At 40.3% G+C, this 72089-nt stretch overlaps 2 protein-coding genes across 5 annotated transcripts in view; one reads left to right on the top strand and one right to left on the bottom strand.

Annotated features, from left to right (window-relative positions):
* The window catches only part of LONRF3 (LON peptidase N-terminal domain and ring finger 3), a 19771-nt gene extending 11126 nt beyond the window's left edge, over window positions 1-8645 (top strand). Inside the window, exons 9-12 of the mRNA XM_033072109.1 lie at window positions 614-772; window positions 1790-1952; window positions 2714-2863; window positions 3580-8645. Coding sequence (XP_032928000.1) covers window positions 614-772; window positions 1790-1952; window positions 2714-2863; window positions 3580-3738 — 631 coding nt within the window. The 3' untranslated portion in view covers window positions 3739-8645. The remainder of the gene's footprint in view (window positions 1-613; window positions 773-1789; window positions 1953-2713; window positions 2864-3579) is intronic.
* A 15435-nt stretch (window positions 8646-24080) lies between these two features.
* KIAA1210 (KIAA1210 ortholog) lies at window positions 24081-62836 on the bottom strand. 4 transcript variants are annotated; one of them, XM_033072368.2, is made up of 12 exons: window positions 62655-62836; window positions 47191-47267; window positions 42958-43126; window positions 38593-38722; window positions 35987-36145; window positions 35360-35425; window positions 33716-33928; window positions 33144-33246; window positions 30827-32416; window positions 29931-30079; window positions 29351-29450; window positions 24081-26299 (listed from the first exon to the last, which is right to left on the bottom strand). In XM_033072368.2, exons 1-12 carry the CDS (start codon window positions 62714-62716, stop codon window positions 26127-26129), a joined length of 2991 nt encoding a protein of 996 aa, XP_032928259.1. In that variant the 5' UTR covers window positions 62717-62836; the 3' UTR covers window positions 24081-26126. The 4 variants fall into 4 exon arrangements, with proteins under 4 accessions (XP_032928259.1, XP_032928262.1, XP_032928260.1 ...); XM_033072371.2 differs by lacking the exon at window positions 62655-62836 and adding an exon at window positions 52753-52807; XM_033072369.2 differs by lacking the exon at window positions 62655-62836 and adding an exon at window positions 47530-47600.
* Between the last annotated feature and the right edge of the window lie 9253 nt (window positions 62837-72089).

Here is a 72089-nt window from a genome sequence, read left to right as displayed (position 1 = left end):
GAACACGAGCTGAGATGCTGATGGAGCTTCTTTCTCTGTATCATGTGATTTCAGAGAACAGGGTCCAGGTGAAACTGCCTAAGTGAGCATAAAAACTAGGCACTGTGCTAAAAAATAAATTAAATAAAAAGAAGTAGAAGAAATCCAGAGGGTTACTTTATAAACAAAGTGCAAGGCAGTGTGTTGGCTTTCAGTGGACCTCTATGAAAGGCACAGAGTGAGACAGTAGATGGAAGTGATCTGACAGGATGGGGTTTGGAATACACTGGATAGGGAAGAAATGGGATTAAGGGAAATAAAAGCAATACTAGCATTCCCATAATGCTTTCACTACCAGATCCAGAAAGCTTAATGAAAAATTTGTCTATTAACTGGTATATAATTTTCTAGAGTATTTACTTAGTTAAAGGGAAAATAATTTTAGCTTTTAGCATTCCATTAAGAATGGAATTAAGCTTTTGCCCATAATCTAGCTTTCTTTATTCCATTAAGAATTTTATTCTAAAGATGTTATAATTTCTATTTAAAGATGTCACAATTTTAAAGAATGCGAGACTTATGTGTCAGTAGTTTGGTAAAGCATCATATCTGATTTTTCCTTTCTTTCTTACAGCCTAAATAAGAATGTTCCCATATTTGTGTGCACAATGGCTTATCCTACAGTCCCTTGTCCTTTGCACATCTTTGAGCCGTGTTACCGGCTGATGATCCGGCGCTGCATGGAGACTGGCACCAAACAGTTTGGGATGTGCATCAGCGACCCTGTCAAGGGGTGAGTGAAGAGCTTGCACCCTGTGAGGTACCCACTTAGTCTGGAGCCAGTGGAGAGGTGCAGAAAGGTCCATGGCTCTAATATCTGTGGTAGTTTTCCATTAGAGAAAGTTTCTTCCTAGTCATGCAGGTTAAAGACATTGAGGAGATATAAGTTTTTCTCTTGAGCACTTAGATTCTGACTAATATGTTGGTCTGTTCTCTCAAAACTCTCGTAACTCAATGTGTGGAACATGTGATTGAGCTGCAGACCTCCTCTAATACATGAAAATAAAGTGGTTTTTTTCTCCTGCTTTCAAATCTGCTAAATGTTTTGGCACAAGAAATTGAAATGCCAGTAAGGTGTGTTCTTGGGCTGAACTTCCTTAAATTATGGGATTCCTTAAATTAATCCTCACTGTTCTGAATATAGTGGAGGCTGCAGAGGTATAGCAGGACCTTCATAAGGACTGGCTGAGCATTTACATTGAGCCATTTACAGTCAGTCTTAGGTAATTTGACTTCAATGTTTGACTCTCTATTTAGCTTTTCTCCCTTCTTTTTATGTTATAAACCTACTGGGTATGTATAGTCTGTGAAAAGTACAGTTTGCAGAAAATACCCACCTGCAAAGTAAAATCTGCTGAAATTATGCAAAAACTTTTTTCTTCATAGATTTGCTAGTCCTTCCATAATACTAATATTCAGAATTGCACTTGTCCTTCTGTACAAATTGAACATATTAGGATTATGGACAAAGTTTGCTTCTGATCTGTATATCTTCCAGTTTCATAAGGTGTTCCCTGTATTCCAAAACATCCAGTTAGCATTAATCAGATTAGACAGTCTGAATCTTCCTGATAGTTTTGCAAACAATTGTGGAATAATTTGAACTACAGCAGGTCAGTGCTATGAACAATAGAAATGAGCTGACATTGGTAAATACCTTTGTGGTAGGGACTGACTGTATGGCAGCTCTGTGGAACTCAGGGTGGAGAGAATAAGACTTGTTTACTTGCTTTTGTTCTGATTTCAATAGGTTTGCAGATTATGGCTGCATTCTGGAGATAAGAAATGTTGAATTCTTTGCTGATGGTCGCTCTGTTGTAGACAGCATTGGCAAGAGGAGATTTAAGGTGATCCAGCACAGCCAGCGTGATGGATATAACACAGCAGATATTGAGTACATTGAGGATCAAAAGGTAAATATAGAAATATTTCATTTAAATTGTGTTACCTGTGAAATTCTAAGCATGTATGTTTTCAGTCAGTTCTTTTTTGTGTAGAAGTTTCTAACAAAACAAATTTGTGGTGTTTAGTAACTGCTCATGGTTAAGGTGGGACATATAATAAGTTAGCACAAGCACATACACTGCCCATGTACTGAAGAGTGTTTCCTGGAGGTATTTATCAGAGGAAAAGACTAAGTGAGTCCAGGATGAGCTCTTACTGCTCTTCTAGACAGAATAACTGCAGTTTATAAGAGAGTGGAGGGGAAACCTGACAACATTCGTATGGAAGCCAGTTAGAAAATTCCCATTCAGGTAAGAAGCAGCAGGATTTGGGTGCACCATAGCCTTCAAAATTGCTTGCATTAATTCTTAGGAGCTTTTGGTATGTGATGGGAAGACTCTGAGGCTCTAGTGATTTTTTTAATTTTATTTTTTTATTAACTTTGCATAGTCTTTTTTTTCTGTTTGTGTGAAGGTTTTTTCATTAAACTATCCAGAAAGTGCAAATTCTACAAATAGACGTTTTCGGTTTAGAATACAGGCAAAGTGAAGAATTTGGATAGGGGAGGAGCAGCAGAAGGGGAAACACTAAATGAGCTCAGTATTTATTCCAGAACTCTTTTGGCATGCTTTTTTTTTTTCTTTTCCCCTACCCAACCCTGAAAATCCTATGCCTTTCCCAATATGCAGACTGAACAAACAGTAAACTCCCCCCTCATTTCTCATTCCAGGTGCAAGGACAAGAGTATGCTGCATTACTTGTTCTCCATGACTCTGTCTATGATCAGGCTTATACATGGTTTAACTCCCTCAAGCAAGCACTCAAAAGTCGAATTCTCAGTCATTTTGGTCCAATGCCAGCCAAGGATCCTGACCCACAGGTACCCAGAATCACTGCCTTATGTAACATTTAGAGACAGAAATAGCAGGGATATCCAATAAGCTGGCAGACACTGTGCTTTAAGGTGAAAATATGAATATTCTGCATTTACCCCACGTAAGCTGAGCCCCTAAATTCTATTGCCACACACCAGTGGTAGCACAGTTATAAAGAAAAAGCTCATATTTAATGTTGATAACTTTCTGAGACTATTTATCTCGCTGCATTAGTCCCAGGAGACTGAACTGCCTTTTTGCCTGTTCTACTTCCCCAATTAAATGACTGAGAGTAAAGAGACAACTGGAAGCTTTTTACTTTTGTTAAAAGACTGCAAATGGTGGGGTCCTAAAATAACAGAATACAACAACAAGAGCTAAATATGAGTTGTATCATAAAGTATGGAGAAGGAAGACAGGAATCCTAAAGAGCTGGGTCAGTAATAGCATAGGGGAAAAATAGATGAAAAAAAATCCAGAAGGCCCAGCCTATAAATTGTTGGTAGTAATAGAAATGCTTTTAACATTATATTTTTAGGAAAGGTGCTGCTTGTTTATAATCTATTGCAGGCCAACCACAAGCCATTAGGCTGGCAATGAAATGATCTGCTTGCTACACTCCTATCAAAAACTGTGCTTTCAGAGTTAAATCCTCCAAAACAAAATCTTACCAGCCGTATGAATCCTGACTTCTAATTTATTTTTTTTCCCCTGACTGCAGGCTAACCCTAATGGGCCAGCCTGGTGCTGGTGGGTGCTGGCTGTCCTTCCACTGGAGAACAGAGCTCAGCTGCCGTTCCTTGCCATGAAATCCCTCAAAGACCGCTTGAATGGCATCAGACGTGTCCTTACGTTCATGTCACGCACGAGGTCGCGGTGATGGTGAGGAGCAGAGCTGGGCAGTCTCCCACAGTCCTTGACTGCAGACTGTCTCTTGTAACTTCATCTAACTGCAATAATGTCTTACAGATTTGAGTGTCAGGGTATTTCAAGCCTGAATTTCAAAGAGAATGAGTTATAAAGAGCAGGGGATGTTTATGGATACTTCAATAGTTTCCATTTGGAACTGAGATGAGTATTCAATCACTGCACTGCTAAATTAACAACAAATGTGATAGAACAAAAAGTGATCTTGTTTGCCATAAACCTTTTAAAAATCCTAAGGGTTTTTTTAATTTATTTTATTTTTTAGTGGATAAAGGATAAACTGTGCAGTTTAATGTGAAGCAGAAATAATAAGATTGCATTATTTCAGTGAACTGCAAAGTCTTTTATTCAAATGGTTCAGGTTTTATATAGCATTGTGTAAAATAATGTTCACAACTTCTGTTTGATAATTTATTTTTGCACTATGATTTTTTTGTTTCAAAATGTATATTATTTATGTGTTCATTCACTAAAGGAAAGTGAGCTGCTCTATTTATAGTGTTTTTACCCTGTATTTATGACTGGGGGCAAAAATCATGATTCTAGCAGTGCACAAGCAACTGCTTTGATAATTTTTCAGTTATTTGTGTTCAAATACTTTGAATGTTTTTCTACTCATCCCCAGTTCTAGTCTAGCTTAAGAACACCCCCAAAACATCCTGCCTTGAAGTCTTTGAATACACAGATTGTCTGAGTTAATTCAAGCACAGCTGTTGAAGGTTCATCCTATGCTTGTGGTGAGGTTCCTGATACAACCAAACAGTCAAGCACCTGCTTAAGCATGTGTTTAAGTGCTTGGGTAAATTCAGGTATTGATGGTTGATGTCAGTGGGAATTGACCATAGTGGTGACAGAAGGATCTATCCCCTAATATTTCACAGAACAGAATAACTTGAAGTTGAATTTATATCTGAACTCTTTCTTGCAAAAATGGACAATGGCTACAAAGAACTGTGAAGAAAGAGCTGCAGTTTATGGAAAGTGGCTTATCCTAGAAAAAACTGGAAGAACTGGTGTCATTTCATTGTAGGTTAATACATAGATTCTTTTTTATCCCCCCCATCAACTCTTGTTGCCATTGAGTTTTATTTCTTTTAATTGTTTGGTGGGATTTGGCTTTGGAGTGTGTGTATGGGAGGGGGAGGGGGGAGTTTTGAACTGTAGGACTCAGAGGGTAGTTTGTGTCACATAAGAAGGAATATGTTGTAATAAATGCTATTTATTTCACCCCAATCTTCAGGTTTCTGCTAGCTTCAAATCTCTACCCAGCCATTGCTTTTCTCTTAAGAGATTGGGTAGTGTTGCTAATAATAGTGATTTCCCAAGGAAAGCAAGTGAATTTTAGAGTGATTACTTCTAGCTATAAAGCAGGTAAAAATAGGGCAGAAATGAGAACAGGAAGTATCTTGGTTTTGATTTTTTTTTTTTATCAGGAGTTCATATACTTATTTTGCTGCTTTTATTGCTTGCAGTGTACCACTTTCTAGGACTGATCTTACCTCCACCTGATTTTGACTTTCACTGATTTCAATGTGAGCAAAACTGGGCCTTTTATTCTAAGCTATTGTTTTCCTTTTCAGTGGCAAAAGCTGGAATGAAATGAGAATGTTATGGAATGCTATAAATTTCTTTGGGTTTTTTTGTACAGGATAGCACTCTGCCATTTCATGCCTTTATGAAAAAAATGCAGTAGAATTTAATGTCACTTTTCTGCATGTTTTTTCCATTATCTCATCAAATATTTATTAGTTAAAAGTAATTTCCATAAAACTCCTTTGTTGCCCTTTTGTTAAATTCTGTAGAAATTTTTTATAAGGGTACCAAAGAAACAAATGGAAGACAAACATGTTTCACCCTTGTGTTACACATAGAATCTGTATCCTGTTTGCATTGAGCTACTTTGGAAATGCTGTAACTTCCTTCCATCCTGCTGGATTGCTGCACGTCCTCCATGAGTGGTACTTGGCATGCTGTAAACAATATATAAAACACCAACATGTTCTGAAGAGTACCAAGTGATGGTGGCTGACACCTGCTATGGCTTTTTGTCTTCATAAGTCAACAACAGAGTGATTTCTACTTGTTTGGAAGTGAAGCTGCATTAAATGCAATTCTTCCACAAACCATTATGTACTACTGCAGAGCATAAGTGTCTCTTATTGCTCCCACAGGAAAAAAAGCTTCCACTTTTTTTACTCTTATCTGTGAGAAAAGGAGCTTAAATACCTAATTTAAACTGTTTTCTCACTGATGTAATTAGTTTTTTTATCCTGCATGCTGTCTTCTACATAATCATTCTGCCTATTTTGTTGTTTTAGAAACTGTCATGGAAAGAATCCTTAATTTTAAAGATGGATATTGTCTTTTCTGTTAGCCTTGAGTAAAGCTGCCAGAATTTCCAAGCAGAGACTTGTGTACATGCCCTGCATCATGAACAGCCAGTGCATTTGTTGCAGCCTGGGAACACTTGGCTTACTGCATTTAATGCAAACAGGTGATCTGCATGTGCACAACAAATCAAAATTCCCTCTGTGCAGGTACAGTAGCACTTTCTCTGGGACTGCTCTATGGCCACACATCCTAGATTAATGGCTAAAGTCTGCAAATTCCATCAGAAATGAAAACCAATACTGAGAAAGATGCATGCTAGAGAACACAAACACGTCCAGGAAAAACCAGACAAGGAGTACTCTCAGCCTTCATTAAGTTGAGATGGTAAAATTTCAGTAATGTTTAAAACCAAAAAAAAAATCTAGGTATGCCACACTGTCACTGATTTTTTCCACTTGCATAAATAAGTACAAGGATGTAAATGCAACATTTATCACAGGCATGAATAAACAGCTGAACAGATTTAAAAATACCTTCAGTTTAATTATAGAAATATCACTGATCAGATAAAATACTAATTGGAGGAATATTTTATTTAAGCTGCTCACATTTTTCTAGGCACCAAACCCAGTTTTATAAGCAGCCTTGCTTATCTGCTAAAAATGAGAAACCCAACAGACCAAATCATGATTCAAACTTGCATTTCCTGTGTGGTCAGAAATATTGATTAATTGTTGTGGGGGCATAAGTAATGCACAGGCTGCTTAGACAGTAGTTCAGTAGTTTTAATAATGAAATGATAAAATGGTGTGATAGGCCTTTATGGTAAGTCTTAAGTGACATTCTGGCGTTAGTTGTGAAAGTTCCTCTTGCTTTGGTTTTTTTTTTTGTAATTCCTTGAAGTGCTGCTATCTTCCATTACAATGAAGCAATAAGAGATTCTGGCTGTCAGACTGAATGGCTGATGTGCTGCTCAGCCTGTCCTTCTGTCCTGTATGACTGCTTACTGATAGAACACCTCAACCATGGGTTGATTCATCCAAAGATTGTTTTAATCTAAAAAAAAAAAAAATAGTGGATTTGGATGTAGCAGGTCTGTCTTAATCTGTGCTGTAGAGAAAGAGCTTCATAGAGTTGAGTTCTGTTTTAGATGGTTTTTTCACAGAATCCCAGGTTGGAAGGGACCTCAAGGATCAGCTGGTCCTTGGCAAAAGCATGGTCTAGACAAGATGGTCCAGCAGGCTATCCAGCCAAATCTTACAAGTGTCCAATGTTGGGAAATCCAACACTTCCCTGGGAAAATTATTCCAATGGCTGATTGTTCTCATTGTGAAAAATTTTCTTTTTAATGATTTCTACTTGGTGCTGAAGTTTTACTGGTGTTTAAATCAATGAGAGGAGTTGTATTTAGATGCAATGTTTAGGAATGGAGAACATGTTCACAAACACTTATTTAAAAAAGAAAATGAAAATTAACTATAGGGTTTTTGTGCATAAAAATCCCATGGACCTATATGCACTTAGGGTAGTGCTCCCCATTTCCCCCAAGTCCTACATCAGATGAACACAATCCCTCTTTTCAACCCCTGCTTAGTTCTCATTTAATTCACAACTGAAACTGTAACTAGTGCAGCACCTAGTTTAGGAGCTGGGGTTTATTTCCAAAGCCCAGTAAATCACTGGAAGTCTCATGGCAATAGCAAAATGGTAGTTTGAGCAAAGTCACTCTCTTGAAACACTTTGCTAAATAAATATTGTCTGAAAGAAGAAACTAATCTGCTTAGACCAGATTAAAATGGTGGATAATAAAAACCTGAACTATTACATTGACTTACTCATCCAGGTATCATGTGAAGTGCTTACTAATGTTGGATTTTCATAAGGTCTAAAGTAACCCTCACATAGAAGTGCCTGTATTATGTTATTGCCATTCTTGAGCTTTTTAATAGTCATAGCCATATATTTTATAAATATAAAACATATGCACGTTTTAATCTTTACATTCAGTTTGCAGAACAAAGGTTTACAGAGCAGAAGTGTAGCAAAAACAATGTAACAGCTTCTATAATTCCCTGATAAGGAACAGGAGAAGTACAAAAATGAGGAGCAAAAGACTATCTGTGCAAGATGTCTTAATTTGGAACCATATACTTGTCCAGTTTAATTCCATCAAGCTATGTGGTTACAAGAGTGCCAGAAATATATCTCTCAAGCCATTTTAAAGAAAAAGTTTTGTGGACTTGTATATTCCATTTGTTTGTAAAACATCCTTTTGTGCACTGTAATGAACTTGAAATGAAACTTAAGTTATACTCTCATATCACTGGACAGAGTACTGTTCAGCTACCTCTACATAAGTTTGAAGTAATTTGTTTTTTTCCGGATTTGTTTGCATTGTCATATAAAATATATTTTAAAAAATCATAGTCCAAAGAACCTGTATGTGTTTGTAGATGTACTTATAACTATGTTGTACCAACAAAGTCTGTGTGGAGAGTTGTTTCCTAATTAAAATTTTTGTCTTCTTTACTCTTTGGCTTGCATAACAACTACAGAGGTGAACAAATATTACATGGGAGCTGCTTTTTGTAGGTGTTTTAGATAAAGGAACAAAGAACAACTCCTCTATCCTGCACTACACAACAACACTTGAAGTGAAGAAACCAAACTGTAGAAATTAAGTTGTTCAAACCTCAGATGTTGCAAAAGAGGACAGCAAGTGCTGCTGTGTTTTGGGGGGGTTTAGGGCTTGGTTTGATTTCCCCTCCTCTCTTCCTTTGTTGCTCTGGTAAAGTAAAAAGAATGGGAGCTGAAGAAGGCCTGACTTCCTGCACTACCCTGCACTTCTCTGGGCTTTGGTTCCTCTGCTGCATTACTATTTTCTTTGCAGGTTGCTGTGATTTAAACCTATGACCTAGGATATCTTTTCATTTACAATCTCAGACAGGAATGTACCCAACCACATTTAAGATGTGTCTCTGTGGTGATGGAAGGACTGCTTTCAGTGATGATTGCTGAAGAATTTCTATTGGTCTAGCAAACTCCACAGAGAAAGCTAGAGCATACTTTTATTTGAAAACCTAATACTAAGAGTTTATTCTACAAAAAAAATATGAAGATTTGGATTTTTTTTGCAAGCTGCATCTGTATGGGCTGCTTTTTTTTGTCTTGTTGTTTAAGCAAGATGTAGTATGCTTGTGACTTGCTGCCTAAGCCCCAGCCACTGCTGGGGTCAGAGGTTGCCTTGCTGGCCTCTTATGTAAGATTGTGCAGGCTCTGCTTTTACTTTAGAATCCAGGGCACAGGCTAAGGCCTCTGAGCCTACAACTCATTATGTCAAAGCCTCTGTTATCTGTAAAAAATATATTTGTGTCTGATCAGAGGAAGTTCTGGTTGAAGTGCATTTTCATCAGGAAATAGTAATTAGTCAAAACTGGAGCTTTTATTGGGAATGTGTTGATTTAAACTATTGTTTTAAAGTCATCACTTTAGTTTTGAAAGCTTTAAGAGTGGTTATAAAAAAGAGGGGTTTAGAGGCAATATGAAACAGAATTTAACCCAAATATAGGATAGCAAAATATCTCCCAACTACTTTCTCACTATGTCCTCATTTTATAACAGTGTACCTACACAGCTTGATTCAAATGGTATTTGAAATATGCTAAAGTCATCTACACTTATATAATGCTTCATATTGAAATGATTATTAGCAATTTTGGATTACTTCTGTCCTGTAAAGCAGTTAAAGGAAAACCACTGCTTCCAGTGAGCCTTTGCTCCCCAAGTCCCTGACACAAGCCCTGTGGTGACTTTGCTGTGTGTGGGATCAGGACCCTGTGCCATACAGGGCAAAGCAAAGAGCATCCCATGGGGCAGCTCCTGGCTGTGACCTGCCACAGCTTTGGAATGTTGCCAGTAACTTGCTTTTATTCTGGGAATCAGATGCCACAAAATCCTGGAACATCTCTTAATGTGCCATGGCTCTCTGTGTGACTGGGTGAAAGGTATAATGACAACAGGTTTTATCTTCAAAAGAGTTGCTGACTTCTTGGTTTCAACAGTTCTTTAGCCTATGCTGTAGGAACCAAGGATTGCCTGGTCTTTGCTCCATACTACTCACAACCAAGGACAAGGTAAGGAATGCCTTCTCTCAGCCTCTTGGCCACATGTACAGATGAAAGAAGACTAGAAACTGCTTTACTAAACTATTGTAGGGCTAGGATGTGTTTTTAAAGGTCTTTCTGATTTTCAAACAGACCTTTATCATCAGTCACTAAGTTCTCTGAAACCTACACAGAAGAACAGTTTACATCACGCTTACTAGAAAGGAATAATGTTATATTTTAACTACATAGATAAATTGTATATTGATACAAAAAAAAATATACAGAGGCTACTAGAAAGCTGATGTAAAGAACAAGCTTTGCTATGAAGACCAACCTTCAGCTGACATGCACTAAATACTTTACTTCTTAGGTTAGGATGATTTTCAAGTTGTTAAAACCCAAAAATCACTGGCTGAAAGAATCTATATAATGAAAGTATGCCCACGCTGTCAATATCAGTTTTATGCCAGTGTAACATCTTTTGTTTCAGTAGATCTGCTCTTGATTTTTAATTCCATATAAATGAAAGGAGAATTAAGCTATTTATGTAAGTGACTTTATTTATATAACTGACTTATGCTGTATTATGTGATGGCAAAGAAAACCGAGCACATGTCTCTTTTGTATTTTCTATGAGCTACAGAAAGATTTTGTAAAAGCAATGCTAGCAATAAACAGTTTTCTCTATGTGACATTAGAAATACATTCTCATCCACAGGGAGGTTTTATCATGAGTAGAATACAAGGTAATAGATGATCTGATAATGTGGAGGGATTTTAGCAAGTCTTCAGACAGTCTACAAAACGTGAAAGCTGCACATCACAATTTAGACTGCAAATCAGTTCAACAAAGCAATTGTTATTCAGGCTCTTCCTTGGATGAGTCAATGATTTGTACTGTGACTATTAGTACTGAATGTATCATCTAAAATTCATTTTGAAAGATTACTGAAGCATTAATGATTTTAAAATTGGTTCTACAAGTTGTTTTTTTTTTATCAATGAGAAGTCCAAACTCTATCAAGGCTAAAGAGCATAGCACAGGGATTTTCAGCCTGGCAGAATTAGGGGGCTTTTGCACATGCTTTTACATTGTTTTTTACTCCTTATTGTACAATGACTATATAATATTTAGGAAATCAGGGTCAGTAGAGTAAATGTTTCTGTAGCAATGTGGCAGACACACCTTTCATAACTCATAAAGTCACTACTGGAATGGCACAACTGGGTCACAGAAGTGCATGGTGGGATGCTGCTTTCCAGTTATGCAACCAGGGTAACTAAAGGTTAGAGCAAGTACTTGAATAATGAGCTTTTTGCCAGAAAGAGTCGAACAGAAAAACAGTGTTTTTAAATGCTGGCTTCTGAGCAGCAGCCGCCTAACATGTCTAGTTAGGAGTCATCAAACCGAAATAGAACCGGATGCGTCAGAACTTTGAAGAATGGCAGTTCAACATCCCAAAAGAAAAATACATCTGCTTGTATTCCAAAGGCAGATTCTACCGGTTCTCTCTTTCCCACAGATGATACTAGAGACATTTGCAGCATGCTGCTCCACTTTTTCTCCTGGCTCACTGTAACTGGCTTTATCGTCCTTTCACTTTCTCCATCATCCAGCAACATTTCCAACTTTAAGGAATTCCACAGTTTGCCCTGTTCTCTTTCTTTCTTCTATGCATGTGTTGCTGGATTACTCCTAATAAACATAATTTTTGTGCAGAATTCTAACCTAGCTTCTGACAGAGAAAAGAAGAGAGGAAGAAAATTATGTTTCCACACTACAATGATTTTCCGAGGTGTGGAAGGTTTCCGATCATAGCCCAAGGGCACAAATTATGACATAACCAGCAACTAACTCCCATCAGGTTCAGGGATATTAGTTACAAAAACCACAGGCTATTGCAAAGAGACTAAAGAAAACGGTGGTCTTTTAATCACAATTACATGTCCTGTTGCAGCTGCACACCAGATAAATATATTAATCAAAATGACCTCATTTTAGGCATGCGTAGCAGTGTGTTATATAACCATGTTAAGTATGCTATTTTATTTTCCTCCTGCCAAGGAGAAATGGTGTTTGTCTCACAAGAGTTCCAAATAAGTCTGGTTATAAAGTGATCGAGAAAAGAACAGGAGGGAGAGACAAAGTGAGAGCATTAATAAGCAAAATGACTCATTTCCCAAGTGCAGAGGTGATGTTACATTCCACTTCTATCTCACGAGCTCAGTAGGAAACTAATGTCATCAGCAGCCTCAGCATTCCTCACATGCCCAGTATTTCTCAGGATGGAGAAAACAGATGTGTGACAAGGATGGAAACTACATCTTTGAAGACCTCTTTGGTTCACAGCATTCCTAATCCATCCAAAGCTGGTTTTGAAGGCTGTCTCCATAAACAAGGATTTTGCAGAATCCCCGTCACTCTTTTTGTTGCTCACTTCTTCGGTGAAAAGTGGCATTCAATTAATTCTTTTCTAGTGCTACTAATGAAGCTTTAAACAAGCTCAAAAGCACCCTTAAAAGTAGAATACATCCCCCCACACACAACAAGGCTGAGGCTTGTCTAGATTCATTCTGCACTACAGAAAAAAGGACCAAGAGGCGTACATTTTTGCTATATAAGATCACTCAGCCAGAGAACTCTGATAAGTGCTGAAAATGTGAAAAACAAATGGCAGGGTATGCATTTCCCATTTGCTCAATACACACACATAAAAGAAACACTGTGTAGGCTTCACTGCAGCATACCAGTGCGTCCAAAACTCAAAGGTTAGTTACATAAATGATAAGGCGTGGGCTTAAATGCTTCATTCAGCTTGTTAATTACTTGCTTTGTGGCCTGAGCCAATGTTCTGAAGCAGGTTCATCCAATATTGTGCTGCTTCCTCTGAATTTTCATTTACTGTGTTAAGCTGAAGTGCTGGGAACAATTTGTTGCAATACCTGTTTTCTTTTCAAGCCGTTCACAGAACAAACTTACTCAGACTAATCCACAGATGCTCTTTAAATGTCCTTGCTATTTCAGAAAATTAGGAAATTTAATTCTTTGAGTATTCTCCTTAAACAAGGAAACTGCTGGCTGCATAAATATGCATGTGTTATTGGCGTATGTTTGAGGGTTCCTTTTTTGTGTTCTTTTCCATCTACAGATCCAATGTGGGGAAATGAATGGCAATGTGTTAGAAAACTCTCAAAATGCTTATTATGTCTCTGGCAGAATATGAGAAGCTACATTTTAATAGCAGATGGGAATATTTCCACCTTTAGTTCAGTTAACTGGGACACCTTGCTGATAAGGCTCTTTAATGCCACGGCTGTGAACAAGCCCTCATTATTGAACAGCCCATCCCAGGCCACACAAACCAGCTATCTATTTTCTGAGATGTGCAGGCAGAAACAGGAGTTAGAATTCCTTACCTTGTGGAAATAAATCATATTGTGTTCAGAGAAAACTCCAGTCTTACCTCAAGATTGCACCTGGGAAACCTGAGATTTACATCTAACAACAGAATTTATTTTAAAATTAAAACTTCCTAACCTGCCTTGTTTTCAGCAGTGTATACTTGCAGACAGTTTGATTTGCAACTCAGACATGGGCTAAGAAGTCTATGGAGACCTTGAACTTAACAGCTACAGTAATGTGGAAGCAAACTGAACACAAACATCTCAGAAGTTCTTGACTACCTGCATTTTAAAAATTAAGAGACATCCTTCAAACATCACCTTTCTATTTCTACATGAAGGCTCCATCTTTTCTTTCTCTGGTAAGGATGTCACTTAGAGATTTCTGAGTCACAAATTCAGATTAGCATTTGGATTTGAGTTACACGTCAAAGAAAGGAGGCTGACTGAAATGGAAACCTCATCCAGTCCATTATATGGATCAACTGCAAAACACAGATCACAGCTGCAAATCTGGGCTGAAGCTATCTGGCTGTATGGACTGCTGAGGGAAAGATGGTGACATTATCATGTTGCCACCCTATGTAAAACCTTCTTTCTATATAATTCTATATAATTTTTCAGGAGTATTACTTCTGAAGTTGTTCATTCCTTTTGCTTAATTTCATATTATTTTCCCTGCTTCTCCTGGCTTGTTTTACTTTGCACATTTCCTGCCCATGGGTCATATCACATCATTTCATCAATATTTTACCAGAATTACTTCCTACGGGAATCAGTACAGATTTCTGTTTAAAAATTGATGTTGCAATATGGCCCCATGTTTCCATCCTTATGCACCTGTTCCTCTTGAGGTACAATCCCTCCATGTCTTTAATACCTTCACTCTTCACATTGCTCAGAACAGCACAGTAGCCTTAACTGTATTTAAAGTATCAAATGAATAAAATTTCTAAGTTAGAACATGTATAAAAATGCCTTTTCCATTCGCAAGTGAGACTCAGCCACACCATTTAGCTGATTTCACTACACAGATCACTTTTGTCTTCAGGCTAAACATTGTTTCTTCAAACTGAAGATGAAAACTACAATTAAATATAGGCCACAGATGTTCAGAATGCAGAGGACAAAAATATAGGTTTCATAACTCGACAGTTATGCAACCAGTTGCTTTTCCCATATCAAAATGAACGTTTAATTTTATGATCTTATTTACCCTTAATCTAAACACAAATAAATCTGTAAGGAGTCCTTAAAATGGTGAGACTTAAAGGAAGATGTTTCTGATCTATTTTAATCTTTGATAATACTTTTCTCAAGACGTTCATTATTTTCTGATTTAACTTCAGGTCCCTAAATACTCAGACATCCAGTTCTCCATTGCATTAATGAGACACCTAAATAACTTTCAGGATTTCAGTTTCAGTTTTGTCACGTATCTGTCAAAGGTTAGACTGTTTTAAAGTAATGTCAATTATATATAGATGTTATTTACCTTACCTACTGCATTTTGCTGTAAGTGTCTACCCTGATAGTTGAAGTCCTCTCTGGGACTGGCTGTGTGACACCCTGCAGCAGCGAAACTTTCATCTACTAGAGCACAGCCACACATGCAAGAGACAAATTTTTTATAGCAACTGAATCTAGACTATGGAATTTAATCCTGTAGCAGATAAAATGATCAGGGGAATAAGCACTTTCTCTACTTACATAAAAATCCATTTTTTAAACTTAGCTTCCCTCTAGTAAATCACACATATTAATTCTCTCACACAAAATAAAGCAGCAAACAAAACACATTTGGTAAATGAAGACAATGTAAAAATGAGAGAATGTTCTTCTTAGAAATATTTATACTTTTAGCCTGGGTTTATACAGAACTTCACTTACAATATGTCCTGCATGTCCATCATCTCTGAGAAGTTAGTTTTGAACAAGGGGGTTCACTTTTGACCAATTTTTTTTTATATTTCTACCACCTCCTTTCAAATTTCAACCTGTCAGCCAATCACCCAGCATGCAGGTGCACACAGAAGGGTGCACACCTGGTAAACTTCCAGGTGGCTCTGAATTATATGCAAGGTGGAGTGGAGGACACAAGGGACAATAGAAGGGGAACAGTGCAGTGAGAAATATGGAAGAGAAAATACACAACTCTGTATGAAAGAAAACTTCTTCAGTGTCAGTATTCACAGAATTAACTTCTTAATTATTCAGAAGACACTTGAATATTTTAGCAGTATGAGCACAGTTCCCAGAATGAGAAATACAAACTGAGCCTTGCCAGGTATTTCACAAGTTTTTTAAACAAAGTCCACAAAGCACTATCTTAATGATAATAACAACCAAAAGCAGAATAGGAAGACAATGGGTTCCAGAGTCAATAAAGGCACTCATTGCCACAACAAGTCATTTTCTGTGATCAAGAAGATGGGCTTTGTAGATATATCACTCTTTATTTTACCCTAGTGTGAATATACTTTTAAGTATGCTTTTAAGCCAAAGCAGTTTAGTTCAGACTCAAAACAGAGCCTCACAATGCCATTTTTGCAGCATAATTGCACTCTGAGAATGCAAATCACACAAACTAAGAGTTTAATATTTCTTAGAATAAAATCCATGTAAACATCTAGAAGAGCTCTTGACCCTTTTGCAGTGCCTGAGGAGCTGGAAAGCTACACAAACAAAACACTTAATAAATCTGAATTACAGCTGCTGGTAAAAAACCCTAATGTGTGCATCTCTTCATTCTGGGTCCCCAGAGCCTTGCAAAGGCAGAATCAGCTGTTCCCAACCCCTGAAGAAAATCTTCATTAATCTTTTCTAAGAATCTGACACAAGTCGGTTGGGTCTGTCAGGTTCAGCCAAGCTGCATGAGTCGCATCACACGAGTCAAGAACAGAGTTTTACTGGGAACTTGGAAAGAGCCAGACAGAGTCATGGTTGTTTTAAAGACCCTATAATAGCCAGTCTGAATCTGGCAGGCCAGTTCCTCTCCACAGCACAAAGCAAGCTTCTCACAGTTTCTAAATGAAGCACAAAGTCCTTAATGCAGTTACTAAATGAGAAGTGGCATCTCAGTGGGCTGCCTCAGTGGATTAATTTTAAATGCATAATTCAATATAGACCCACATAAACTTTTATGAATAGAAATAGAGGTTATATAAGCATGTTCTTACAGCATATATTGCAAATTTAAAGGCCAGTTTGAGTATAAATCAACTCTATCTTTTATTAATATTTTCACCTTCCCATTGGTTCATTTCTCTAGCAAATGTGCTAATCAGATTACTTCCTCACTCATACATTGAGATGCCTAAAATAAAAACAGCATTTCATTGCCAGAGACCAACTTTTTTCCTCAATCCTTTAAGAAAAGTTTACACTGGGCTTCTTCTGTGGGGGCAGTTTGCATCAGTGGTAGTTCAGCAAAGGCACTGAACGTGAAACCATCATTTCACACTGGTCAAAGCCAACCATGCACAAGTCCTGCAGGCACCTGCAGGTCTCACAAAGCCTTGTCTCACCACAGCATAAAAGATGCTGGACAAGCTTCCATAGCAAACCAGAGCTAGAAGGCAAATTGGCAGAACATGTTCCACAAAATAGGAATTAGGCAAAAGTGAAGTGGGAAAACAGGTAAAAACTCTATGTCTACTCCCTGCCTTCTTTGGAACCAAAACACACACTCTTCTGGGAAACCAGAATGGAAACCAGCATCCTGTTTTCAGCCCTTCCTAGCTAGAGAAATTTTGCCTCCAAACACAGGTCTGCATTAGACACAGGCACTTCACTGCTTCTGTGACAATAAATGGTCACAGGTCGTTCAGTTTAGCTCAACAGCACACAGCTGTTAACTCACCAAAAATTCAGAAAGCAAAAATAAACTAAGACCTATCCCAAAACTGTTTTCCATGCTGTAGACAGACTGTTTCCCCTAAACTGATTTCTTTCATTGCACCTCACTGCACTACAAACAATAAAGGAAAAAAAAAGGTTAGTTTGATGATTCCAGAAACACAAAGATGTCACCTTTTTAGCCAGGGATTAATACTGCCTTCAAGCAAGGTAAATCTCTAGCCCAGTGTATGCCACTTTTGCAAAACTGATTAGCAGCCTCACCAGTTAAAAAATATGTCCAAAGCATTACTACAGTTCATTATTAAGTATGATCAGATTAATTAGAGTCAGAATGTCAGGCCTGGGCTATTAGTAGAAATATTTACAATTATGTGTTGGTAGTAGCAGCTATTCTGCTATCAGGCTGTATATTAATAGAGTGAGTCCAAAATTAACACAGTTTATAAGAACAAGATGATTGTATGGGTTTAAAAATGAAAACAATCCCCCAAATAGTCCCACGCTTTGAGGGAGTTCAGATCCAAATCTGGACCAGAGCAGCATCTCTGCATTACAGTTCTACAACACAGAAACAAACCTCAACAGCTGTGGTCAGCCTGTGAAATCTCTCACCTTGGGACAGCTCAGGGGAAGGAATGTCTGCAGTGCATCGAGGAAGTCAAAGAAGCCAACAATACACCTAATAAAATATATCTATAATATTATATATATAAACATATATATATAAAATTATGTAGTGTAATATAATATAACACAACATTATATTATATTATACTATATTATACTATATTATATTATTATACTATATTATATTATATTATATTATATTATATTATATTATATTATATTATATTATATTATATTATATTATATTATATTATATTATATTAATAATACTTAATAGTATTTCTAGTAAGAGATAGAACTGTTAATTACGAGTCAAGTTCTGAAAGGGCTGCCTAGGAAACAGATGTATATTCAACCATTTTTATGCTGTAGGCTATCTGGCAGTGTGAATTCGGGGCAATTTCCCCCTATTTCAACATAATTCTGGCATAGCTAGGAGACTTGACCTCAAGCTGTTTACTGGGATTTTTTTTTTTTTTTGAGCAATGCAGAAACAGAAAGACCCAATTATAATCTTATTTAGACCAAACTAATTCCATTGGCTTTAGCAGATTTGTTCCTGTCTGACAGAGCTGTTCCTCATATCTGAAAGAAAGACCAAAGTGCCACTTAGCACTGAAATCCTTTTTGTTATTTTACATTTCTTTGGAAAATTGCATAAAGGTTGTTGCTGTTTAGATCACTCTCTAAAATAAAAAATCTTTACTGCAGTACTGAGGTTACAGACCCACACCGTTAAAGCAAATGCAAAAATCTACCAAAAGTATGAGTTCTGTCTGGAAAATTGTTAGTTTTATCTGCTCAGTCAATACAGAAGTGTGTGCACACCCTTTTGAAATTCCCATTATTAAGCAGAGTGAGAAGCCTGACAAGCAGGCAAAGGAATCAGATGTTCCAGCAGCTCTGGCTCCGGACACGGCCGGCACTGCTGGCTCCCCTCCTTTCACATGGCACAAGCTACCAGAAAGTGCAGTAATTTCACACATATAAGGCGCACCCTTTTGACTAAAATTTTGGTCCAAACCCAGAAGTGCGGCTTATACTCCAGAGTGCCTGATATACGGACAGAGTTGGGAAATCTGCCAGCCCAGAAGTGCGCCTTATACTCCGGTGCACCTTATACTGGTGAAATTACTGTAATTCTGAGCACTAGGTCATTATGCAATGGCCTGGTTACATCAGCACACGAGGGAAGCAGTCGGGGAGGGTGAATGAACGCGGAGCTTTGCGGCTGTGAGCCCGTAGGAGCCGAGCCCGGGCTGGGCACCGCAGCCCTGCCCCGCTGCACCACTCCCAAAGCGCTCCCAGGCTGCTCACCGGGACACACAGCAGCCAGCAGGGTGGGGAACAGGCTCTGCCACACTCTGAGTCTCTGCAGAGGGTCTAGGCATCCCACTATTCCATCCCAGCTCCTTCTGCTGCAGCATTGGCTTTGAGAGATACAGACTGCCCTTCTAAAGGAGTGCTGTGCTCTAAAAATGCATCAGAGCAGTGTGTCTGTGTACTCTCACTTTTGACCCACTGCCTTCAAAGGTGAAATCCATAAGAAAAGGATGGAATAACATATAAACCAACAGAAACAAATGGCATTCACTCAATTCCTGCCAATTCCAGAGACTTTGCTGAAGTTGCAAAGGAGACTGGTGCTGTGTGTAAGCTGAGCTTGCAGCCATACAGACACTGCACTGTAGGAAACCCTCTGAGTCAGATGAATCCACCATGCCATGGAACACAGCTGTCTGGGTAAGCACTGGCCACTGAAGCTGCACAAACACTTCTGCTGTGTGGCAGGAGGGAATGCTGTGTGCATGCAAAGCCAAACGTGCAGGGCAGCTCTGGGCATGGATGCAAACGCACTGCACGGAGCAGTTACTGCTCATTGGGATGCCAGGGACTCTCAGGGGTGAAATCAAATGTGGCTTTGGAGAAGATGCATTTGCTTGGAACTTCTGACCACTTCAGATACCATTTTGGTGTGCATTACCTAGGAATAAGTGAAGACCTCCACACCCAGCAAGTCTAAGGCAAACACGCGTCCTAGAGACAGTGGACTGAGCACAGCTCCAGAACCACCAGGCTCAGATTCCCAGGAGTAAGTGGTAAAACTCAGCTTTTCCCCATCCAACTATGGTTGGACTCTAGATTGCAACATTACACTTTGTCATAACAGCCCATGCCACACCAATCCCTGAGTTATATTGTTTGATTTTTCATTACATGGTTCAATATTAAAAAAATAACACTCACCTGAAAGCTTATGTTCCACTTTGCTTAAACATCTCCTAAAAGGGGCCTAATCCAATTTGCAGTGTGTCCAGACAAGAGCAGGACTAGACCTGCAATCTACCTTTGGACAGGCTCCATGGGGTCAGTCCAAGCCCCAGCCCACACTGAACCATGATGGAGTATTTTGTAGAATTTGGGCTTTAGTAGCAAGTCATGTTCTTAAATTATTAAATAATTAGCAAATAAGAATTGATATTTACTCTTCTAGCATTTTACATGCAATTATTTTGTGATTATTCTACCACAGTACGTAGTACATTTCACAGCCAAAGCTCTTATTTTATAACAATGCAAAGTAAGGAGAAAAATATTTTTTTAATAGGGATCATAACACTATGGATGCTTATGTAATAAATTGTTCTGTCAAAGAAAGAAAAAAACCCCACGAAATGAGGCTCTGTTCTGATTTCATACAACTACAGATGAGGTCACTCATCTTTGGGCAGAACTCCCTTTATGAATTAAATGCTGTACTAAAACATATATTTATTCCTCCTCTTTGAAATATATATGACTTGGAATCCAAACTGAGTAAATGCCTCTTGTGTTTAAAACACAGCTCTAGTTGAATGTAGATATATCCTAATTTGTACATCTAGCTGTGACAGAAATGTCACTTTATTTACTCCTGTATGAATAAAACATACTTCTACAGCTCACAAAGTCCAGCGAAGTTATTTTCCCCCATAGGCACAAATGGTAAATGTGCATATTTGGGGTGCAAGGCAGCCCTCACTGCAGCCCAGTGGCTGTCACTGTACCCTCCTTGTCCACGTCACCCGTGATGCAGACGTGTAGCACAGCCTGAGTGTCACCCACGAGGAGCTCCCAGCACCATCCCCTCCTGCTTTGTCAGCTCTCAGCACTGCCAGTGACACCGTCAGGGGAGGCTGCTGCATGGAATTTAAACTCTATGGAAACACAGCACAGCCTCAGGACTTCGACCTTTTTCCATACATTACTGCAGTTGTTACAGTGAACTTATTGTGTAACTTGGAGGAAGTTACCTCAATGCCATAGAAACTTATTCCTAAGTAATGTGGAAAGGCTCTAATTTTAAAGCAGTTAATCCCACACTTCTGTGTTGGATAAATACCTGTAAATCAAAACGAATTTGGAGTCAGAAGGGTATAATAGGGCAAATGCAATGAAGTATTAGCTTAACCACATAGATCAGGGTGAACTTTGAACAAGGGTTGCCAGTACTGACAGGTGTGTGATCTGGTGTTTGTCAGCCTTTCATCCAAATTCAGTAAAACAGGACTGACTACAAAACAGGTTAAGTAAAAATTGGGTTTGATCCCCCAAATGAAAAGTGAGAATGCTTAGAGAGGGAAGTGATATATTCTGAGGCAGAGAGAAGAAAGGCTGGAACAAGGCTTCCAGGTACCAAACAACCTTTTCCACGTAGGTAATTTATGTCAATCAATTTCTTCCTCTTTCTATTTCTACATCGTTCAAAATTATATAAATGAAATACTCTGCACTTCACCCATTTCTACACCTGCTTCTTGTTTAGTGACTAACTTGGCTTGTAGATCAGTCCAAGACTCGACAGTTAATAATCCTGTTTAGATAATCTGCCTCTAGATTTTTCTCCTTTGAACTGCCTCTAAAAAATAAACAGCTATTAAAATAGCTTCCTTTTAAATCACTCCTAGCACAATGAGAATAAAAATAGCATCTCACATTTTCCATAGTCAATAATCTGCCCCTCAAGTCACAGGAAGCTGCTAAACTTTGGCTTAGCTCACTCCTGAGAACTTGCATTTTTAATGCACAGACCGTACAGCAATTCCATTTAAAGTCACAGTTGCATTGCTGGACTTGATCAGCAGCTCACAACAGGTTTTGATTTGCAGGGCAGTCATGGGGCTCACCTGCTTCATGTGGTTCAAAGAGACGAGGTCTGGTATCCCTTACATGCAGGCAGAAATTCAGGAAAAGCCACTATCTAAAGGTCCCTCTCAGTGCCCTTCCTTGGGCTTAGACCCATCCCACTGTGGAACAGTAATCTGAACTGCAGCTTCCCACTCTAAGCCTTTCATTTCTCAAGCTGAACTTCCACTCATCATCAAGCCATGCCTCCTCAACTACTCAGCTGGAAATACCTGAGTAACCTTTTTGTTCTGGGCAGATGCATGGGTTTGTGTTCCAAATCCAGAATTTACAGTGTGCTTTACCTGCCTACCTCCATAAAGGACATAAGAAGCTGTTTTCAGTGAGAGTTTCAGTGAACCTCTGCACCAAGAAGTACCCTAGGCTGTTGACTGTAACAAATATTGATACTTTGGGTGCAATATTTCCTGACAGCATAGAGGAGACAGATTTCTATAGCACAGCAATCAGATCAAGGTCAGAATCTTAAACAAATGCTCAGATTCCCCAAGATGTTCCACATCATCATTACTAACATTTTGGTGATGACTGATGTGACAAATCTGTCATATCTTATAACCAGGATAAATCCCTAACAAAATTGTAGGTAGGCTAACAAACACCGGAGAAAAAGACAAAGAGAAAGGTTTGCCTTTTTTATTAGGCTGCTAATCACATCTCTGATTACCTGTATCCTTCAGATCTATCCTCTTCCAGGAACAGCTCCAAAGGACAGAGTACCCTCACAGGCTAATTTCTTTCCTGTATTGATCTGAAAAGCACTTAGGAGACCAGGTGGCACACACTGAGGAGCTGCAGCTTTTCTGAGCTGAGAATTTCTACTGTAATACTTCAAAACAAATTACATCTTTTATTACAGACAACAGCCCTTAAGAAGACATAATACATCAGTGGGCCCTCTCCATCCAAACTTCTACATGAGAAGGCAGTTTTGTTTAGTGCTTTCCTCTCATTGCAGCAGTGCACAAACACACACTGAAATTCTCCTGTGCTGCTCAGGGATGGCACCAGCACCCTCTGCTGTCACACACAGCCAAGTCCCAGGCACAGGGAATTCCAGAGACAGCTTCCTAAATCCTCCACTACAGATTCTGAGCCACAAAACCTCACTGTGACATTCTGCAACTAACTCTGCACTTACAGCAGAGCTGTAATACAGTTTATTTTAAAAGACAGTGACTGCGTCTAGAAAAAATCACCCAAAATGAGCTTATTATATTAGTTATTTTTACTCACTGAACACCTAAAAACTACACCATGACAAGAAATCAAAAGCATGCTAATAGTTACCAACTTCTGTAAATGCAACAATAAATCACTGATATTTCAATATTTGTCTTATAATTCCATCTTCTAATGTCCTGTGATTACATGAGACTCAGTTTTGATGTTTTCTCTACATGCTTTTTGTTCTCTTAGTTGCACAAAGAGACTTGAAAACACTAACTGCAGAAATCCAGAATGCAAGCAAATTTCAAATATACATCATGATTCTCAAGTGCTTTTCTTCTTTGTTAAAGCACTCCAAAAATCTCCTAGAGCAGCTTCTTTGAACACATGCAAACAAAGTGTTTTCAAGGCTTCCTAAGACCATGAGTGCCTGCCTTCAAACCAGCCCTGCACTGAAGGAGCAATAACTGCAGAACAACAGGAGAGCCAACAGCTCCCTCATGATGTTTTAAACTTAGATTTAGAAAAGTTCTTTAGTCTGACCAGATGTGTTGATCAGTCTCAAGTCACACAAAATCACTTCAAAACAAAATCTATGCAGTTTATCCATGTATAGAGTCAATACTGACCTCTTTTTATTTCTTCCTTGGTGAATGAGGGCCATCCATCCCTCTTTTTCCCAGAAATAATATCATCATCACTGGCAACAGCATTTAATAGTAAACCAAACAAGGGAATGGAATACAAAAGGGGTTCCTTCAAGACAAGGATTACAAAAACATATATACATACCAAACATAAAAGACAGGAACAATATTAAGTTCTAAAGGAAACACAGGGAAAGAGGGATTATAGCATCCATTGCAGTACTTTGGGTGAAGAGTCACAATCCACATTAAGAGAATGAGAAGAGAATTTGCTCAATATCGAAAGGTTTGTATTTTACAAGTAAGCTTGTGGTGGGATGAGAGCTGTAAAAAACTTCAGGAATCAAAGCTGAGTGTATTCTTTTACATTGTACTCAGAAGTTTCAGAGAAATACAAATGTTTCAGTTCTTTGTAAGGGAAGATATGCTTCCTAAAGCACAGAAAAACAAGTTACAAAATAGGCATCGATTACCAAGCCAATGTGAAACTCCTGTTCTTTCTGGTGTTAGTCCAGAATAAATAGCATCTATAGATTCTGAGCCTTCCTGGGTAAGTAAGTTTTCACCTATATGAAAAAAAGTTTAAATCTCAGTCTAGCTCCTAGTTAATACTGTTTTCAAATTGCGAAACTACATATTAAATTCAGGCCAAGACTGGAAGATTAAAGTCTTGCTTGAACTGATCTTAAACCAATTTTCTTTGGTTTGCAGTTAATCCTATGAATATATAATATTTTCCTTTAAAAATTCCGACCAACTTTCCAGCTAAAAACAGTCCATCAGCCGTCAAATTTTGCACTGACTGTAAACAAAAATTACATAAACGTGCAATTCTGCAAGAACTGGAAGGACCAGTAAGTGCCACTGTCTCTTAAGCCACCAACATCATTTCACAAAGCTTATTTTCAAATATCTGCACCCTTCAAAATCAACAGGAAAACTTTTATGAGTTTGAGTGACTGCAAGGCCAGGCTCTGAGAAGATAATCCTGCTCCAGCTGCACACTCTCAGACTGATGTTGAGTTAATGGTTAAAGACTGATGAGACAAGAAGGAAAGCAGATGACCCTTTTATGACTAACATTAGATACAATTGACTAAATACACATCCTTATGAACATGGGGAGTGGCATTTCTTGAAAACAAGATACCACTTTCTAAGGAGCAAATTCTCCCCCAACACACTCTTTAAGAGAAACAATTGGCTGAGAAATCTCACCCCCAAAAAAATAATCATTCCTATTTGCCATAATTAAAGAAAGGAAGGATTTTTTTAGCAGAATGTTTAGCCAGATTTCTAAAAGCAGACTTTATGCTACAGTGTGGTGGTTTTCCAGTGCATGGGAGAGAATGGGTGTGCAGCTCTGGCCCATTCCAGTGAGCAGTGTCTGTGAGCAAAGCACCAGGCCAACAGCACTGAGACTTCAAATCACACAAAGGGCAGAATCACTCCAACTCACAATGTGTTTAGATCTTACAGCTATCACAAAACAGATCCATTAACAATCTGAAGCAGCCAGGCTGCCCATTGCAGAGCACCAGAGAAAGAAGTGTGATGACATCAATGTCCATGACTCATGGTGCGTCAGTGCCCAGCATTGTATCTATTTTAAAGCATTAATTCCTTAGCTCAAAGCCAAACTGTACAAAATACTGTTGGGTCTTTTTTAAAAGAACAAGTTTCTTTAAAAGAAACTTTAAAAGCATATTTCACCAGAGAAATGTTTCAAAAGCCTGAAGCATGTCTCCTTAGAACATCACCATCAGATGTGTAAGCATATAAAAATGAATCAAATTTTTCTAGTGCTTGGTAGTAGGAAATGCTCAGCTTCCTAATACATCAAATTAAGCCCACAATGGCATTTCTTCAGTATGTCTTTACATACAACAGTCTGATCAAAAGTTTTAAGGCTCTTATTTCTCAAAAGAAAATAAAATGGTCACAGTAAAGAAGGGAATAAATGGAGTTAACACAGCTATTGGCAATGCAAAGAGGGACGCTCATGTAATTTGCTATTGTACGATCTGGGGCATTTCACTCCATGCTTTGGCTTTTTTCTTGGCCAGGGACAGCCAGGGAGGTTCAGCAGGACTGCAGGATGTCATTGGCAGGTTACAGGAGTGCCTTGCTTCCTTTTCAACAGCAGGAACCACAGATGCTTCCTGAGAAATTGGTCCAACTTTACCTGCCCATGAGAAGATATATATCAGTCACCAGAAGTCTAGAGAATTAAAAACTCAATTTCTGCCAATAATATTTTCTTCTCTCAAAATAAACTCTTTTACAGCCCTAAATGTTTGTGGCTCACCAATAAGTCAAAGGAATTATTAACTGGTTATTGCTGGTACTCTGTGGTCCAGCTACAGCAATGGTGAGGATCAGCTACTGCAACAGGAAAATAGGTACTAAACAGTGAGTAATGTACCCCAAAAAAAAATCTTGTCCTCAGTCCAAACAGCAAGTATATAAGCCTGGATAAATGAAGGAACTTTTTCGAAATTCTTCATGTGAAGCATGTGAAGACTATTGCCCCAGTTATTTGTCTAATTCATATTCTTGGTTAATTAATTTCTTCATTTTTCAAACTCTTGATTTCTATTAAAGTGCAAAGCAAGGAGTTCCACAGGCTAATTCTGCTCTGTGAGAGCAAGAGAATCTAGGAATAAGACTCCTGATTATGCAGGAAAACAGAAACAAAATAGCTGCAGGATAAGGATTACCCCAGGCTTGCTGTGAAGTTAAAAGTTTATGTTTTCCAATACTGAGAAGACTTAAAGATTTTTTTTTTAGTCTTCACTGCCAACACAAATATTGCTCCAGCAATATTATTAAATACTAGGTAGGAATCAAACCACTAATTTGTATACTTCCATTTGTAAACTGTGATGGTGGGATTCTGATGGCGCCAGGTGCTCCTCTTGATGCAGCCTAACAGATGCTTGTCACACTCACAAAGGATGGAGGAACACAGATAATGCTAGTTTGATGGCTTTGAGTTCCTGTTTTGAAAAGGCCTGCTCCATTCACCTTGTTTGAATTTTTTTTTTATTTAATGTCTAAGCCATGTTAAGTACAAGAAGCTTGATCTTGCTTGCACTAAAATCAATGGAAAATATCCATCAGCTCCATTAGTCACACTCCATGAGCAGAGCTAAAGTAGATCCCTATTTTCACTCAGGAGGTCTCCGGTCTTTTAAAAGTTCTGGCTGGTTGGTAGTTCTTGCAGGAGGCAAACTGAACTTGAGAACACTGGAGGAAGAATACTGTCCATTAAACAGGCTGCAGCTCTACATACACAAGAAATTTTCAGAAGTATCTAAGATGAGGTAGGAATTAAATTCTTACCGAAATTTTAATTTTTAAAATTAATTTCCAAATTTTGGGAGATAATCTTCTTTGTAGTAAGGACAACAATCCAAACAAATAATTCCTCTGGATATTAACTCTACATCCTTTCCACAACCAGCACTTTCAACTGGACAAAGTCCTGGTTGGGCTAATGGGAACCAAATCAGAGAAGAGTTTACATTTGTGATTCCAAATTTCTTACTCATATGTAGGTTGTGTTGAGCATTTCCTAAACAACAGGGCCTGGTTTTCTGAGCAGCAGAAGAGGAGTGTTTTCCTTACACATCAGCACTAGTCAGAGCTTTTTGTGATGCTCAAGTCGTTGGACATCAGAATATGCCTATAAACGCTTATCTGGAGGCAAGGAAACAGTCATTGGAAACTTGGCCAGTTCTGGGGAAGAGGCAACACACAAAAACTTATAATTCTGCTGTAAGCACCACAAAGACTGCAAATTCTAGTAAATGAGTAGCAGAGCAATTTGTGAAGTTTTGGATTTTGACCAAAGGCTGCTGAGCTTCCAAGGCTAGGATAATGCAGTACATAGAAATCCAGAAATCCAGAAAACCAACCTTCCTTCCTTCCTTCAAAGAAAGACCTCATCTGAGCAAAATCTTGGCCTGTTAATATTTCTCTCTCACTTTGCACCTAAGACCTGTAACAGAATCCTTTTAAAAAGTTATGGTATTTTGATCAACATACACACACACACAATTAGTTGCAACTGAGCCTCCGTGTTGGTGCAAACACCCCAAGCCAGTCACCTACTGTAGAAAGGGAGAAAGTTGATTTTGTAGAACCTGTAGATTCAGGTTAATAGCTCTAGCAATAACCACTAAAGGGTTATTCTCAAATACCTCAGTACAACAGCTCTGGGTGCTGCTGGATTACACAGGGAAAGAAAGGGGCCAGGTGCACGGGCTCCCTGTAGACAACATCTTTTACTGTGCCAGCTACAGGAATCTGCAGTGGAAAAGCCACAGGTCTGACACAGTGGTGCACTTCTTATCTACTTAAGCAGTATCTGCAATCAATAAATTAAAAAAATAGCTTACAGCTAGCACAATATGCTTTTCCAGCTGAAGGACTGGCCTGTCTGTATCCAGCTGGATGTGTCTCAGGTTTGGCACCACACTGAGTGAGCAGGGAGGGAGAAGCTGCAGCCCAGCAGAAGCCTTGGAAGAGATGATGTGAGTCACCAAGTGAGTCACGCTCTTCCCCTGCATCTTTAATATAGAGACACACAGTTAAGTGTTCAGGAGAGAGGCCATCCAGCCTCTGTGCTCACCTGAGGGTGAAAATGACTCTACATAAATTACTCTTGGTACATGTTTATCTATTCAACACATCCACTATGGAAACTGCACACTCTGAACATGCAAGCCACGCTCTTCTGCCCCTCACTGCTCTTATTGTTAGAAAGTATTTCCTAACACCTAAGCTAAACATCCCCTGGTGCATTTTAAGTTCATGCTGGCCATAAAGACTAGTCTTGTTCCCTGAAGAATATTTAGTTGTCTTTTCTAGACTAAACAACTCCACTCCTATCAGTATTTCCTGGCTGACTGGAGAACTAGAAGACCTGACCTTTTTTGTTGCTCTCTTCTGGACACTCTCCAACTTCAGTTGTTATTCTTTAGTACTGATCTTGGTCAGTAATAAATCACCAGACTGTTTATATACCATTTCATGAACTGGCAGTGGAGATAAGAGTTCCTCACTTGCCTTCTCTGCTGAGTGAACAAACTATTATGTTGACTTATTCAAAAACCATGGTCTGAATAGGGCTTATATAAAGTGTGCTGATTATAAAAGTCTTCCCCCATCACCTGCCACCCACACCACTTTCTGGTGCAAACTGTAGCCATGATGTAAAGAAAAAGAATACCTGCAGCTGCAGACACACCAGTCCTTGTTTGTGTTTTCTTGTCCTGAGAGCTGGAAGGCATATTCTTCTTCAGTGAATTCTCACTAGCACAGATCTCTTGCTGCAGCATGAGGAGAGAAGAAAAGAATGCAAGTGACTGCCAGCCATGGGCACTCAAAATGCTCACCCTGGCAACCTCTCAAACCTGGCTGTGGAAATGCAGCAAAAGCCAGGCAGGGATGGTTGGGAACACCCTGTAGGAGGGAGGGAGAAGGCAGGGAGGAAGCTAATGCAACTCAAAGCAGCTACATAAATATGCTCTGGGCAATAAGAAAGCTCTGAAAAGGCTCAGGTTGGAGCAGTGCAAAGGAGCATATAGGATGATCCAGCTCTGAAACCAATCCCTGTGACAGTACAGTCACAGGTGTTTGCTCACTTGTGTCAGGTCTCTGTCTCAGTGTTTCAGAGTCAGGCCTGCAAAGCTCTCTGTGAGTAGTGCTCACAACACACCTCCCACAAAGACAATATTGAACAGTTTGCAAAAGCACCCAGGTGACCTGGGCCAGGACTCACACACATACAACATTAACTGGTACTCTACCTCCCCTTGATCCGCTTTGGTCAAAGCTTTGTCTTCATCTTTATGTTCTTTGGCAAGAGGATGGTCCTGGAAACCCTTTTGTTTCAGCTTTGCCATGGAGACCCAGGCTGGTTCAGAGGAAGCAGTTTCCAAACATGGAGAGACTTTTTCTACAAAAAAAGCATTTTTGAAGTAAAGAAGGGATTTAGGTCAAGTCAGCCTAAAGCTAGTGCTTCACGTTTTAAATCCTTCAGCATCTGTAATACCCTTTGAACATGGTGGAGATAAAATTACCTTCCCTGATGATTTTGTCCTTGGCAATAACTGTTTTCTGTTTCCTCTGGAGTTTTTGACCCAACTGTGCTTCTGTCTAAGTCATTGGCAGATGTCCCACTGAGATCATTGTGAACTGGATTTTGCCTTTGAAACAACATCCTTCCATTGCAGATTAAATGAGTACTACAATAATGATTTTTTCATGTAGGCAGTAAAATACAGGCTTCCTTGTCACTTTTTAAATATTTTAAATTAAACAATTGTTTAAAAAAAAAATCACACCTAATGCAACTCCTAGTTAAGGTTTGAGCAGCAGCAAAACTACAAAACTTCAGCCAGTTTTAAAAAGCTGTGTTAAAACTCCAACTATATGCACAAATACCTCGTACCAGAAAAGTTTCAGAAGCATTTAAGCTATTATTATTCTGTTGTTATTCTTGCCAGAACACACCCTTCATTAAGATAAACCAAGAATTCTCTTAACTGGCCAAATCATCAAGCCAATTACATTATAGTGGTGATGAACTCAAGGCTGAATTTGGTTCCTAGCCAAGAGGATTTTTTTTTTGTGCTGCTCTGCCAAGGCTCTTTACATGACCACTGTTTTTTACAAAGTTTGGATACAAATACAGTGTAAATACCTGAAGATTTATAACCATTTTGCTTCTTTGCCACTTCTTCTGATCTTGCCTTGGCAGGATTTTTGTCTTCTAGGACATCTGTTTTTTTAACAACTGATTTGGTGTTGACAGGAAGGCTTGGAGGTGGCTTCCCAGTGCCCATCAGTTTCTGATCCTGCTTGACTGGAGCCGAAGAAGCAACTGGAAGAGCTGAGGGGATCAGCTTTGGGGGTTCCACACGGCTTTCATTCTGGTATTTTAGTAAAGATGACGTTCTTCTTAGTCTGACCCCAAATGGGTTCTCAAAGTTTTGTGTTTCATGCTCAGCCCACTCCATAAAAGAACTCAAATGAAGATCTCTGTCCTTACAATCTTGATCAAATCTATCTGAGTTGGTTTTTGCTGATTCCTGCATAACTGCGTCAAAGCGTGTGTGCTCCTTTGTCATTCCTTCAAAGAACTCTGGTCTTACAGGGGATGTTGGAGAACTTCTGCAATAGCAATCTTCCTTGGAATTTGAACCCCCTGAGAGAGACCTTTGCCAGGCTGGTGCAATGGTAAATCTGACTGGTTTAGCAGAAGCAGTCTTCTGTGGACTTTTTACATTTTCATCTGATGACTGACTGCCTTGTGCTGTTTTTCTGTGAGATGCTGTGCTGCTTATCTGGTACTCCTTACTGTCAGCATCAGAAGATATATTGCTCTTCAAGCCAGCCAAACTTGAAGAGGCAAGACACCCAATGGAAAGTTTTTCAGAAACGGATGTGTTGGCCTGTTGACTGCCTTGGTTACCCTTTGAAACCGGAACAATTTCTGCTTTAAAACATACTTCCGATTTACTGCAAGGTACCACGCAAACTACTTCTGAGACAGATCCAGCAGGGTCTATTTTTTTTCCTACACTGTCCTTGGATAACTGAAATTCCATAATTTCACAAGTTTCTTTGTCATTTTTTGCTACTGAACTCCTTTCAGATCTCAAAACATCTGTCTTGAAGTCAGAGCAAGACTCTGAGTCAGCTACTGCCACTTGTGGAGTGCTCCGTGCAGCACCTGAGACAGCAAGGCTGGAATGGCTCCCAGTAGGACCAAAGCAGAGCTCTTCTTTGCCAGTAAACAGGGGATCTCCTTTTTCCTGTACTTTAATGTTTGGATCCACAGAATTTACTGAGGAACTTTGTGCAACATCTGGTAATATATCCATGCCCACTGTTTCCACACCACAGCTAAACAAGCCAGCTGCTGGCATGTCTGGAGACACAACAGCTTCTCCCTCAAGCTGTTGCAATTCTGGAAGTGCAGGTACTTCAGCACTGGAACTTTGTGGATGCACTTTTGATTCAGTAGCAGGCTCAACTGCAGAGTACAACACTGGAGCACTGTGCTGCTCTTCCAGGTTTGCTGGGGAAGGCTCAGGCCTCAGGAGTGTGGCTCCTTTATAGTGATGGTCCACACCAGGCAGGCATCCATCCTCTTGCCGCAAAGCACAGGGCTCTTCTACCACAAGAGTGGCATCACAGGAGTGAGGGGCAGCATCAGGGGGAGTTCTTACCCCTGGTGTCTCCTTAAAACCACCTCCCTTTGCCCAGTGTCCCACCTGGACTGATAAACCTGTATTAAAGAGAGGAGAAGAGTGTGCACTTAGAGGTAACAATTCAGACACCAACTGTACACATTCCAGATAGTGCAGTCCTTTAACATGAATGTCCCATGTCTGGGCACTGCTGACTGATAAATAAACCTGTTCAGAGCCTATTTAGAAATGGGCTGTCCAAGTGAGAGACTAATAAAGTCTTAGTTTGAACATCCCTAACCCAGGGAATGACTGAAAGTCACTGGTTGTTTCAGGTGTACCACAGTAGTTAGTTACTGTTTAGTTGTTTCCTGTGCATACCTTTAGTTGTAAGGTATGGCCAGATTTCCCTAGACATTTCTGCATGTGTGTGCCTGGAAAAGCCATCTACAATGACTGGGAAAATCCAGTAAACAGAAGCCAAAGTCACTTGGCACACACATAATGCCAAGGTTAAGGTTTTTCTGAGTGTCAAGGAACTGTTTCACATTCACTGAGATCCAGCCAGCTGTGTAGGACAGGTGCTTCTGAAATGGTGCTTGCACCTTATGTTTGTTTTTTTTTAATGCTGCCCTCAAAGTTCACCTCTTCAGCATCACATTGTTAAGTGTATTTGACTTTTTCCATCACAACAACTTAGCAGCCAGGATTGGTTTTATGTTATAGAATCAAAAGTTTGGAAGGACTTAGAATAAAAACAGGTCCTGTCAGTGTTAAGCAGAAGAGTTCAAGCACCCAAAGTAGCAATACCTATGTCTCCATTACCTTCCCAATCACTTTTATGTTTGTCACTCTCAAGTAATTCTGTTGAATTTCCCTTCCTTTCTGGAGTTGCAGGAAGATATGCTTCATTTTCCAGCTGTTCCACCTAAAGAAGTGAAGATGCTTTAATTAAAGAATCATGCCCCAAAATTGTACTTTATACACATGCATTTCTATGAATATTCAAATCATAGACACAAAACCTCCATCCTGTAATTTACCAACACTGTGGGTAATGTACTATTCCAGTTAAGAAACAGATTTGTAAAAATAGACTTAGGCCTCTTTAAAACTGACATTTAGCTTTTCAAATGCCAGAAGTGTTACAAATGAAGCATAACCCACGATTTTTGGCTAAATAATGAAAACCAAAAATTGCACTTTTCTTCAATTTCCATGACTTTGAAGTTTTCAGTCTTTTTTGTTTGATTGGTTGGTTGGTGCAAAAGGGGTGTTTTCCCTTCTTCCACTGGAAGAAGTAAATGAACAGATAGGAAAGGAGAAAATAAATTAAAATATTTAAAATAATACTTAAAAACTCACATTCATTTCCTTTCTTTTCCAGAAACACCTACCTGGAGGGGCAGTTGGTGCTTGTTGGTAAAGCCTCTCTGTTTCCGAGGGTTGATGGCAATCCTGTGCCTGGCTGCTGAGGTGTCCAGGCAGCCAAGGGGGCTGGCAGGGATGGTAAAATCAACAGGAAGGGAGCTGCTGCCTCGTGGGATGGGGGTCCCCTGAGTGGCAGAGAATAAAGGACTGATGGGCCTGGAGGAAGCTCCAGAAGGTATCTGTAAAACAGAAATACAATGCTGTACATATTTTGCTTTACTTCCCCACATCTCTGGAACATTTCTTTTGTTAGCTCATTCCATTTCAGAAGATTGAAACACCTGTAGTTTTGGACATAAATCCTCATTTTAAAACACATGCCTAAAGTCATCTCTGCAGGGAGATGACTCGATGCTCTGTGTTCAGCTGTGCCTAGCACAGAAATAAATATCTGTCCCTGCCTCAGTGAGAGCCTCAGCTCATCCCCACCCCAGCTCTGATCTGCAAACACGTTTGCACTTTAAGCACACACCAGCAGGAGACACTGCTGCCGTTTGTATAGCTGCCTTTTTATCCCAGTAAGGCGACCCAGTGCAGAAATACATTATTAAAAAGCCACAGAAGTCGCATGGATTATTGCTCCTCATTATCTCTAAGAAAGCTGCCTTAGCCACTTTTCTCTTTCAGCAAAATCAAACACTTCTCAGTATATCAGAACCATCTTCCAGACAATGTGCATTCCATCCTCACAGCAATGCTGCTCTGGGGAACTGAACAGCAGCAACCTCAGATTGTGCAATCAAAATAAAGGGTTTACAGAAATGTTTGTAGAAAGTCCCCAAACATGAAGCTTGAGTTGGTTTGCTGCTGTTTTGAAATGCAGACCAAACTTTCTGGAACATTTGCAAAATGTCAGAGATGTGCCAAACAAGCTTCATTCATAAAGCTGGGTGACACACAGCGTGCCTGGCACTCACAGTTTAGTTTTGTTTAAGCTTAGGATGTAACACAGCATTTCAAACACATGTGCTGATGAAGTTTAAAGATCATGAAAACATCTTCACATCTCATCTACAAAAACTGTCAAGGTACATAAAAAAATATGACCTCTGTAAATTTTTCCAATCTGGTCAAGGATAGTGTTGTTCTGAGAGCAGAACTTGCTGCTTCTCATAGTCATTTACCATCCAAAGAAAATTGCAGATTAAAACACACCCTTTCCTGTGGAATACCTGCCATCAGGAAAGGTTGGTCCTGCAATCATTTCCCATGATAAGAGGGATGTGGGGCATTGCTCACGAGCCACTGCTGATGGGAAGGTGTGATTATTTGGTATGGGGCCCTGGGACATGGAAGCAGAATTGAAGTGCTTTGCCTGGTCCAATTTTTTGTGTAACTTTATGGATCCATACTGTGTCACAGAGCTGCCTCTGTGCTGTTCACACAACCCACTTACCAGTAGATTTCTGCCTGTCTTTATTTCTTATTGAAAACCCTGAGAGGTGCATCTTAAGTATGATTTGCCTCACTCTGGACTCTTAAAGAACTGTTTCCTAGGATACACTGTACTCAGAATAAATTTTAAAAAATAAAATTACTGTATTGGCTCCATATAGACTCCACATATGCCATCTCAGGGAAGTTTATTAGCAGGAAAAGGAGCTATTTACCTGTTCATCTTCACTGTCTGTCCCTCCTAAACTCAAAGAGCTATGACGCTGAACAGGGTTGGAGGACTGTGGGATAAAATGAGGAAGAGGGTAAGTCAAGGGAAGTCACACTGAACTATCTTGGGCTGGATATCCAGTGCTAATTATGAGAAAACACACGAGGAAAAATAAAGGAAGGGTCACTGGGTCTCTGCCTTACAGAGCAGCTTTAATTTTTTCACTGGCATCAAACATGAAATAGGGGAGATTTCTCCTGCACTGAGATACACCAGGAAGGCTACAGGAGGTCATATATTTTATAAAGTTATTTTGGGTTATTGTTTTAAAATCATCAGATTTACAAATTCTCACAAGTTCACTGAAAGTCTAAAATCATGCATTTGCTAATGGTAGAGGTCAGAGTCCTGCTCTACATAAAAGAATGGAAAATTGTACCCAGAAAGGGCATTTGTAGGGTCAATTTCTAGGTATATCTCAGTGAAAAGTCCACAAACCATCTAGGTAATTTCTTCTGGTTCTAACTGATCTGTACCATTATGTTTTATCACAAGCAAAGAACTTCCCCCTCTCTAGGAAGATTTTATCTTTTCTTTATGGGTGATCACTAAGGTGAAATGACAATTATACCTTGCTTGGCGAATCTGTCAGAACCTCATGAAGGGTTGAAATATCAGGAGGGCTTCTAGGTAAGCCATCATCTTCAGAAACAGCACCTGCATCTTCCAGTTTTTTCCCACTTATAACAAGAGGAGGGGATCCAAGTCGGACGTTCTGCTGCAGCTGAAGCTGTGGTTGAAATACAGAATATAAACTTTCAGTGGTACAATTTAAAGGAAATGTTCTGGACATTTTAACCCAGATGCTCCTATTAGATATGCAGATTCTTTTAGTAAACAGGAAAACTTGAAGTAACAGACCATTTACAGAAAAGAGCCATTAATAAAATTTTATCTGGCTGTGTTCATCAAGGACCCATCACTAAAACTGGTGTTGGTATAAAATTAAAATCAAAATCAGTAATTTACCAAAAGAAGACAAGAATTTCATCATTCCAGAAAACTTATTACAGTTTAACTACATTTAAATTAAAAACCATCAAAATTCTAGATTTAATTCTTTACTCATATAAATTTATGTATTTAATCACACAAAGTATTGCCAGTCAGCAATCCCAATCCCAGATTTATGCAGTCACCTTTCCCTCACAAAGCCCTTCCAAATCTAAGAGCTTGTTATAAACCTCTCCCACACAGGTAGCTGAGTCAGAATTTTTATACAATACTAAATTAATTTCATTTCTGGTCCACCCTAATGAATTGCTTGTTAATTTTCCCCACCATCACATCCTGGTCATGCCTACAGCAAGAATGGTAACAGCAGCCAGGAACAACTTTTTTTGTAAAGGAGTATGGGGATTCTTTTCCAGGATTGTACAAAAGAATGCTCTGGCAGGCCCTGACCCTAGAGAAATACAACAAAGTCTACAAACTCACAAGCAGCCAGATGTTCCCTCAAACTAAAAATGTTCAGATCTCAGGAAACACCATTACTAAAATTCTTGGCTTGAGTCTGTCAGCTGTGACAAAGCTGGAATAGAAACAAGGTCTGAACACAAACTTTGTCCTTCAACTGAAAACATCTCAACAAAATATTCCCAAGATAAACATGCAGACTTATTTTTTTTCTGTTTCTTTGCTTATTAAACCATATTGGGTAATTCTAAGCCTAGTTTTGCATTTTTCCTGCAGTCTGTGCATTCATTTACACCCCTGTAAAATAGACCTAAATAGCTGCAATTCTTATTCAGCAAGATTTATACAATTCCTACAAATTCCTGTAGTTCCTATGTTCCTATAGAATACAATTCCTATAGATCTACCTGCCACACATGGTAGCACAATGTCTGGAACACCATTCCCCCAGTTCAAACAGATTTAATTTGCAATTTATGGGCAATATATTGCAATACTGTGATATACGGGCAACACAAGGCATACAACATAAGTGTAAAGGGAAGGAAAAGACAGAAAGTCAATTTTGCTTTGGTCTCTTTTCACAATTTCCTGTCTTAGATTTATTAAATTTATTAAATGCAGACAGCAAAGTGGTGTGGGGGAAACTCAATTTGCATTCTGTCTCCTATTGGTAGAAGTTAACTTACATTGCTAAGAAAGTAACTGCTTTTATTAGAGCTTGGCTTTTATTCTGACAAGAGTCGAGCTCACTAAAAAAGCCTGTCTGTTAGAGCTACAAAAATAATGGTGGCACTATTACATTACTATGCAAGATGATGGATGAGGAGAGGGCACAGTGGACTGCAAACAGCATGAAAAGAGCTTTTCCTCCATCAATGTTCTGTAATACACAAACAGGATTTCCTCTGCTACTCCTTTAGTTACACAAAAAATAGCTTTGCCTATTTTGCAGTCTTAGAGAGGAGCAAGTCCCTCTGTGCATCTTCTATTACTTAACATGTGACTCAATTGTCTTTTGCAACATGAAGCTCACACTGAGCAGAGGAAGAATTTCAATGACCTTTGGCTCCTTTATCAACCATTTGTACTCAGCCTTTGGAAAAACCTTAAACTTTTATCTGAGTGCTCCAAGCTGGGAAGTTAATGAAATGCAATTAATAAAATCAACAGTTCATAAGGGAGCTGTCAAGGAGGGTTCAGTATAGCCTTGGAAGAAGGAAATGACCCAGCAGAAATCAGTATATTTTGCTGGCAGAGATCAAAAACATAATTATATAAAAAAAGCTGTCAGAGCATCCTGACATATCCATCATCCCACACACTTACACAGCCTCTGGTATTACCATGTATAGTGAAAACATCTGAGCCAGAACTGCCAAAAAGAGTAACACAAATAATATTTAAAGAATAGCAGTGTAAGAGACACACTACAGTATAAATAAATGGCCTTAACCCAAAAGCAGTAGCTATGAAGTAAAGAACATAAATTCCATTGAAGAGGACACAATAAGGAAAGTTTCCAAGAGTTCATGAACTGGATTCACATCATACACTATGAGATTTGGGGAAGGCTGAAAGCACTGGGACTGCTCAAAAATTCAGCTTCCAAGAGGCAGAATAGATCCAAAAGCAGCAAATTTGGCCTTGGACACTTCAGTCAGCAAAATCCTAAGGCACACAGCAGAGGAATCAAGCAACAGACTTTCCTGGGAAACAGCTGAAAAAAGCAACACTACTGATGAGGGATGATGTTCTCACCTGCAAAGTTTTCACTCTTCCAGGAAGGTTTTCCTGAGACAAGACATCACCTGTCACATTTCCTGGTGCAGACTCAAAAATGAAGACGCTGTCATGGGACAAGGCTTTATTTCCCATGCTACCCTTGGGCCTGGAAAGGGAGGAAGGATGAGTGGTCAGTGCACTGGGAACATTCCCCACACCACCAGGGCAGCAGGGTGATAAAGAGGCCAGAGTGGGATGCATCATGCTTAGCTTCAGATCCTTGCATGTTTAAGATAGCCACTGTTTGCTTCTTTTATACTCAGAAGGGAGGAGAAACACACTTGATCAAATGCAGCCGTCCCTTTGCAATGCACTCAGCATCTGCACTGAACACACAGGTCAGTCTGCAGGCTAGAGAGGGACTCCAGTGTCAGCAGGGCTGATGTTAGGAGTTAGACCCCTAGAAAGGTCTGCAGTGCACAAGGGGACAGCAGGAGTCTCCTGTGGTGGCAGTGTGCCTAGCATGAGACATTCAGGACACAGCTTTTGCAGCCTGGTGTGTGTCACACCTGCCAAAGATGGTGGATTGTTTTTTCCCTTCTTGCAAACGTGGGCAGAAAATTTAACTTTGATATATTAACAAAATTGATTCAAATCCTCTCATGTCCAACAATGAAACCAGCTGCATTCACCCATATCCTAAATATGATCAGATCCAAAGTGTATTAAAATGCAGATGGGACAAGTGTCCATGGCTACATCACAGACCCATCAATGGCCAGGTTAAAGTGCCTAGGTAAGATATTCCTGCTCTGTTTCTGTGCTCGTTGGGTGTTCAGCCCAGTGAAGCAATGATGAGATCCCACAACAGCTGTTAATTGAGTTGTAATTAACTGAGATTGATTTGGTTTGGGCTATTAAGCTATGCAGAGCGAATTTTGCCTTGAGTGACACAACAAGGAAGGCCCCAAATAATTTATTAACCAAGTTCCATCACCGCAGGTAAGTACTATTTGTGCATTACTTTGTCCAAAAGACAACAAGGATACCCTCTACCAGGATTTCATCCTAGTCCTGAACTGGAAAACATCACAGAATATTCTCTCGTTATTGGCCATGAGACTACTAACAAATAGGTTAGTTAGTTAGTCAGTTAGTTAGTTAGTTAGTTAGTTCGTTAGTTTGTTAGTTCGTTAGTTAACAAATTACAAGGATTCCTTGGCTCAGATGCTGCACAGGCAATGCTTTGCCTCTGAAAGTTTGACTCTGGGGAACAGAGGATGATTAGGAACACAACTCTGACAAGAAAAACTCAGTATGTCAAAGCTCTTCCACGAGGAAATCAAATAGAAGCAGCCTCTGCTGTTTGGCTAACCATAGATTCTCTCCTTATTTAGAAGAAAGCAGTGAAAGACTGAACATTTTTTTCCATAAATACTATGTAAAAAGCCCAAATAAATGACTCTTTTTCATCCTTCATCCCCCTTCTTTACCTCTCCAGAGACATCTCCTCTAGCTGCTGGACAACCCTTCCCAAGGGTGTAGTCAGTCTGTCTACAGTTATACACAGCATCACAGTAGGGCAAAATTAATTTTCTCCAAGTTTATGTTGTGTTGAAGGCAATCAGAGCTGCTTCTCTCACAGCACAGGTCAGAGTTTGTGCTTCCTCCCATTACACATCATGGTTAATGTCTGTTAGTCCACAGGACAGCACTTCTACACACAAGCAAGGCACTTGCCTTATTGCATCATTAATGAAGCCATTCCTTCCTTTTGTGTTTGATTTCATAGCTCTTTTCAGCATGAGAGCTACTCCATATGGGCAAGACATAATTTTACTGCATTAAGAACAGTCATGCAGCTTTTATTTACTGTAATGTATATTCACTGTTAGTTGGCATATTTTATTGATTGCAAAGAATACATGTGCATTAGCATGTATCTCTGTCTTTCTTTCTCTCTCTGCATATGTATCATATGTGTCTGCAAGAGAATTACTGTATTTTCTTCTGGCAGTCACCAAAAAAGCATAGGATTAAATATAGAATTAACTGCAGCTTTAGTACAGATCAGTTTCTTATGTACAAGTCTACATTCCTCTGTAATTCCAGGCAGTACATTTGTATTGCCATTTATATTTACATGTATATTTATATTTATACTTATATTTATATTTATGCTGAAGCTAAAGATGCACTAATTAAAGCCCAGATGTTTCATCCACTCTATGTCCACACTGATTTCCACATACAAATACTCAATTTATCCATAATATCAACATTCAAGCTTCCCACCAAACAGGAGGAAATGATGGGACTCTACAGGCAGCCACAAGGTTCCTAAACCTACCATGGCCTGTTCCATCTTCCATTTCTTGTTGCTGCAGCCCCATTCCCTCTATTAGTGTTCGAAGCAAGGGGACAAACAGTGACAGTAACTGGTGATCTCTCCCTGTCCTTATCTTGATCCACAAAGCTTTTAATTAACTTTTCTTTCCCATGTCCAGCTGAGGACAGGAGTACAGAGCTTTAGTGGGCACCTGGTGTCCAGCAGGGTCAGCACACCATGCATGGTTTAAGGAAAAAAGAAGAAAAAAGAAAACCAGTGCTTCTGCCTAAAGAACAGCAAACAGCAGCATTGTTCTAGCTTTGGGTTTTATATTCTGCATGCCAGAAATTGCAAAACTCAGGATCCTGCTATAAACCCCTGAAAAGTTGTGTTTCCAGTGGCTTTTAGGATCAGGTTGTATAAAGGATTATGTAGTTTAGTCTCTTTAGGTACTTACAAAGTTTTTTTTTTATGGAGAGTCTGTATATTACAGGGTTTTCAAGTAGCACAAACATGTTCCTAAGCTTTTTGGATAGTCCCCCTTATGCTATCTCTAAGGGGGAAAAAAAAAAGAAGGGTTTTACTCACTTCCTGATCTCTGATCTTGCAAAACAGTTCGTAATCACTGGGAGATAGAACTGAGATAAACAGCAGTTGGACTTGAATACTTGGTTATAGGCAAGAGAAAGAACTCTCACCCACAGTACTCCTGGAGCAGAGAGCTGAGTTTTAGCCAGATCCCTCCTGTGGCTGATGGGGCAAGCTCAGAAGTTCCTAAGCTTTTTGGGCTGGGCTGACTCTTAATTTGCCTTGCCTCAGGAGCCTGGTTGTGTGGTCACTTAATCTGTTGCTATTACACTAACAAACAAAATAAATAGATTGTAGTTTCATTCCCAAATCATTTCCACAACACACAGAGTAAGTGGAGAAAGGTGGGGCAAGGAGAAACCAGCACTCATGGGAAAGTAGGATCCACAAGTTTTCCACCAAAGAAATGCAGTGTCCAGCTCCACCAAAAGCCTCATTTGACGACAGAAAGCATCTGGCAGCAGTGTTGATTTCAGCATGTGCCACTCCAGTCACCTGCTCATGCCCTCTGCTGGTGTCACCTCCACCCAATGTCTCCTCCAGCAAAACCACTGCACACAGCCAGTGCTCTGTCACACTTTGTGTGTGTTGGCCCCACAACCAAAGCCCAGAGCAATCCAGAGAGAGGCCTGGCTAACAGGGGAGGATGAGGAGGGTGGGGAGCTGGAGAACAGCCAAATTACAGGTTACCTTACCTGATAGCATTCCACAACTGCCCTACAGAGAGGCATGGCCATGCTCAGAGGGCTGTTCCAGGCCAGAATCAGTCACAGATTTGCTACAGAGGTGTTGTGTAGTTTGATGGTGTAAAGATTATTAGTGAAGCAGTGTTTGCAGGGCAAGCTGACAGCTTGTATTACACTGACTGAGAAAAGGACATAATTTTGGACTAACACCATTCAGAGAGCTGAGACATGCTCTTATGGACTTGCAGACCTCACTTACATGTACAGCCCTCCAGGGGTGGCTGACACAAAACCAGAGGCATTCAGTTGTTATCTGTGCCTAAAGGGCTAGGTAAGAAAGTTAAAGAAGCGATCACACACTGATAATACCCCAGAAATACTTTTCTCTTTACTGCAGCCGTGACAGAGGCCATCACTGCTGCTGAAAAATAACCACACAGCTTCACATTCTCTGTACTAGCAGCACTCAGTCATCATCCTCTTCTTGTAAAATTGCTGCTGATCAGATCCTCCTAGACAGATTTCAAACACTAAGAACAATCAAAGCAATCTGGACTATCTGCAGTCTTAAACTAAGAGGTTGGATCACCCCTGCCCCCAGCTGCCCTCCCCCTCCTTTCCAGGCTGACTCTTCAAACACTAGCAAAGAAAGAGGAAATTCCTGGAATTCCTTCATCAGCATTAGGGCTTGTTTTGCACGAATTTGGACTGGGGTTGCTCCTAAGGGGCCAACTCATGCATTCATCCTACTGCTGTGAGAGGTCCACTTTTATTTATTTTCCTTCCCCACCAGCTTACCCAGCCTCCCTCGGTGAATGAAGTGCAGTAGTGTTGAGCACAGCGATGCTGACATCGCTGCTGGACTGGCAGGGTTTTAAATTACTCTCTCCCCTGGGAGGTGGAGGCTCTTTCCTTTTCTTCTTGGCAAAGAAGTTCTTGAAAGTCTGAAATTTGGATTTTTTCTTTCCTGCAACATGAAAAAAAAAAAGAAAATTTTTGAAAGTTGGTGGTATTGCTTAGCTTGGGTAATGTTATCTCTTAAATTCCGGAGGAAGCCTCAAAGCTAGAGCAGCCCATTCAGCTTCAGTCAGCTCCTTTTTAAATAATTCAGTGCTGGAGTCCAGTGAAAGGTGAAGCTTCAATTCTTACATTTGGTTCCTATAAAGCAACACTGGCATTAGGCTGACAATAGTGGTGCCTACCTAGGTTCTAGTCTGCACAAAAAAATACTTTATATAGAGAATGTATCTATCTACAGCTGAACTGTGGTCATACTTGGTGTATTTTCAATAAAAATTGCTGTTAATGTCTTTAGCTATTAATGTTCTTTACTTGGTTTGGTTTAGTTCTCACTCTTTATTCAGTGCTCTAAGGAGGACAAAAAGAGTGAAACTGGAAAAAGAATTAATAAACTCCAAAGCCTAAATATCTGTTTCCACATTAAAAAACTGCCCCAAAACAAAAGCAACAACTCCTTCAGGGACAAAGAAGCAAACTTGTATTAATTTAATTGTCTTGCAGGACACGAAAGCCCCAAACACAGCAGCCCTAAGAACACAACTGGAAAACTGTTAATTTGGTTTCAGATTTTCCATAGTCGAAATGAAAATACAAAAAGAAAAACAAAAAACCACACCATGAAACATCACTGATCTTTTATTTTTAAGAAGATGTAAGACACTTCAACATTCTTATGTATATTTTCTTTCAGCACTCAAGTACTGCACTTTGTCCCTGACCCTTACACTGAGGGATCACTTTGAGTGGTTTGGCCCAAACCATTGTACTGAGACCCCTGTGATTGACTTAAATACATACTCAGAGCAATAACATCATTGCATATCTGAGCCAACTTCACTGTTCAATTAATACTTTACAGCAATTGACATAATGCATGCCCACAGCTGGAGGATTCCTTCATAAGCAAGGCATTATTTCAACACAGTTATTGTCTTCTCCCAGCCATGATTTAGTTGGCCATGCTCTGTCTCAACGTGTGCCCTGTACGTGTAGGGATCTCTGCCAAAGGGCCTTATCTGGGCTGAAACTGTGCCACCACACAGCTGCACCAGACAGTGGCCACTTTGAGAAATGAACAATGACACTGAGATCTGCTCCCCCTGTCTCCTCCCTGCTCCCCAGCCCAGTGCCAGCACCACGTGTCAGGACACACGAGGATGCTGCCACAGCGTCCAGCACAGCCTGGTGACACGGCTACCCCTGTGCAGAGCCACCAAAGGCCTGCACACTGCTCTCCAAGGGACCTGGGCTCTTTCTGAGACCAAAGCATCTTTCAAACCATCTGAAGTGAGCACTCACTGGAGTCCCACTCATCTCAAAGGGATGTGGCTGCCCTTAGGGAGGGTTTATCAGTGGAAGGCCTTTTTATCTTCCACTGCTGCTTATCAGGCAATAAATGAATGAGACAGCCACAGCAAACATACAGGTTGTATTGCTGTGACCCAGACAACAGAGCTAATCCCAAGGGTTTGGGGCTTGTTAAGATTCCCACAGGGCTCAATGAGTTTCCTGCTGCAGCCACAGCAAGAACTGGCAAGAGAAGTCAGGTCACACAGCAAGCACACAGAGCTTCTCAAATCACACAAGCATGATGAGTGCTTCAGAGTCTTTAGAAACACATCCTGACCATTCCTGTCTTTCATATCACCAACTAGACAATGTGTATGGTATTCTTCCAGGAAACTTGTCAAAGCTGGTCTGGCCTATCTTAGATAGGCAAAACAAAAGTTTAACAAGTTTAATGAAAGCAGTTCCCCAAAATCATCAATTCTGCAATGCCTTCTAACACAGCCAATTACTTAAATAACAAAATGGCAAACTTTGAGACGGGCAAAGAGCTCTGCAACTCAAAAGCTATCTAAATGAGAAACAAGGACTTGCACATTGGTCAGGTACACTGGTGAACTGCCACTTGCACAGACAGAAAGCAAGCTGGATTCTAGTGCAGGCATTATTGACGAGCTCAATTAGATGCTGGTATTTCCAGAGAACCAGGAGAGTGTTAAATAAAAGCAAACAAACCCAAAACCACACAGCTCAAACAACTACGACTATTTCCCCTTCATCCATTGGGGATTTTTGAAATCTTATGGTTGCCTATCTTCAGTTTTATGGCATTAAAAATAAAAATAAAATACTCAATCTCTGCCCTAAAAAGGGAAAGTCTTCCCAAAAATTAGTTGCTTATGCTATGTTTTAACCAAGTCTAATAGAAAAGAAGCAGGAATAAGAATTTTACATTCTTTATAAAGTTTGTGTACTCTGTAATTTTTCTGCACATGTACTGCCTATTTCATTGTCTGCTGTGCACAGAGAGAATTAACTCAGGACTTCCTGCTCCTTGAACAGTTCTTCCTACAAGACAGAAAAGAAAAGGATGCTTCTTCCAGTGCAAAAATTGAAACTGCAAAAAGCACAGGGAACATCTGATTTGGGAGGTCAATAATCATATTTAAATTAACCATTCATTTGGGGATCTTCTATGGTCTCTGACTTCCTAGGGTACAGTCAGGACATATTTTCTATCTTTTTTTACCCTCAAATCCAAGGACTAGAGAGTTTCAACATTAAAAACACCAGAAAAAAAAAATTCCAACCCATAGACAAGATTCTAGCTTCATAAAAAATATCAAATATTGGCAGACAGGCAATAAAATAAAATAAAATAATAAATAATGGAATTCAGTAGCACTAAGATTGGGTGCTGACAGTTTTTGGACAGCAACCTGGTTCCTGCCACAAAGGAGGAGCAGCAGGCACTGGAAGCCTTGTGCTACAGACAGAAGGCAAAGCTCAATAAATCAGTCTAAATGACTGGAGTGTGAAGGGTGGGGGTTCCATCCCCCTAGAGCCTTTATATCATGAGCTAATTATAAAGAGGGAGAGGTGAGGCAATCCTCCACTACACTGGAAGTAAACAGAAGATTCTAAAATGGTTTTATCCAGGTCCAGCCAAGAGTCTCCTGAACTCCTTGGCAACAGCACAGCAACCTTTAACTATTTAAAATTTTGTTCATTTAGGGTCAGAAATATTCCTGGTGGACTTAGAGCCAACACTTCAGATCATGAGCAATCTCCTGCTTTTCCTATCACTGGGGTCAGAATTTGATCTCTTTTCTGAATCCTCTGGTGAACCTGAGTACAAAATTTTCATGCATGGGCTTTACAGAAGCTTACCAGTTTGCTGGGATAGCACTAGACTGTGTGACAAACTAGCTTCTAAATCTCAGAAACCAGAGAGTGCTGAGCATCTATCATTACACTTTCTTCACCTCTATCCATCTGCCAGGCAGAGTTCAACTAACAGTCTCTTTGCAATTTGCTTATCTCTTCCAACAATATTTTGATAGTGGCAAATATATTTCTAAAGGATAAAGCAAGATGACCTTTGAAACATAAACATTTAAGATGATTGTAAAACATTAGCCAAAGAAAAGAGAGAAAAATAAAATGGTGTGACAGCCACTTCTCCAGCAATGCTTCAGACATGATGCTATTCCTCATATTCAAACCTTTAAAGTAAACAAGTCTCTAGCACAAGTAAGGTGTTTTTCTTTATTGTTCCATCCCCCCACACTCTTTACATCAGACCATGCCACCAGATTAAAGAATAAGAAACAAATGGCTGAGTGTGGCCAGAAGCAGAGAAAGGAAGAGGCAGCTGGGGGGGCTGGTAGAGCTCCCACAGACAGAGCTCGCTGACAGGCTCAGCTCCCACCTCTGCAGGATCTATCAACACAGGCACAACAATCAGCTCTTCAAGCTGACTGATGCTTTTTTAATCCAAGTCAGAATCAAAAGGAATATCCTCCAACAGGTTACGTTGCTCCAGTATTGCACATTAAAACATCTTTTCCATAATACTGACAGCTGATAAAGACACAGAATTTTCTTTACACTACAAAAGAAGCCCCAAAAAAACAACACTGCAAATCAGGTCACTACAGACCTGACTAATTGAAGAAAATAAACCTTCCAAATCAGCTATACATTCAGAGAACAAGTGCTTACCTGTGCACACTTCAAGCGTGTCTCCAGTTTCAGGTGACGGTGTGACCTCTGTGGGTCTCGTGGCCATTATATAGTCACTGAAACAGAGATGAAAGCATCACTTAAATTTTAGCCCAGCAGAATATGGCCTCATCCAGCAGGAAGAAAGAGCACAGCTGAATCCTTTCTGAAGCTACATGCCCAAATGGTTATCACATATATGCCTTGCACACTTTTTTGCACTTTGGCTATGGAACTTTTCGTTTTTCAGTGACACTTATTTCTCCAGCCACAACTAACAATCCTAACAAGTCTAATCATCGCCAGCACCTCTCTCATGTTAGGAGACCAGAATCAAACCTTGCTTTCAGGAAAGATGTCATTACATTTGCTCAGCAAACACTGTCATGCTTCCCAGTCTTAGAATAATGAAACTTTGCCAGACAGTGACAGCTCCACACTGCTGTAAAAACATAAGCGAGTGCTCAGCTGCACAGGGTGCATGCATTAGAGTCCTCACAGCAGGCACCAGTCTAGTCTGTCATCATTATTAAAACCAGTTAAGCATCAGCACTGAAACATCATTCCAGGCTATGCTACATTTGTGGACACCAATAGATCAAATTAATTTTGGATCCAGTGCAATCAGCTTTTAACCACAAGCTCTGAAACCTTATCGCCAGCAGGGCTATTGATCAACCAAATTAGCTGATGGCATCATCTTCCTCCCTGATGAAAACAGAAGTTCAGCCTAGATTTAAGATCATTCAGTGTTAACTGGCTGCACTTTGTATTTTCCAAATGGGTGTCTGTCACAGACAAAGGAACGAAGCAGCAGACCACAAGAGTTACAGTACAAATGTCAAGCAACAATGGAAATGTGACAGTTTAGCAGGGCAGCTCATAAATACTGTCCTTTGTTATGGAAGATAGCTCAGTGATACTTTCATATAATTAGAGATTCCCAGATGCTGTCAGGACTCGAAGAGTAAGAATCTTTACAACCAAATCCTGCTCTCTTTTCTGCATAGATCACATCAAACAATTTTCCACATTTAAGTGGTGTAACAATACAGCCAAGTCAAGTATCTCAACAGCAAACAAGACTGATTCTAAACTAATTTGGCCAATCATTAAACTCTTCTATTTCTTCTGTATCACTCACATACCCTAAAATCTGTCAAGCCCAAAAGTACTGGAACCTTTCTATGAACCCACATCCTCAGACAGCCTTAAAAGATAAGTACAAACTCAGAGGCAGAGGTGTCTGTCAGAGAAAGGAAAGGAGCAGCTCATGGAGGTAAAACAGGCAGAGATCCTGTGAAAAAAGAGCCCATGGAATTAAACGTTCCCTGCACTGGCCACACACACAAACTGTGGGGAGGAATCAGGGAGGAATAAAAGAGAAGCAAAGTGCAGTCAAACAGGTCCCCTGTGAGCACTGGCACAAGGGAGCATTAAGACAATGTAGCTCCAAATAATCTCACTTCAACTTGTTAAAAACCAGTGAAAAAGTCATTGCAACAACGAGGAATAATTACACCTTTCCTAACTGAGATGCACTGCGGTTGTTCTTGAGACAATTGTCAGACAATGTTGACAAGCAATAAAAAAGAAGTTTTCTAGGTTTCCTTCTGGATGATCACAACCATTCAACTTTTATCCTTTTTTCCCCTTGACTCATCAATTATTTATGAAAATGTTTGCATTTCCTGCATACTTTCCTTAAAGCAGTCATCAGTAGACTTTCTTATAGATTCTTTCTTTATATTAAAAAGAAATTTGATTGCAATTTTCCCTCTCAACTTTATACATCATGCATACTGTGTTAGATTTTTCTGAGGATTTGGGAAGGGAAATGCATTTGAAATAAAATATCCAGAAAGCATTCAACAAATTTACAAGGACAAACTGACAAGTCTCCAGACTTGAGTTTATTTTCACACAGTGTGAGTGGACCTGGCATTTGGCTCATCTAGACCTCTAATTTCTGCTTTACCTACCTTCAATTAAACCAAAGCAAGAGAAAATTGATGCTTTCAGATTCAGCTTTGTTTGCATCAGTTCAACATTTATTTAACTCACTCAATCATTTCAGCTACTCGCTCAGAATCCTTCCAGCCTCTGAAAATGTTCTGACTGCAGTGTTTATTATAACTGCAACCATATATTTCCAATTGGTATATCTTTTATAGAAGTAGAACTACAACTGCAAAGCAGTTCAGCTCTGAGGCAGTTTCTTCACAGTCAAATCAGCCCCAGTATTAACACAATTTTATAGCCAAGTTCTCTGGGGCACAGGGAGCTCGAGTGTCACTTACAAGGGTGCCCCATTTAGGACCTGATGGTTTGGTGCCTTTGTATACCTCATCATCTTTTCCCAGTGAACTGAACATCACAGATTTTCTCAAGCTTTGAGTTGAAGTAGCTGAATTACAGGGAAAAAAACACCATATAATATATGATGTATTTATTCCACCAGCAAAGTGGAGGTCCCATTATTAAAAACCTGATTACATACCTGGAGGAAAGTTAGCAATTAGATGGCATTTAAACTTCAAATTCTGGCAGCAGTGAGTTACAGAGAACAGTTAGCAAATGTTCTGAGCAACAAACCCTAGCCTGGAGGTCAGTGTAATGGAGAAAAAGAGGACAAAACCCCTTCAATACAAATACATGTGAGTGCACAGGCATTAACCAATCGAACCTCCAGACATTCACCACTTCCAGCCTTAATACCAGCAGACAGACACAGTGTCAGGATGTATCAATACCATGGACATCCAGTTCAATCAGCTGTACTAACACCCTGTGAGCTCTCCCAGAGCATTACACCATTAGAGACAAAGTTTTAAACAAATACTGTCTGTGTATTGATTTTCAGTGATAAAAATATCTGTTTAAATAAATGGCCTTTTAGAGCAGTATTTCTGATACTCTTGAGATGCTACAGGAGAGCTGGGAGAAGGTGCTCACAGAGGGATGCAGGAGACCTCTCAGGGTGGGATCAGGGACAGACATGGCCAGCAGAGACAGGAGAGCTGGCAAGTCACAGCTCCTGTTTGCTTCTCACTACAAGTGGAACAGTGGGTGCATTTCCCAGTCTACAGCTTTCTAATATGTTCTAAATCATCTCTAAAACAGTATTTGTAATTCCTGCATATGCCCAGACCTCTGCTGCAGAGGTACAGGGCACACAAGATGTTCAATCTCTGCTGCACCCTTCAAAATCCAGGCTCAGCCATGGCCAGTAAGTCCACTGCATCAATTCCTATGCAGGGCCATGGAAAAGACTGAGAGTTTACCAAAAGCAGTGCTTGCCTCTCCCTGCACAAAGCTGGATTACCACAATTTAATTAATTACTTACAAAGAGTGACTTCTTATACAGATGGAATCACAAAAACAGTACTGACACTATTAGACCCTATTTGCATTGCTAGGGTGTGCTTTAAAGCAATTAAACTCCTACAAAGTTGCAGAATTTGCTTTATCTTCAAAACCAACAATGGAACTTAGTGGTCACCCCTACCCTCACTTGGTTTGGTGCATTAGATCTAGGCTCTCTGCTACCCCATACAAAATTCCATTGATAACCCTACTGTGCTGCATTCACTTGGAGCTCTTCAACTCTTTCCTGGAACTAATGAGTCTGAAAAGTGAAAAAAAAAATCTCCAGGAACAGAAGAAATGTCCTTGTCTCCCCTTTACAAACTGAACCAACTGGACAAATATTTGGAGTACTCTATAGGAGGGCAGTGATAGGGCAAAATAAATAAAGTTCCAGGATTGTGTTCTGACCATTTGCTTTGCTGAGCTGAACACACGACTTAACATGTACATGGAGGGTAGAGGGGTGGGAGAATGCTAAATGAAAAAGAAGACAATTCCCTTTCACTGCTTGGTTTGTGTATTTAAGGACTCCTGGGAAGTTAGCATTGTACAGGACTCAAGTTTCTTACATTTAACAAAGGTCCAAGACAAACACTTTCTGCGCAGCCTCAGAAAAGGGACACTTTGCTGTCCCTCCAGTGGAGCAGAAGACTTGGGAACTGCACAGCAGGCAAGCTCCTACCCCACCTTCAGTGTTTCCTCAGCTTCAGTCCCATGGCTCTGCATAAGCATTCCAGAAGGCCTATGACAGAGAGATCAAAGGAGATGTTGAACCCTGAACAGCCTCTTTCTTATCAAATAAATGCTTGAGGAAATAAAGCCTCAAGAACGCAAGGCACTGCATTCAGTTAGCATCTTCATAACCTATAGAAGACAGACAGTGGCAAGCAGCCAAGAGAAAGAGGTGAAATTTTGGCCTGGAGCTTTTGAACACCATTTCCTCCATGCTACAAAAATTACTTGAAATCAAGCTTATGGTCCAGATTTCAGGACACACACTTTTCACAGTAAGATGCATCAGCACAGGAAAATGGGTCCTGTGGACCTGATCTGGTCCTCCAGGTCACCACCCTGCAGTCAGCCTCCACCAGAACACACTTCAAGCTACTGCAGGACCTCAGAGAAAGCCCCTCTATTTCTCCTGAAAATCAAGGTTCAAAAAACACAGAATGTAGGATGATTTAATATTCAGATGACTTTCTGTAGCAAAAGGTGACTGAGAGGTTAAATTTTCTTCTCCGTTATTAAAGCACATTACAGGACTCTGCTCTGACAAAATGTGGTTGATGGTATTCCTCTCTGGGAACCCAACAAGCTATCAATGAACTCATTAATCCAATGACAGCTAAGTGAAGTAAAGTTTACCCTCTGCAACTCCACAGAACAGTATTTCAGAGTCAATCATACAGCAGTAGCAAAGCCAGCAAGATTTCTATTCAATTTTCACATCCCTTGAGCATATCAGAAACTCAGCAACCAAAGCCCCCCTTGCTCTCCATGAGGTGAATGACCTGCACTTCACAGCCTATGGTCACAGAACATGCTGAACAGTGTGGGATTCAACAAACAGCTTTGCTGAAACAGAGCACAGTCCAACATGACAGGAGGAACCAGAATCTGACCTTGTACAGCTCATCCCATTGTGCCCCTCTACAATGCAGTGTTTCTAGGATGAAATTCCCAGGTTTTTTTGCCAGCCCTTAGCTGGTATCTCCCATGGGGTCCCTCCTGTGTGGTCCCTCCCATGACTGTTTTATGTTGGTACAAAAGAATAGCACAAACAACAGTTTACCCCAGGATCCTTGCTGCTTTCTCTACTGGTAATGGTGAGGGGAAGAGTTTATAAAGTTAATGAATATTGATCTTCTAATTTTCACTGAAGGAGTGATAGTCCAAGAAAGTTTAAGGTCCTTTTCCAAGGATAATATAAATAATAAATAATAAATACATACATAAATAATAAATACAGCAGTAGTACTCACCAGGAAGTCTGGATAAGCATCTAGAAAATACTTAATACCAATAAACCTTGACAAGACACCCAGAGCAAACACCCATGCACATGGAGAGGTCTGTTCCCAGCTCTCAGACCAAGCCCCTGGTCCCCCTCTGTCCCCACACCTCGGCTCCTCTGCGAAGACTCCCCAGCAGACAGGTCCCAGCGTGCTGAACTCCTGTTAGCTATAACCTACTTGGAGAAGCCTCTGCCTGACAGCAGTTCTGAAGGATTTCTGCTGTTCAACAGTGCTTGAAGCATTATGTCCTGCCCTCCTAGTGAGTGTGTGTGTAACACTAATGGAAAGCAGCTGGTGGGCTGAAACCGACTTTAAAAAAAAAAAGTAAGAGGAGGAAATGCCTTTCATACAGTCACACAGACTCATTCTGTAATTGTTGAGAAGCCAAGAGGATAAGAAGGGGGAAGGGTAAATGGGAAAAATTCATAAGCACTGTGTTACCAGTCCAGAATCTGAGTCCATGCCTCTGTCCCCTGCAGTGCTGCCCCATCTCCCCAGACTGCCCTCCCTCCATCCCTGCACCCCTGCCTTTTGTTGATTCAGCACTAGAGAACTGTGTCCTGCATGTGGGGACTGGTCTGTAGCACTGATCTGTACCTTAAACCTGAGGCAGGTACCTGAGCAGGGCAGCTGTTGGTCTGTACTCAGCTCAGGAGGCCAAACTGAACCCCAGGTACCAGAGCTTTGCAGCACTTGGCATCCACGCCAGACAGATTAACTTGGAATGGTTCCAGCTGTCCTCATCACCTAATTACTCTGCTGTGCTTATTAGCACGATCTTGGGTAGCTGCTGTCTGTGCAAGAGCAAATATCAGACAACAGAGCAAATATCTACAGGTTAGCCAAAAGCCAAGGAAAATGGTTCTTGATAGCCCATCCCTAATAATGATTTATCACAGAGATTATACTGAGCATTTGCAGGTCAGTACCAAACAGGTGAAATGTGACAGAAATTTTCCCAAATCAAGACTGGATCTAACATAGCCATGATCTAAGCCACAGCAAGATTTTGGCCCCAGACTGTCTCAATTTTAAAGAAATGGATATTAAATGACCCAGTTAAATTCCACCATTTGGCATTAGCATAGGACCAAGCTTTCCCCATGTGGTAATTCTTTTTCTTTACACTAACACACTGGGGAAATTTCAGGAAACAGCTGGAATGAGGATCTTCTCACATTCTTCCTTAAAAAAAAGGAAAAGAATAGCAAAGTCTTCCAGCAACGACACTAAAGGAACCAGCAGTAGGAGACACTCTCAGATGCACTTGACATGGATATATCTGAAGTAGTTGTGGAGGAGGAGGAACATGCATTTAAAAATCAACAGGGATGTAACCAAAGGCTGCCTTTGTCACTTAGGGAGCTCCTCCCAGCATTTCTGCCTTTGGAAATGGATTCAAGGCAAAGCAACAGGAAATGTCACCCACTATCACTGAACAGCAGACATGCCTCATGCCAGCAGAGTCAAGATGTCAGAGATGTCAAGCATGGGAATAGAAGTCAAGCTTACTGTCTCTGTCTCTCCAAGTGGCAAATTCAACAAATGTAATCTTCCATCCCAGATCTGGTGGTGGGCATATTTAGCCACTGTGTTCTAATGTGCTTTTTACCCCCTCTCCAAACCTCTAATTAATTTTGTTTCACCTGGAGCCTTCAAATATAAAGTTAGCTGACTGGGATCAGACCTGTGGTGTGCAGAGCCCGGGGAGTCTATGGGCTGCTTTGCAGAGATCAGCAAAAGGTGGGAAAGGAAAGAGGTTTGCCATCAGCTGGCTTAAACATGCTCTACAGAGGCTTGGAAGACCGTGAGCCTGAAAAAGCTCCATGGAAATTGTCAATATCTGCAAACTCTGAAGGTGAAAAATATTAGTTTAGACAGCAAAATCTATGAGACAAAGCTTGTCTTTTAAATGTATTCTAGAAGATGGAGTCTATTGGGCTTGGGTAAATTCACTGGTTTTCCTGGCTCTGTCATTGAATAGCAGGGCAAGTTACTGGATTTCTAACAAGAACCAAGTTATTTATCACTCAGCCATGAGCTTTACCTGTGGTCACAATGGTCACACTGAACTCCTGCAAAGCTTAATGAGCCCTGTGGAAGAGTTAAGTATCACCTCTGCTGCAGGGCAGCAGCATGCTGGAACTGTATGGACTGACACAGATGCTAGAAACACACAGAAGGTAAACAACAAAAAAACCCCATAAAATTTCACAAGAGTAATCTGCATATAGGCCATGCCCCCATCTTTGAGTCACAGTGATTTCCAATATGTTATTGTTAGAAACTGGGAAGAATCCTTACACCTAGGGCCTGAAAGAAAAGAGTTTGGAGGGATTTTTACCAAGCTGTCTGACTATTTCAGGAGAAATGAGGCTGAAACAATAGAGAACCGAACACCAGGACTGAAACATGGAACTCCAGGATATATCCAAAGCTTTCTCTTTTTTTAAGGTTTTACCAAAACAGTCTCTTATCCCTCAATTTTTGGTTAAAGAGCAGCTTAAAGATGGGGGGAGGGGAAAACCAATCTTCAGATAAGATGAAACTTCTCAGGACAAGAGATAATAAAAGCATTTAATGGCCAAGAATTCAAAGTGCACTGAAAAAAAAAAAAAAAAAAGGCAGAGGGGTGGGGAGGCAAACAGAAAATTTTGGGACAAACTGTTATAAATCTTCACTCTGAAGATCAAAATGCCATAAAACCAGTCACCCATCTTTTGGCTATAAAGAAGCAAATAAAACACAGGCTTTGTGGTCTCAGAAGCTGCCTTTGGCAGGAAGCTCAGGAAATCTCCCTTCATGTGAAGTCCCAAAACCCATCTGCCAGTATCCACTGCCTGTACACACAACAAATAAAAACAAGGCTAGCTCCTTCCTATATTGAAACACTCTGTGTCCGGCTGGCTAATCCCAAGTTCCCACTGCCCATGGGTATTTCTGCAGCTCAGAGCCCATTCTGACCCCAAACAAGGAATGCTAGAGGCAGCACACGGGCTCTCCTGCAGCTGTGTGTGAAGTTTGATGTTTTCCCTGCCTTCTACTTTAAAGAAAACTTTGTGCTGTCCCAGCTCTGCTCTCCCAGCTGCTCTCTCTAGAGCCTGGAGCTAGGCAGCTCCTGAAGGACAATTGTTCTTGAAGCACATGGAGAATGTTGGAGCCAAGGGAGATCATCCCTGTGCTCAAAGCAGTTCCTGAGCCATTTCTGTCCCAAGGGCAACTACTGACCTTTTGCTCTGGTATGAGCAACTACTAAAAAGGGATCCTACTTCTCTGGGATTCCAGACACAAATACCTCTCTAAAACAGGATCATCTAAAATAAGATTATCTGAGCTAATGCTGTTTTGTACCAATGGAGTATCAAGCTGAATTCAACTGTATTTGAAGGCAGTGGTACATTAGCATCAGGGAGCAGAGATGGTACATGACAGCAGAAAAACCCAGGAGTGTGACACCCAAAACAACAAGAACTTCAAGTTGGGGCAGTGACAAGCAGGCACATGGGGAAGAGAATCAGATGGGGACAGACATTCTGTAAGATCTGCACAGGCCAAGGCTGCAAGAAAGGAAGCAATAAGACAATTTGTATTTTATTTTATTTAAGCTTTTGAAAAACATTATTTTCACTAAACTGAAATTATGGAAAGCAGTTTGACTGCTAGAGTGAATCAGCAAACAATTCCTCCACACCTCTGTCAGGTCTGTATTTTCCCATGTACACAGATAGTTTGATGGTTACCACAATGTCTGCATCCTAATTCTGAGCTAGTACATCTCATTTGCATCAGCACTACTGTGTGGATCACAAGCACCTTGTTAGATGAGTGATATCTGGAAGCCCCAGCAGAAGTGCACAGTTACCTATTTCTGAGAATGTGTAAGCATAAATGAATTCATCAGGAATACAAGTCAAACATTTAGTTCACTGATTAACACCAGACCCTTGAATCTCAGAGGCCAAATGGAACAACCACCACAAAATTTTGAAGCTGGAATGACGTCTTGGCTCTGAATGGATGGTTAGAAAGCAAGATCAGGCAGCTTGGTCTGCACAGCTAAGTTTCCCTGCTCTGACTGTGAGGGCTACAATTCCCTCAAAGAGCACCCTGGTCAGGGCTGAGGTAGAGTTAATTTTCATCACAGCAGCTGCTATGGAGCAGTGATTTGGATTTGTGCTTGAAACAGTGCTGATAACTCAGAGATGCTTCCTTTATCACTAAGCAGCTCTTACCCAGAGCCTTCTCTGCTCCTCACCCCACCCAGCAGCGAGAGGCTGGGGGTGCACAGGGAGCTGGGAGGGGACACAGCCAGGACAGCTGACTCCAAGTGACCCAAAGAGTATCCCAGACCATATGGCCTCATGCTCAGCATGTATCTGGGGGAGAAGGAGGAAGGGGGGACATTTGGAGGGATGGTGTTTGTCTTCCTGTCACCATTACATGTGATGGAAACCTGTTCTGGGGATGCCAAACACCTGCCTGCCCTGGGGAAGTGGGGAATAAATTCCTTGTTTTGCTTTGCTTGTGTGCATGACCTTTGCTTTACCTATTAAATTGTCTTGATCTCAACCCACGAGTTTTCTCACCTTTATCCTGGGATTCTCTCTCCAATCCTACCAGGGGAGAGTGAGTGAGTGAGTGAGTGAGTGAGTGAGTGAGTGAGTGAGTGAGTGAGTGAGTGAGTGAGTGACTGACTGACTGACTGACTGACTGACTGACTGACTGACTGACTGACTGACTGATTGTTGTAGGACTTAACTGCTGGGGTTAAAGCACAAAGTCACAAAGATACCAACATGCTATAGCATGGAGATAGGATACAACAGAGAATGTCTTGGAACCTGTAGACTTTCCCAAATGCAGCAGCACACACAGGTATAAGAATACAGTTACAGAAATGAAAAATAATGTCTGCAGCCCAGGTCACGCCTTTTTCACACATTGTGTTGGAAACCTTGGGCTGCTGGCACAACCTTGACTATTGGCACAGTGATGAGCAGTGACAGCTCAGCATGTGCAAGCAAAATTAGACAGGATATCAACTGACTGAGGTTTTTTTTTTTCTTTATTTACACAGCGACTCCTGCAATGGAATGAGAGGCCACCTGCTAACTTAAAAAAAAAAATGAATAAAATAACAAGATAAACAAAATAAAATAAGAGAGTTTGCAATTAGTACTTGCTGTATTCCAAATAATATTTAAAACTACTTAATCCATAATAGTTTTACCAACCTTGAGACAATAACAGATGAAATGCAGAACTATCAACTTGAATCACGTTAGTGTAGAACACTTTGTGCTCAGCTGCTTTCCTACAGCAGGAGAAATCTGGGGGGTGGAAGGGAATCAACCTTGCAATTACCTTGGGATTTTTTCCTGTTTCCCCTTGGACAGACTTATCTCAGGTTTTCTCAAATCTGGCTGATAATCAGCTCTACTTGCCCTACACTAGCTCAGGTAGGTTACCTACTGGAAGTACAACTTGAGCTCACTGCATTTTTGTCCCATATATAATCAGATTTCAGCTTCTACATCCAATTCTAGGCCTTCACATCACAGCAGATGTGAAAGCCTAAAACTTTGTAGACCTCTGCACAAGGAGGAAATGACAAATAAATCTCTTCAGCTGGCTCTAGGGGTAAAAAAATAGACACTTGTTGCAGCAGAAGTTTCTGCCTAAGAAGAGAACACAAGGGAAAATTATGACAAGATGTTTTCATGGCTCAGTCTGGCAAAATTATGTAGACAAAAAATCTGATGGTCGAATGATGCAGAAGAGTGAGAATCACATTCAGCAGATTGTCCCAGCCCAAGCTTCTGCCCTCTGCAAGTGATGTAGGACAGGCAGCATTAGAGGTCAATTTGACAGCATATCTGCCAAATACTCAGAACCTTGGTGATAGCAAAAGGGCTGTTCTGCTGAAACCAAATAAACAGGCCTGCTTGGAATTCCTCTGCCTACAGCCAGCAAACACACTGTACCACTGTGGCTGCTAAAACAAACACCATCCAGAGAGAAGCATGAACAGAATGAGGAGATGGGAGTGACTCACTGGTGTATTAAGCCAGAACTGAACTTCTTGCACAAAGATGAGTAACACAGAATGAAACACAAAGAGTAATAGTTGATTTTTTTGTTAGTAATATAGCACCATTGTACTAACAGTGCCCAAGTGCCTGCAGTGCCATGGCTCTGGCACCTCCTAACTGCTTTTGTTCACCCTCTCTGCTGTTTTTGAAAAAGAAAGCAGGACTTAAGCCTCTATACATTTAATACTGGGCAGAGCACTGAATGACTCCTGTGGGCTGCAGACAAAATGCTCACATTGTCCAAACACTCTCTAATTGCCAAATAGAGGAACATGCCCATAGGCTGTGTACTGAAAGATTCCTCCAAGATACTCACAACACCTCAGCTCACACTCTCTGGTTTGGCCTTAGTGGGGAGAGCTCTCCACTTTCCATGAAAGCTGTTTCTTGAAACTCATCATAGGATTGTCTCCACACAGGTGAACCCATTTTGCTGGGCAGAAACCACCTGTCATACTCAGATATTTTCACCTCAAAATCCCCCAACACTGAAAAGCTGTTAATGACTGATTCTTGCTCTTGTGAAATAATATGCTAAAGTGATGTACAATAAAAAGACATGTAAACAAACATATTTCAGAATACCAAAGAGTTTATGGGAAGCATTTCACCTCTCCTGAATTCATCAGCCACACAGACAGATCACCTCAGGGGCAGTGACTCTGCCCCAGCTCCCAGGAAGCCTGCACTCATCCTGCACTGATCCTGCACTGATCCTGCACAGCTGCCAGCTGAGCCCATGGACCACAGCTGAGCTGAGATGATGCTGGGGAATGCCACAGGCAGGGATGGCCAGGGAACTCAGTGTTTTGCTTTAAACACCCTGGAGTTTTGGAGAGATGTTTCATGTCCAAAGCCGTGCCAAGGAGCAAAGCACCATTCCTGCAGTCAGCAATGCAGCTCCTCAGCCCCTGTGCAAGAAAGGGAGAGAGGCCACGGGAGGAGAATGAGCTGCTGACAGAGAGGAGCCAGCAGCTCACACTGCCCCAGCCCCCATGTGTCAAGCTGCTGCTCCAGTAGCACTTGGTGCAGCTTTAAACCACTTCCAATCCACTTGTCACTGTCCAAGCTAAAACAGCAGCTGCTTGCTGTGGATGGGGAGCCAAAGGCTCAAAGGACCACACAAGCATGTAAAAGCTGTAAAAAGTGTAACTGTCTTCAAGGACAAAGGGATTTTTGGGATTTCCACCGTCCCCTATGAGCCTCTTCAACAAGAAGGCTGGGGTGAAGGTGCAGGGGCAGTGAACAGACAGCTTATCATCAGGTGCACAGCTCTGCCCCATCTTTGGAATAAACCCAGCAATCACCACAATCACTTCCTGACACTTATATGAACAGGCAACAACACAAAATACAGCAACAGCACCTGACCCAGAAAACATTTTACTCAATTTCATGGTTGTAACATCATTTTAGATTGGCAATAGCTTTCATCTCAAACAATCTAGAAATATATTTAAAATTCTACTGATGCATTCCTTGATCAACTTGCTTTGAAGTTCAGTGCTTTGCAGGATAAAAGTGCACATCAGCATTTTTTGATAATTATGGAATATAGGAAAAGAACACAATACCCCACTGGAAGTGCAAAGCTTAGCAAAGCAGAAGACATTGAAGCTGAAATTTCCATAATTCTGGGATTGTTTGTGAAAGGCACCATGAAATCCTGAGTGACCACATCATATAGTAGTTAAATACATTTTCTTATAGTCTGCTATAGAAACCAGTCTGAGCTGGCACATAAAGCCTTCAGTCAAATATTTTATATAGCTTCTAACACACTATATTTGTCTTTGGAAATTGGCAGTTTGCATTGACCATCAGTGAACCTTACTATTCAAGCAACCACATTTTCAGCTCATAACAACATACTTGGCTAGTCCCAAAAACTGAGGAGCATATGAAAAGATTCCTCCACAGGCTTTAAGAAACTTTATCATATCTATTCAGGTATAATTTTTTTTTTCCTGGCACCATGCTTGGAGCAAGAAAAAACAGAGCTCTGCAACAAGGGTGATGAGCTGTAAACTAAGCAGAACAATTCAAGATTACTCAGGTTCCATGTGCTGGTTAGAGAAATATGAAAGTTTTATTTCAGTGAAATAGCAGGCAAGATTTGGACTGTGATTAAGAATTACCTGGATTAGGCTTTGGGTCCTTTTTTTTTTCATTTCATAAGAGGACATTAACCAAGCACAGGGACAAGACTATGTGTACAAAGATCAGATTCAGCCACACATTATTGCAGTGTACCAAGGCAGAGCCTTTTCCTCCTCTTGTAAAAGGTGGGGGAATGGGATAAATGTGACAGAAGCACAGGAGAGCACTTCCTAAAGCAGCTTTTAAAACACTTCAGGTGCTTTAGCTGGACTCAGCAGCTCCAAGCCCTGGAGGGAACCCTTCCCCAAAGTACATGGCAGGTTTCCTGGCAGGTACTGAGCTCTAAGTCACTTTGGCAAAATTTCTACTGGTACCCAAGCCAATTGCTTAAAGCATAAAAGCAATTTCATTCCAAAAGAACTGTCATTCAGAAAACAAACTAACTCCTGCAGGTCAAATGACCACGTGAGAATTTGGGGAAGTTGTTCCAATGACACGTTTGTCAAGAAAGAGAAATACTTCATGTTAAACTCCAAACAAATTCCACTGAAAATTAATCTCAGGCTAAAAACATCACTATTACTGCAACTGATGTCTTGAACTTATTTTAACTGCCAATAACCACAGCCAAAACAGCATATAAAATTAATCTGTCCAGCCTTTATAGCCTCTCGCTGAATTTCAAATTTGTTTTATGTGCATTAGATGCTGAAGTATTTGGGGGGGGAGGAAATCAAGCAATGTAAATTTACTATTTTTTGTCAATCCACGTGCCAATCCACCTACCTTCATCAGGACTCACTCACAGCCCTTTTGCTAGTTCTGATGGCAGACTCTCCCTTCACCTAAAGCAAACTTCTCTGCCAAATATTAATTCCCTGTAACAAGTTTCAGAGGAGGAAAGGAGTCAATATGGGATGGAAATGCTAACAGAAATCCAGTAGGAGTTGTGCACCTTTGAAAATGCACATTTCCACCAGAGTAATGTGAGGGAAACTGTTGGTGTGAGGGATACAACCTTTGGGAGAAGGAAAAAGAGTCAATTCCAGCTCAACTTCTGAACTATTTTCCTCCCTCTGCTATCCAGGACTTACCCACACATTTAGCTATCAGTATTCACATCTTAAGCCTCAAGACAGTTTCACTTGTCTTCTACTGTGCATGTTCCCTGTCTAATCCCTCACCCAGTGCAAGAATAGAGCCCTCTGCAGTCTGCTGGTGCAAAACATGATCAAACAACTCCTCAGGTTTGGCAGCAGGAAATTTTGTTCCATTCCTGAGCCGGGAGAATGTCAAAGGAAAAACACAATGCATCTTCATGGTGCTTTAAAGCACAAATACCAACATGCATTCTCTCATTCTCTTTTCCCTCGATAGCCTACTCCAACAGAACATGCCAGAGAAGCAATAAAAAAATAATTCTTTTAAATACAACCAAATCTCTCAAGAGGGAGCAATTACAGAAACAAACCTCAGATTGCTTATAGAAAAACTGAGCTCACCAAGTTCTTAAAGAGCATTTACTGCCAGACTTCTAGGTGAACATTTTTTAAACGTGAATTTCTGTATTTCTCCCTTTTTATGTGTTAATATATAAACAACATAGCTAATCACTAGGGAAGAGGGCATTTTTCCTCTTATTATAATTAAAAAGGAAAAGCTTCTTAATTCCTTTTTCAATATTTCACATTTATACCTCCAAAGGAGGAAAAAAAAAAAAGACCATGACCAATTTTCACTAGAATAATATTTTAGCCAGGACTTATTTATTGCACTTTTGTGCTCAGGCTGGTACTTCACACCCAAGGCTGCAATACAACAAAGACAGAATTTCCAAGCATCCACTACTTTGGAAAGGTGGAGGGGAGGGCTCAGCATGGCACTTACTTTTTGCTTTTCAGGCAGCCGTAGAACCCAGCCATGGCGCTTCCTGGGAGGCGTGTGTGCATTTAATTCATCCCGAGTGCGGGTGCCAGCACAGGGATTCTGGCACAGGGATTCTGGCACCAGAGCCCAGCACGCCGCTGCAATTCCCAGCCAGATAAAGTTCCTGATCCGAGGCACTCAGGCTCTGCTGAACTGGCTCCAAGGAGGGCTGTGCCTGCTCCATAAATGGTTATGAATTGTTAACTCCCCCTTTTCCTGTCTCTTTGCAGCTATTGGTACGCACAGCATCCCAAGTGTAAAATACCATATGGCGTTTGATTCCCTCTCCCTGTGGGACTAATGAGAGGTTTGGTTGTAATTAGGATGTGAAGAAGCCCTGAGGAGATTAATTGTTAGTGTTATTTTTTAGTCAGAGGAAAGCTACGGAAAATACTTGCAACATCTTTGAAACAACGACTAAAAGCTGTAGTTACTCTCCAGCACAAAAGGGGTGCAAGAGTCTTTCAAGACAGGCATTATCCCAACTCACTGTAAATCACAATCTATTCTAACAAGCTATTCTGCACATTAACAGAAAAAAAAAAGCCCAGACAACTGCATCCCTGCAATATTGCAAGGTCAGGCAAAAAGCTCTAGAGTTTAAATTAGCCAGCACACCCACATGACATAATTACTGCCTGGTGGTGACTTCTGACAATATATTAACAATTACTGTCACAACTGAGGAGGCACTCACTGGGTGTGGAAACAGGTAAATGCTGGGCAACACAAGGAGCATCACCCCACAGGGGTGACCCAATCCTGGGCACAACACAGCTGTACACATTTCTGGCATTACATTGCATTAAATTCATATGGAAATGAATTTGCATCGTGGCCATCAAAGGCCTCTGTTGAGGTAAAAGCAGAGAGGAGGCAGGACATTGCTTGTGCTGCCTGCACACAGGGAGGGAGCAGCAGCACCAGTGCCACAGTGTGAGCCTGCTCCTGGAGTCTCATGGCTTGCTAAGAATATCAGCTCCTGATTAAAAATTGCATGAATAATTAAAAGTAGAAGGTTCATAACTCTCATAATAGCAAAGCAAAGATTTACAGTCATTCCTAGAAGATTAGAAGAAAAGCACATTTATTTGTACTTCTCAGCTGGTACATAGTGTTTGAGTACTTGGGTCTGGCAAGCCAGCAGGAGGGAGTGTTTTTATATGAGTTTCTTAAAGACATTTAGTAGAAATACCAGATCTACAGTGGAGAAGTCCTTCTTGACTACTTGGAAAAAACATTTTATTTTAATATTTTCCTCATAAGAGACACATGTAGGTAGGAAATGGACCTCTGGTGAGGAGTCCCATAAGTGGCTCAGCAGCTTTGTAACAGTACAGAAGTTTGACATCTGTGAATGGACACTCAATTTCTCAGTTTTCTATAAAGGCCCTACACAAAGGAAAGCTGTCACACAAATAATAGATGACAAGTGCAAAGGCCATCACAAATAGGAAACAAATCATACTCTGGTCTAGTTTCCCACTTAGCTGGAAAGCAAAAGCCTCTACAAACAGCCAACTTCAATGCCATCCACAGAGTGCATTTGCATTTGCAGATCAAAGCTGATATAATAAAGTTTCTACCTCTTGGGAAAAGACAAAGCAGCAAAAACACAGTTGCACTAGTTGAAGTTTTACAAGAATGAGTTTCACTGTTGGGAATCACTGTGCTTGTCATGATGACTTCACACTGAATTCTTAATCCCAGCAGAAAAAGGATCACTAGAGAGCATTAATCTCCACCCATCAGACAAAGCCCACAGGAATAAAAAAAAAAATGCAAAATCAAGGCTTCAGTCATTGGGTAATCACCACATGGAAGGAATTCCTGGAAATTACTGGAGAAATTCTGACTGGCCTAACACACAAAACCTTGGATGTAGGGCTGGATCTGAAATCTGCCTGGTATTTTGTTCAGAAAAATGCTACCAACAGAAACATTTATACTACAGTAAGAAATGAAGGAGACCTCATGAGAAATTCACATTTATATTTAAAATCAAGAAAGTTGAAATGGCCTTCCATTGGGAAGGCACAGTCCCTAAAGCCAGTGGAAGGGTGTAATCCTAATGACTTTGGAAGAATTTCATCACTTTAACTGGCATAGAACACAGCCTGGAAGCTTCAAAAAAACAGTGTTTTTGCTAACATAAAGCAGATTTCCTGTCTCCAAACTTCCTCAGATGGCTTGCCTTCAGAATATGGTTCCTTTCAATATTGTTTTTACTGTCATGCATTTTTGTACCTGAACATGCAAAACTTCATCTGTTGGCTTCCATTTAGGTCAAACATAGTCCTGTTCTCAGCAACTAGCAGTGTAGCAACACACATTGCACCATCTCAAAACCCCCTTGCTTTCTAAGAAGCACAGACTAGTAAACAGTCATTAAAAATAATTATCCCACCTCAGGATTTAATACTTTTTGATTCTCTATCTTCATATCACCCTCCAAGGCATGCCAGATTTATTATTCACTGCTCTGCCTCTTTATCACTAGCACAGCTTCAAATGGCTACACACTGAGAGTTTTGGGTACAGCCCTGAAATCTTAGATGTTGATAAACATCAGGGCTCTATGTCCACAGGCAAACCAGTGCAAGCAAGCAGGGATGTGCTGGACCTGCTCTGACAGCCTGACATGGCTGCTGACATTTGCTCCTCACTTGTCAATGGGCTGCTCTACTGCCAATTAATTAATTGAAGCTGTTTTCAGCTGGGAGGTAGACAAACACCAAATAACCACAGACTTTGGCAAAGTAAAGATGGTTCTTCAAAGATAGGGAAGGCAGCAAGTTTAAACACCTGAAATTTCAATCAGATCTGGATTTCCTCTAAAGTTTGTGGCTTGGCTTGGTTGAAACAGCCCAGTCTGGGCCCACTTTAATTTGAAAATCATGGCTTTCTTCAAACTCACTGTCATAGCTTTCACTCAACAGCCCAGCATTGCACCAGCCCCTGCACATCCACACCACTGCATATTCAAATCACTGCACATCCAAATCTGCCTCCCCTGCAGGGAAAGCCAGCAGTCCCAGGGCAAGCTGCTCTCCTACAGTGCTACCAGCACTTGGTAAACTTCCCAACAAGTTTCTTAATTTCTCCAAAGGGAACAAGGGAGGCAAGACTGAGCAAGGTCCAGCCACCCAACCATTGAGAAATCCTTGCACCAAAACACAGCTCCTAAAATCACCAAGCTATTTGTTTCACATGCACTGTCACTCCAGTCATTGTGAAAAAGCCCTCTTCAACTTGGGTAACCAACAGCAACTGCTAATCCATGGAGGAAACTCAAACACACTTGCACTTCAAACACCCAGGGAACATGCCAACAGCTTGAGAGCAGAGGTGTGAGGAGCTACACACACAGCCAGCAATCCTGAGTATGGTTCATGTCTGACAGGGCTACTGTGCTCCTTGCAGCCCCTTGCCACTGGGTCTCTAAGGGCCAACCACATCCTGGCCTCCCCAGCTCCCTGACTGTAAACACTTCACTTTTCACAAAATGCTCATCCAAAGCTGGCTTTGTATGGCATCAGGACACAGTGCACAGCAGCAGGAAGGGACCAGATGTCACACAGTAAGGAAATCACACATTTCACACACTGTATTTAAAACAGGGGTGTTTGGTTTATATTTCTTAAAATTTATTTTCAGAAAGGGGCAAAAGTTTCATTTGAGCATTTCACTAAAATTTAGAGGTGGGAGTAAAAATCCTGCACCAAACTGATAGACTTTCAGATTTCTGGTGTATTTTAATGTCTCTGAATTGACTCCTTAGCAAGGTAAATGTCACATTGTGACAGGGTGAGCCATCATATTCTGATCCTTGAGCCACTTGGATTTTACGTCATGAAGATTCTGTGTGTTCCTTACAAGCATGTTGCATTTGCACCCCTAGCAACACTTGTGTGCCAACATAAATGTGCCTCTCAAGAAACACTTTGCTGACAAAGAAAAGGATTCAGCTTCATCACAAGTGAAATTCCCACGCTGGCAAATAGGCTTAGAAATTCTCTGTGAAAACTCTTCAGTTCTAAAGAAACAACTAAACATGCATCATTGTTAAAAGCTGCACTATCAGAGCTTTAAACAAACAGGGTTTGAAACAAACACAGACAACGAAGAAGTGAGATAAGAGGATTTCTGCTTGCAGAGTTTATACATCCATCTGTGATTAATATTATGAGGAAAATTAGGGTCAAGGCCTATCACTGAAACTGAAAGTAGACAGTGTAGTCAGAGGTATGCACTATGCACTATTTCAGCTTTTTATTCATGCATTTATTTATATATACATGAATAAATTCTTCATGCCAGAAGAATTTGCCATGATACTTGTTCTGAGTTTAATTACTCTATGCTGCTTGAATTATGTGTGTTTTCATAATTTGTGTACAATGTGTGGGATTTCGGGGATTTTTATTGTTGTCATTTGCTATTAGAGGTACTTCCTGCAATTTCCTTCAATACTAAGAATATTCCAAAGACCACAGCAATAATATAATAATATCCTTGATTCCAGTGTTTGGTAATTCAGAGTCTTGTTTTCTTTCAGTTTATCACAAACATACTATCTTCTTCTCTGAGGAAGAAGTGAAGAAGAACTTTGGTATGGTGTATCCAGTGCATTATGGAATTCTATAATATATGGCCAGAAAAATACTGGCACTCTAAACCTATCCTTTGTGTCCCCACAGCCAAATGTGAACTCTTCCTGGATTAACTGGAGATGAAGGTCAGGCCATGTGTCATTTGAAAGGTAATTTCCCCTAGATTTGCAACAGGATCATAGATGTAAACTCAGACTTCAGTGACAGAAAATATCAATTGCCTAACAAATAACACAGATCCGGAGATAGGATTGCTTGTTTGACAGTTTACAATCTACAAGGATTTATTTGCATATAAATATGTAATTTATTTTTAGATAAGTAACAATGTCTCTGTATACACAGACCAGGATGTGCTGTCTGTCAAATCTCTGCTTTCTTCATCCAGGACCACAAATCTAAAATCTAAGATATTAAAGAATCTGAATGAAAAACAGATTATTTTTGACACAGTGGAAGAGTTGGTATTTCCTGAAAATACTAGCTTGGTCAATAGTTTATATACTAGGAAACTGTGGTTCTTTTGTCCTGGTGGGGTTAGTGCAGAAGTTGAACAAAGGAGCTCTATTTCTGCACGTTCTGACTTAAGAAAATACCATGTTAAAGAATATTAAGTTCCAACAACACAACTTTTCCTTCTCAATGTCCAGGCAGGCACCAATACACAAGACCATCTGGAAAGAAATGTGAGAGCACAGTATGTAGCTACAGGCACATGGACCAGTGCCTGCTCTAAATGTTGAACATCAGAGGTAACAGTTACTGAGTCTAAACAAATATCCTGAGATGATGTGAATAATGAATTGAGTTTTCTACGCGCCATTCTTCCCAAATTCCCCTCTAGGGATAGATCCAGTTAATGTCCTTCAAACACTCTTGCCAAGCTCCCTTGGAGACAGATCAGACCAACACTGCCACTAATGCCTGTGCTGTGAACAGCAATCAAGTTTAATGACTTCCCATGTATATTAGTTTAACACTAATGTAGGCCCACCTCTCCAACAGAGTTACTTCTGATTTGTTTGTACAGGTATGAGCAAGAGGAGAACCAGGGACTCACACATCTGGAATAATATTCCTAAAACCATCAACATCCTGAATTCCAGCTGCAACTGAAATAAAACTTCAGAAGTGAAGGTCATCTCTGATACCATCTCAGTGACTGTCGACTGAAGCAATAGCAGAGGAAATCACGGAAGCACAGCTCTGGGGAAAAGGCTTCTGACTCCAGTGCCTGCAAACACAAGGCTAAAGATAAGGTGACCATTAACCTCCAGAGAAGGGCAGGGAAGTCCCAGAATGTCCTGCCTGCAGGCTTTATTGCACCAAGGGGAAATAAACAGAAAAATAAAACTCAGAACTGCATACTCTTGACATTTAACTCAAATGAGCACTCAATGGTAACACAGTGTTTTCTTTGTTACCTTTCCTCTGCATAAAGGCATGAACACAGTATCTGGTTCATTCATTCCCCACTCAGCAAAATAAGCAAAAATATTGAGCAATAATAAATTTATTCCTACTACTTGATACCTGTGAGATATTAGACTTGTGTCCCTCTGTACAGAATGTATTATTCCATACTGCAGATTCAGTGGGGAGAACTGAGGACGAGTAATTCAGTGACTGTTTCAGAATCTGTAAACTGCAACTAAATTCAAAAGTTCCTGGTGACTGAAACTGTATTTTAGAGTCTTTCCCCATGCTTCCTTGCTCAATAAAGACAGCCAGAAAGACCCTACAAGAATAGGCACCCTATAAATATCCAAGATAACTTTACTAGCCAGTACTGTTTACTCTTACAGGAATACTGGCATCAAAATGCTGAATTAAATTAGAAATCAATGACTGCACAACATGATTTGGCCCTGCATGTCAAGAGTTTTAAAATCATCACATAATAAAAAATACCTCATACTGAGCCAATTTAACCAGAGTAGACACATACACATCAGAGTCCTTACACAGCAGCCTAACACATTACTCAGACAAGTTCTGGCAATCTTTAAATATCCCAGTGTGCTCTCAGTTGTCTCTTAAATATGCTGGTGCTGTTCCCACAGTAGTGGGAAGGGAAAATATCTAATAAATACCCAAAGGCAGGAAATAAGCTAATTGCAGAAGAATTTTACCTAAAACTGTTGAACAAACCACAGTTCTGTGTCACATAAGTCACATAATCACATGTTTAAACTGAATCTCTGCTTGGTCCTTCTCAGCCACAGAACCTGGCACACACTTTAGGCTATTTGTTGAGCTGATGGGTGTATCTATCATCCTGAGATCAGTGGTAGCCAAAAAAGCTGCAGTTCAGAGTCATATCAAACTTAAGGTCCCTGTTTTTGTATCTTTCTGCTTTACCATGGAGTTCAGGAGATAGCTACAGCTTTCCTAGGGTAAACACCCCTCTCAGCCTCACCACCCCAGCCCCTATAGCTACCCTTTAAACAGAACACACTTGAGATCCACTGGTATTGGCATCAGGTGCTAAATCATCCTTGCTACTGAGTGGATCCTTCCCCCCAGGTATTCAAACAATGAAATGTCAGTCAGCATTGCAGGTCCAAACAGAAAGTGGAGCAGTTGTCACCGTGCAGAACAGAGCTGAAAAGTCACCTCCCCCTTTGACACCTACCCAAGAACACAAACTCAGCTTCTCTCATCAAACAGTTGCTTTAGTTAGAACACAGAGGCCAATGTAACTGATACTGCCTGGCATGGTACAAACAGAGTCCTCAAGGGACTCTATAAATCTATATATTATAGAGAGAAAAGCTACTGGGAGGCCTAAAGATTAACTCTGCTTGTTCTGCACTCTGAGAGCTCCCTTTGGTGAAGGGAATACCAAGCAAGCCCTCCTTCTGTTGAGATTATATTTAATGTACATAAAACTAGATAGGATTTAAAAGCCACTGAAGATTGATGAGCTAAGTTAACAAGATGGATTTGCAGTGCTTTTCTGATTATGCAAAACTGATATTGTCATATTTTCTCACCACAGATGAGATATTTAACTTTTCACAAAGGCAAATGCAACCATGTGAAAATGCTAAACAGTAGTAACACTTCTAGATATTTTTCTTAGCTTGTGAAAAGGTTTCTCAGCATGTAGTTGCTAAATACAATGGGATGTTAGTCAAAACCTTGTAAAGGAAATGCCACTGATGGTTACAGAATTACTAATGGTCACCAGTTAAAAGGGTCTTAGTAATGACATGATTGATCTTTTACTTTCACCAGAATCCATTACAAAACCAGCAAATACCTTATCTCTGAAGAGTCCCATACACCATACAAATGTAATATCCATTCCACCCAAATGAAAACCTGTTCAAAATCTGAAATATGTTTCCTCTGCAGGAATGAGAACATGTGATTGTGCTGATGCTGCGTAATATAATAAACAATATAATAAAACCTAAGTCACAATCACAACCACTTTTAACCCTCTTATAACTACAGAATGAAGAGGAGATGCAATGGCCATAGTTTGAGGACCAGTAGAGCAGAAGAAATGTGATCATCAGAATCAGAGCAAGTAAATTGTTTGTATTTATTTTTTTCCTCTATCCAATCCACAAAAGTTGTGATAATATTGATATAACACAGTTTCTTCAGACTCATCACAGCTATTATTGCTAGTTTGCTCATTTCTTTCCTCTTTACCTGACATGATTTTGCATAGATATGAATTAAAAAGATAATATAAAACCTTTTGCATAGAAACTTGACAAATAACTAAGGCAAGCACAGAGATAAATGGTAGTCTTTCTAGGACTCAGATTTCTTGCTTTAAGCTCATTTATTGCAAGAACCTTAACATCTTATTCAATAAGATATCACTTTTAATTATTGCAGAAGGCGCAGCTTTCAAAGTTCAACTCATTAAATTTGCTCCTCAGTCATCACATACTCTTCAGTAGCAACACAGTGTTAATGTACAGATGATAGATTTGAAAAAGAAAATAAGCATTAAAAAATGCTCCGTACATTGTGGTAGTTAATAACAGGTGTATAAACACTCTCATGTTCTTCTGTTCATTGTACTGCTCTTGAACTTTTAAGAGTCTACAAACAGGTTGCATCACGGTTTTGAAATTTACTTTGATGTGCTGCATGTTATATCTCTTTCAAAATGCAAAAATCTTTTAAAAATTAAAGCTTCATACATCTTTAAATAAGGTACTTCTTAATCTATCTACAGAACAAAAGGTTTTGGAGAAACTTTCATTACTATTGTACACAAGGCAATTCTGAAATGGCCCCTCCAGCCAAGTTTTGCCTGCTAATGCACAGGAGGTTTTCTGTGCTTCATTCTCTATAACATTGTGTTGACATCTCTGCCTTTTAAAATTCAGATTTAAAGAGTCAATTAAATAAATCCAGAAGTTCTCTATAACATGTTAAATAATTTGAAGCAGACTGAAACATAACATAGAGATTGAAAAAGCAAGAAAATCAAGCAAGCACCATTCATAAACTCTCCCTGCTTCTAGCATGTTTCTGGGAAGTTGTACTATGGGTCTATAGATTAAATTTATAAAGAAACTCTTGGATCATTTCTCAACCGCCAAGCAAACCACACATCCTATCTCTCCTGTTTTCTTTCACTTCCTCCTACTGAGATAATGAAATTATTATCATATAAAAAAACAGGGTAAATTCAGGAGAACTCGGAAATCCTGACACTCATGGAGAGAAAACAGGATCAGAGAATGCATCTTCTCTGAAACTTCCCCCTCCTGTCACTACCAGTGCTTAGGAATATACAAATCTCTTCTTG

This window comes from Catharus ustulatus, chromosome 14 (genome assembly GCF_009819885.2).
Source record: "Catharus ustulatus isolate bCatUst1 chromosome 14, bCatUst1.pri.v2, whole genome shotgun sequence".
Taxonomy (NCBI): Eukaryota; Metazoa; Chordata; class Aves; order Passeriformes; family Turdidae; genus Catharus; species Catharus ustulatus.
This window is presented reverse-complemented; position numbering and strand designations above follow the sequence as displayed.

Excerpts from the sequence above, each read along its gene's own strand:
- KIAA1210 (XM_033072368.2), bottom strand. The coding sequence starts at position 62,716 with ATGCACACACGCCTCCCAGGAAGCGCCATGGCTGGGTTCTACGGCTGC. Across the intron at positions 33,929-35,359 it reads CAGACAGTGAAGATGAACAG|ATACCTTCTGGAGCTTCCTC; the intron begins GTAAATAGCTCC and ends TCTGTTTTACAG. Across the intron at positions 30,080-30,826 it reads AAATGGTTATAAATCTTCAG|AAAAAGTCTCTCCATGTTTG; the intron begins GTATTTACACTG and ends CTTTTTTTGTAG.